Source organism: Lygodium microphyllum, chromosome 8, assembly GCF_053477565.2.
Source record: "Lygodium microphyllum isolate KBCC chromosome 8, Lygodium_microphyllum_v1.1.10, whole genome shotgun sequence".
In the NCBI taxonomy this organism is placed as follows: domain Eukaryota; kingdom Viridiplantae; phylum Streptophyta; class Polypodiopsida; order Schizaeales; family Lygodiaceae; genus Lygodium; species Lygodium microphyllum.
Genome location: NC_141142.1, coordinates 21360187 through 21432275, shown reverse-complemented (window position 1 = coordinate 21432275; position 72089 = coordinate 21360187). Strand labels below are relative to the sequence as shown.

Below are 72089 nucleotides of genomic sequence, written 5' to 3'. Positions count from 1 at the left end.
TTGGGGATAGCCATCATTGATCCCTGTATGAACTATAGGAAGTAATTTCACAAATACTTGCATTATGAAACCAATATCATGACAAACATTATTCACTTTAAACAATCTTTTCTTGTAGAGTTCAATATCTTGTAAACAATGTTTTCCTTAGCCATATCTACTATAATAATAAAACAAACAATACTTTCATATTATGTAATTACATGGCTATATCAAACTATAGAGTCCATGAGAATGATATTCTATGTTCTTTTTTTAGATTCCATGGATTGCTTGGCATTGTATCCTTTCTATTATGTAAGGGATCCAAGCGTTTCAATTTCGTAACTTCAAGGTCTTTCAAAAATAGCAATTTCATTTTTTCTGTTTGAAGGGCCTTTTTCTAAATTCAATCCATATTCTAAAAACTTCTATATACAACCATTTGGGATAACAATTTTATCTAAGGTTCAACTATTGCAATGTATCTTGAATTCCCTCTTGAGTTACTATGGAGCAAGGGATGCTAATTTCACGGTGCATATTTAAATTAATAATTGAACTATTTTAACTATTTAGAATCTCTATATTTCTTTATTCAAGATTAACGATTTATGATGGATGGAAGCTACACTATTGTTTGTATTTCTTTACCTACTACTTGCATTATCTTTAATTAAATCCTATTGCACAAAGGTACTTCTTGGTGAATTGGAAGTAGAGGTGAAAGAGAAGTTGTGCTCATTATAGCAATAGTTTGCTCTTCTCCCATTGTAAATAGGCCTTGCTTAGCTAATTTTTCTCTTCTCTTGGGTCCATAGTGATCTAAATTTCTCGAGTATGCCCGTATAAAACAATTTGCTCCGCTAGTCATAGAGGACTTGCCAATCTTGAATGCAAGTAGCCGATACTTCCACATGTTTACTACTCATATCAGAGATAATCCAAGTTACTGAGAACTTAAGATCTCTCTAATTCACACTTTCTTCACTTAAAATAGGTTGGAATAGGGAATTTGGGATATAAAGCAAGATGGACTAATTGGGTTTGGTTGAGAAAAGAGACAATTTCAATCCACAAGGCTTATTGGAAATAGAGGACCATGAAGTTGGAAGGTCTCCTCCACGAAAAGTCTAGTAAAGACCTCCTTGAATTGTACAAAGTCCTATCATGAAATCCATGTTAATGAATTCCCATTTTATTTGAGGGATGTATTAACATAAGATGCATGGATGTATTAAAAAGGTCCAATTAACATAAGGTTCATGGATGTATTAATGGTTAAGAGTCTACAAAGTGGGATGGGTACCCAAAAATGGAGGGAACACCAAACCCAAAATCCCATGTATAAAAACTAAAAAGTGAATAGAAGAGCTCACTCAATTGTGTGCAAACTTGAGTGTTTCCTTTCTTCTTCTTGCTTCCATCAATCTTCTTCTGTAAATGCGAGAGTGAGAGTGTGAGTGAGAGGCTTGGCAAGGTAAAACTCTTCTCTTCTCTTGCCTTTCTTCTCTTCTTCTTCTTGTTAGAATATCAAACTCCTGTTACTCTTTAGTTAGTCTATCTTTATGTGTGTGACCGACATTAGCTGGATACAGCTGTACATGTGTGTGACATTCAATAAGTCAGTGTAGTTAGTGACTTAACTACAGTTAGTCGGAAATAACAGATCTGAAATAATAGTGGTCTGATGTATACAGACAACCTATAGCATGTGTGCACCTCTGACATGAGCTTGGAGCTCTCAAACTTATTTAGGAGTACCATTGAAGCATAGGTATATATTGGAAAGTCATATGGACTTGATGTCATGCATTGGACCTGAGATTTTATGCTGAAAAATATTCAAATCTGGAAATTTTTAACGGCTGGAAATAGTCACTAAATGTAGGCAACAAGCATTGCCTCTTACTGAAGCATTACATGTCATTTTGGAGCTCATGTCATTTGTATGACCTGACATATGTATGTTGAATGCTTGGAAGACTAAAGAGAGCATTGGATGCAACTAAGGATTGAAATCTAGAGATGAAACAAATGCCTTAACATCTACTTGGCTAGTCATTTATAGTACTTGCAAAGTCAATGTATTGACTAAAATACCTACGAGTTATCCCGCATGCAAAGGGATGAAATACCCTATTTCTTTGGTGTAGAAAAATCACACTAGGATGCTAAAAATAAGAAAACAAAAGCTAAAAAACAATCTAACACATGGTTAGTAAGCTTCACAGACAACGAGGAGAACCAATATTACTTTAAGCTATTTGTTGGCACCTTGTAGTGACTTGGCATAGAGGTCGTAATGATAAGTTCACTTACACATAAAGATAAAATTTTGTCATTAGTAGCCAAAGCAAAATTTTGAGCATAGAAACTAAGAACAACAAGATGTATATGATAGAAATAAATGATTATGCACATGATACATTTGAGGATTGCACTTTAGCTCATTTAGTTTGTATCTACAATACGTGAAATCTGAATTGCACACTCTTATTAGGACTAGGTATTCTATATTCTAGGATTAGGGAGTGTTAAATATATTATGTATTATAAAGAGTTTGAATTGTAGAATCTTTTTAGAGTTAGGGATTTTTTAACCTTATAGGCTTAGATATTCTTAATGCATAGTTAATTTATGAGAGTTTTCCAATGATTATATGTAGATTCACACTTTTCTGCTAATGTTTTGTTGAAAAGAGCATGTTATACAATGATTTGAATTGAGGAGGTGGAGTCAATGTGTTATGGATTGCAAAGGTAGAATATGTGAGTGGAAAAATTTCCCAACTTCCTTTCAGATGTAAGCATATGAATGCCAATAACATTGATGGTTGATCCACATTTGCAAATACATGAGTGCAATATAGTGCATTTGAGATTGTAAGTTGACAATCATATAGTTGCAATGTATACATGAATATACACTTATGCATGGATATAAAGATTCTTGTTGTCTGCATGCATCTATACATGTGTATGCATAAGCATTCTTAGTTGACGCAACACATTGTTAATACATAGGATGTGTTCAAAAATAATGAATAGATATTCAGTTCGGTTGCTAGGATGGCAACTGTCAAATGTGTGATTGCTTTGGTAGTAGTAAAAGGTTGGAGCTTACGGCAAATGGATGTAAATAATTCCTTCTTGCATAGTGCTTTGCAAGAAGATGTGTATACGGAGTAGCCAGTAGGTTATGAAGATTTAGAGTGTCCCACATATATGTGTAGATTGAAGAAGGTACTCTATGGGATAAAATAAGCACGTAGAGCATGGTCCCACACAACAAATCACTCACTTTTATGTGACGAAGGGTAATGCAAATTTGGATCATCATAGCCATTTATGTGGATGACTTGATTATTACAGGTGATAGTGACATTGGTATTGCTAATGTTTGGGGCTTTTTGAACCAAAAGTTTGAGATGAAAGATCTGGGTGAGCTGAGATACTTTCTTAGTATTGAGGTGATTAGATGTGATGATGGCATATGGGTATCCCAAAGGCAATATGGCTTGGATATGTTATCTAAGTATGGTATGATAGGATGTAAGTCTCTTTTAGTACCATTGAAGCAAAATCTAAAGTTGAGTGTTGATGTTGATGGGGATGAGATAGAAGACACTACTATGTTTAAGAAGATAGTAAGGAGTTTGATCTAGATGACCATCACAAGGCTAGACTTGAGATATGATGTTGGACTTGTGAGTTAGTTTATGCAGGTACCTATAAAGGCTCATTTGGATGCAATTAGATGCATATTGAGGTATGTGAATTCCACCTTGAATTATGGAAAATTTTATGAGGAAAGTAAGGATGTATGGGTGTTTGGGTACATAGATGCAAATTAGGCTAGTAGCAAGTCTAATAGAAGATCTTCCAGTTGATTCATGTTTTTCTTTGATAGTGTAGCAATTACTTGGAGCAACAAAGAGCAACTAGTATTTTCTTGATCAAATATAGAGGCTGAGTATAGAAGTGTTTCAACCTATAACATCATCTGAAGTGGTACGGATGCAAAAGTTTTTGGGTGATTTGGATGTGAATGGAGATGGTCCAATTGTCATTCATTGTGACAACATCAGTATATAGTTGGCCAAAAACCCAGTGTTCCATGCTAGGATAAAACACATTAAGGTGCATTACCATTTTTAAGAGAGAAGGTACTTGCAGGTGAAATCAAGTTGGTATATGTTAGCACACATGATTAAGTAGCTACCATTTTCACTAAGGCATTGGATGTAGAGAAGATTTGAGGATTTCAAATCTTACTTGGAACTGTAGAGATGCAGTTGAGATTGAGGTGGAGTCTTGAGATGGTAGCTCAACACATGCGAACATTGATGATAGATTGCCTGGTAGCTCAAGACATGTGAACATTGATGATAGATTGCCTGGTTAGATGGGTTCGTACATCTACACTCAGCACACCAATGGTCATTATGATCCTCACATGACCATAACTTACTACTTATCATATTTGGTTGATTACACCTACCTATAGCGAGCATAGTTAAAGTGCCACTCGATAAGTATAGTAAGTCATGCACTACTTGTCTTAATAGGCCACTTTCCTTTATGTTGTATCTTATATACAAAATATTTTGGCATCCATCTCTCTTCTTGTGTTCTTGATTAAGCTTCCTCTTGTGTATATTTTGTGTGTACTACACAATAGTTGAAGCAAGTCTTCCCACCACATGATTCGTGACAACTCATAGAGGGTGGATCATACATAGGAAGCATCCCTTCCAATCTTTGTGTTGTGGATCCCCGTAACATGGGAAGCTGCTATCTTTCCTACACTAGAGTGATAAATATTGGGCACTACAAATTTCAACACAAGTATAGAAGTCACAAGCTCATCTAATTAAGAAGAGCCAAATAGCCATCTCAACACTCCCCCTCAAGCTCAACTCTATCTCTGCAACTCCAAGTAAGCTTCAAAACTTTTGAAGCTTCTCTGCACCCAATGCCTTTGTGAAAATGTCAACTATTTGATCTTGTGTGGTGACATATACCAAGTCAATCTCTCCTTTGCAAGTACCTTCTCTCTCAGAAAGTAGTAGTGCACCTCAATGTGTTTTGTCCTAGTATGGAGCATTGGATTCCTAGCTAGCTATATGCTGCTCATGTTGTCACAATGAATGACAATTCAACCATCTCCTTTCACATCCAAATCACCTAATAACTTTTGCAACCATACCACCTCACGTGCTGACATAGCAGCACCTCTATACTCATCCTTTGTACTCGATAAAGGAACTGTAGGTTGCTTTTTGCTACTCCATGTAACTACTGCACAACCAAGGGAAAACATGAATACACTGGTAGATCTCCTATCTCAACCCAATCTACATGTGTGTCTCCAAAAACCTGTACATCCTTACCTGCCTCATTAAAAAGTACATAATGTAAATTGGACTTCACATACCTCAATATACATCTAATTGCATCCAAACGAGGCTCTCTAGGCATCTGCATAAACTGACTGACAAGGCCAATAGTATAGCTCAAGTCTGTTGGCCTTGTAATAGTCATGTAAATCAAACTCCCTACTATTCTCTTGAACATAATAGGGTCTTCTATCTCATCCCCAATGTCAGTACTCAACTTCACATTTTTCTCCAATGGTACTGAAAGAGGCTTACATGTTTTCATACCATACTTCAATAACATATCCAAGCCATATTGCCTTTGTGATAGCCATATACCATCATCACATCTGATCATCTCAATACAAGAAAGTATCTCAGCTCACCCAAATCCTTTATCTCAAATTTCTTCTTCAAGAAGTCCTTAACTTCAGCAATCTCATTGTCACTATCATCTGTAATAATCAAGTCATCCACATAGATAACTATGATGACCAAACTTGCATCTCCCTTTCTCACATAAAGTGAGTGATCAACATCGGAAATACAAAATCCAATATTGACAAGATACTCTCCAATCTTATCATACCATGCTCTAGGTGCTTGCTTCAGCCCATAGAGTGCCTTCTTTAACCTGCACACATATGTGGAATGCTCTAAATCCTCATAACCTATTGGATGCTCCCTATACACTTCTTCTTGCAATTCACCATGCAAGAAGGCATTCTTAACATCCATTTGCTGCAAACTCCAACCTTTGGCTACTGCCAAGGCAATCACGCATCTAACAGTTGCCATCCTAGCAACTGGATTGAATGTCTCTTCATAATCTATGCCATATATTTGAGCATAGCCTTTTGCAAACTAGCCTAGCCTTATACCTGCTAATGGAACCATCTGCATTATGCTTGACTTTGTAAACCCACTTATAGCCAATAGCTTTCTTATCCCTAGGCAAGAGTACCAAATCCCATTGCTTCTAATGTAGCCATCTCCTCATCCATTGCTACATCCCAATGAGCATGACCAACAGCATCCTCAAAACAAGTGGGCTCAGCATCCTCAACTAGCTTCACCATATAAGCATAATTGTGAGTTGCATAACCTTCAAAACCAAATCTTTTAATAGGGTATCTGACCATGGTAGACCTACGTACCATTGGATCACTCAATGAAGCCTTTACATTACTATGAGCTCTTTATACACCCAGTGTCCTAACTAAAGGAATACCAAGCTCATCATCCAAACTCTCTAAACCACTAGAATCTTCATCAAATCCCAAACTACTAGTAGATCCATCATTACCATCCAACACTTTTTTCTTTCTTTTGTCTTTGCCTGCAACACTTATAGATCCACTTGAAGATGTGGGGCTACTCCTTAGTCTCCCAGACTAAGGGCTCACTGTAGGTGTAGTACCAGATAATGTTTCTGGTCCACTAAGACTCCATGATTCTTGCTTTTCTTTCTACACATGGCTATCATGATCATTATCATCATCTAATACATCGCCAATAGGTGCATACTAACTACTCACCTCATAAAAAATAGCATCCCTAATCACTCTCTAAACTCACCTGTGACAGGGTTATAACAATGATACATTTCTACTCTAAAGAGTATCCAATAAAAATACATTTTTTAGCCTTTGGATCAAGCTTCTTCCATAGCTCATCTAACACATGAACATATGCAACGCAGCCAAATACCTTTGAGTGTGATACATCGGGGGCTTCTTGCCAACAAAGCATTCTTCCAGAGTCATCCCATGAATTGCATATGTGGGGGTTCTGTTCATAATATAGACATCAGTATGAATAGCTCCATATTTTTAAAAAAATTGGCATATTCTTTTCAGCCATTAATGCTCGTGAAACTTCTACAATATGCCTATTTTTTCTTTCTGCAACCCCATTTTGATGTGGGGTATACCGGCAAGTAAAATGAGAGAGACTTAATTTTTCATTATTAGATAATTACTACAAGTCTTCTTTCTCCTTCACCTTGCTCTCCAAGCTTCCATGTCTTCTCTCTCTCTCTTCCTGTCTTTCTCTCTCCATTTCTAGTATTTCTCTCTCCTTGTACATGTCTTTCTCTCTCTTCTACTCTTCTTCTTCTCTATAGTATTCTCTCTCTTCTTTCTCTCTCCCAGTCCCTCTCCTTGACAATTGGTATCAGAGCATAAGTTATTGGTCCCAGTTAGTCCTTCATTTTATCTAGTTACAACTTTCTAGTCACATGGAATTTTGAGTCACAGGTACACATGTACAGGGAGCAGTAGGGGAGTTCCCAAAGATTTCTGGACCACAAGGACTGCAGGCATGAGCATTAATGGTGGCTTGAACCAAGTTTGGAGGAAGGAAGACCGACTTTGGCAGCTCATTGGTCATTTTTGGCCCATTTTGAAGGTAAACTCTTAGTAACCGTGGTCACAGGAGTTAGAAGAAAGTCTAGTTGGGGTTACTTTTTAGGGAGACTCTTCTCTCTCCCCCTTTCTCAAGCTTCTTGCAAGATCCCATGGAGGTAATCAGCCCCAAAACTCTGCTCTTCCTCTTCCATGGACTTTGCCTTCCTTCCTAGGGGCTCCTTAAGCCTTTCAGCTACAGGACAAGTGGTGGAAGTGTTGTGTGAGACCTCCTCTCCCCTCCAGGCAGCCCCCTGCAATTCACGGTGCAAAACGCGGGCTGATTCCAGGCCAGAATGACAGCACCACAAGCCTCCTCTCCTTCTTGGCTCTCATCCCTAGCTTATTGCAGGTCATTTGGGCAAGATTGAAGCCTCCTTTCTCATCTTCTTGGACTTCTCTTCCATCTCAGAAACCCTAATCATATGCAGTCCATGGCAACCATGAAAGCTTGGCATCAAGCTCAAGAATCTTGAAGATTTTGGTCTCTTCTTGGTCTCGAAGGTTCACTCTTCAAGCCTACCTCAAGATTTGGCCATCAAGAAGCACGAGAAGAAGATTAGAAGCAAGATTTGAAGACATGCATTTTTGGGCAGCCATGGCTATGGATGTAGAGCTTCAATTTCATCAAGAGCTCTTCATGGGAAGGTCTTGAGCCATCCTATCTCCAAGCTACAACCACATTGGAGCTCATTCTCAAGATTTGAAGGATTCTTGGAAGCAAGAAGGCATTATGGAGTGCTCATTTGGAAGGAATCCTTCTCTTAATTGGTCTATGCAAGCAATGCCCTTCCCCCATTGAAGAATCCTTCTTCCCCAAGCTTGAATTCATCTCTTCTTGACGGAGCACAACCATTTTGGAGCTATGACGCATGCGGGATCAAATTGGAGCTCTCATGAAGGACTGAAGTGGCATTAGTGGCTGCAATCTTCATCAAACAACACAAGGTAACTGATTCTTGGCTCTCATTCTCTCCCATTAAGCCTCCTGTTGAATCCTATCCACTTGTTTGAGAGGATGCATGAGTCCAAGTAGGTAATAGGAGCCCCAAACATTGTATGCATGCTGAATATTAATCTCTGTCATTCTCATTTGATCCTATGGCATTGGAATGGATTTTATTCATACTAAAGCTTCATTGAGATTATACTTTTGCTTACCCATAACCCGTTTGGCTTCTTGTGAATTGGCTAAGCCAAGAATTCATTAATAAATCCATTGTATAAGGGTGAGTTGGTAGTGAGTCACTGCCGGTAAGCTCTCTATCCCTATTTCCAATTCCAATTCCAATTCCATGCACTTCATGAAAATCCCAAAATTTCCATTCCTAAAATGCATCTCATGCTGGGTGTTTAATTAATAAATGTCTGCCATGTATATTTCGGGTGAGGAAAAGCCCGATGCCAAGCGAGGTGGCAAGACAAAAGAGGGGTGACCCCCCCCCCCCTTGCCATCAAAGACCTTGAAGGGGTGCACAACCCAGCTCGGGGGGAACTTTGCCCACCTTCCGATGATCCGGAGCCCAAAACTCGTTTACACATAGAGGTATTTCTTGGGAAATTGAGAAATTGACTTGGCATGATGGAAATTTTGATGACTATGGCATGACACACTCTTGTATGCATGGGATGTATGATTGTACTTCAACAAATGTATCTTTAGATACACATGCAGCTATGTACGCAGTGATTTATGGGAATGTATTGCTTCACTTGGATTGAAGATGGATATATGTATCAGGGGATACACCTATGCAGTCATATATGCAGTAAGGGCAGTGGTTATGCATGTATGAGAGTCTATCTTGTTGGATATTGTCATGGGAATGCTTACTCTTATGCTCAGTAATGCTGAAGTGATGCCAAACATGCTAAGGGATGCTAAAGTAATGTATGATGCCAAGAAAACAGTGAATCCCACAGTGCAATAGAAGAGGAACCCAATTTCAGCCCTCTTATGACTATTTCAGGGTGCTGTAGAGAAATTGCTTGCATTTGCAGAGGAGTTGCCACTCCCAAGAATTGAGGTGATGACCTTGGAGAGTACCCTCAAGCCTTTCCAAGAACCCTGTTCAGTTTTGCATACCCACTTGGAGCATACCAAATACCTACAGCCCAAAACACGCCTTTCCTAGGTATAGACAGGGTGCTGGACTACACAGAATAGTCCCACATTTCTGATTACATAATTTTTTGTATAAAACTTGGGAACACTTGCCTATGCTCATCTCAAAGAGGGAATCACTGCCTCCATTTTGAAAAAAAAATTAGGTCAATCGAAGTTGTCTAGCTCTAGTTATAGCCAAAACAATGACAGGTGATCTCACGGAACTACACCTAGACATGGCGGGTAACAGGGGAAAAAACAAAGCAAATGAAGATGTTCAGCAATAGATAAGGGATGTGCGCACCCCAAGGGATGACACCAACTTTGAGGTTGAAGAGGAAGACCTCTATCACTCCATGGGAATTCTTAGTGCACTCAATCATACCCTCAGTTCACACGAGACTAGACATGCGGAGAGGCATAGGGAAGTAATGGAAGGTCAAGCTCAAATGGTGACGGAGATGTACCAAATGACCTCTACCATGGAAGCACTTGCAGCCAAGTTCTCAACGTGGATGGATTCCCAAATGAAAGGCAAGGAAAAAGAGGATAGACCAAGCATGCAAGTTGAAAGAGTGACCATCCCATCTGTGAATGCAGCCTATGCAAGTACCCAAGGTATTTTGGGAAGAACGAGCATTCCCAACATCAGCTTTGAGCAAGGAGAGCCCTCACAAAGGCATGAGGAGCCCATAAATAATGGGATGAGGAGTAACTCTCAGCCACCACCTACGCCCATGCCACTTATGCATGCTCAACCGTCTTTTGGAAGGAATCACTCAAACAATGGGTCATTTCTTGGCAGCCCAATGGATCAGCCTCACTTTGGGTATATGGGACAACCCCCCCAACCATGAAAGGGAGTTGAGAGACAAAATCATTTTCTCAAAGTTCAATGGCCAGTCGTCCTCCCCAGCTAAATTAGAAGAATGGATCTCGAAGCTTGAAGACTACTTTGATATAATGCCAAGTAATGACGACCAAAAGATACACTTTGCCACGATACACTTAGAGGGGGGCAGTACATAAAGAGGGAAAAGTAGTAGCTTGTTGACACTTGGGATGCATTCAAAGCTCTTATGATTCAAGTCTTTGTATCTCCGGTTGAGAAGGAGAAGCTTGCAAGGCAATGGTATGGCATAGAGCAACGTGGGATGACGATGCATGACTACACAAACCAATTCCTCAATCTCACAATGTATGTTGAGTCCATTAGTGACGATGCAAAGCTTCACAAGTACATTTATGGTTTGGATCCCCAACTCTCGGCTGATGTTTTAGCCCAAAACCCATCAGATTTGTTCAAAGCTATTGAGTTGACTGAGAGGTACTCTTGTAAGTACCGCCGAGATGCTTCATTTCAGCATGGATAGCAAAGAGGGGCGTCTCAGCCACTATGTTTGGGCAGCAAAGAGGACCTATGCAGTCACATTTCGGGCAGCAAAGAAGTGTTGTAAGGCCCGGGCAGTTTGGGGCACACTATGGCAGTGGAAATATGCCATTTAGCACCCGAAAGATCCCCACATACCCCACCTTTAATGCCTCTAGGGAAAACAGTAATTTCAGGACTGCAAATCAAGGAAGAGCTGAAAATAGACAAGGGAACAGCAGGGGTAAAAATGCTTCAACTTTTGGTAGTCAGCGCTCTATCTCGATGGACCTCTACAAAGAGAGGAAAGAAAAAGGACTTTGCTTTAAATGCGGGGAAAAGTATACAACCAAGCATGCATCTAAATATGCTTATAGGAATGCAAAAGCAAGGGTACATAGCATGTTAGTCTTTGATGAATCTCATGAGGATCATGAGGATGCAAGTGCCTTTGCAATCACTGCCGAAAATGATGAGGTTGAAGAGGAATGTGGGCAAGAAGAATTCTTTGACCCGGCTGACACCTTTCCATTTGACCCCGGCGGTCATGTAGATGTAAATATGGGTGATAAGAATGGTTCACATGTTGCTGCCACTGTTTGTACTATCTCCCTGGATGCTTGGACAAGATCTAAGAGCCCCAACACTCTTCGTCTTTAAGGCAAGATTCACAGGAAAGATGTATTTGTCTTGGTAGATGGTGGTAGCACACACAGTTTCATAAATAGATGAAATGTTTTGCCTCTGATTTACAGCAACCAATGAGGGTGCTAGTGGCCAATGGGAGTGAGGAAATTAGTACTCACTATGCCTAGCTGTACCTATTAAGCTTCCTGAAAATTATGAGCAGAAAGTGGATTTGATTGCACTCAATATGGGGCTGATAGACATTGTGTTGGGCTGCAATTGACTGAAAACTTTGGGCACCATTTCCATGGATTTTTCATTGTTGTGCATGCAGTTTTTCAGGGCTGGACAGCTTGTTCACCTACAGGGAATTAAAAAAGCTGTGAATTTCAGCTTATTACAGCCAAACAGCTCAAGAAAGAGTTCAAGAAATGCTCCCAGATTTTTGTGCTGCAATTAAACAAGGAAAATGCAAATCAGTCCTGAAAAATACATGATATTTCAGCCCTTAGGGCTCTACTTGCGGAGTATGGTGACTTGTTTCAGTTACCTATAGCATTACCTCCCAAGAGAGCGGTTGATCATCCCATTGATTTGGAGCCCCACTCCAAGCCGGTCAATAAACCCCCTTACAGGTTGTCCAAATGTGAAAGAGAAGAAGTGGCCAAGCAGGTCAAGGATTTAGTAGATGTGGGATTCATTGAGCCTAGCTTGTCCCCTTTTGCATCACCTGTCTTGCTGGTCAAAAAGAAAGATGGCACTTTCAGGATGTGCATAGATTACAGAGATCTGAATAAGATCACTATCAAGAATAGATGCCCTATTCCTAGGGTGGACGACCTATTAGATGAGTTGAAGGGAGCTAAGTATTTCACAAAGATTGATTTGAGATCCGGCTACCATCAAATATGTATGCGTAAAGGGGATGAGATAAAGACTGCATTCAGGACTGATCGTGGGCTCTATCACTTCTTGATCATGCCCTTTGGCTTGATTAATGCACCAGCCATGTTTCAGAGCCTCATGAACAAAATACTTCAGCCTTACTTATTCAAATTTGTATTGGTATTTTTCGATGACATCCTCATTTATAGTCGCTCAAAGGAAGCTCACCTTATGCACATGAGGCAGATATTTGATATACTTAGACAGCATAGACTCTTTGCTAAGGAGACAAAGTATTCGTTCATGCAGACTGAGGTTGAGTACTTGGGACACATTGTCAGTGAGGTAGGCATTAGAACTGACCCAAAGAAAGTGCAGTGTGTCAAAGATTGGCCCACACCTACAAATACTACCTCTCTGAGAGGATTCTTGGGTCTCTCCTCATTTTACCGCAAATTCATTCGGGACTATGCCACTATTGCAGCCCCTCTCACTGATAGGCTAAAAAAAGAAGCATTTTTTTGGGATGCATTGGTAGATAGAAGCTTTAATCAACTGAAAGATTTGCTTACTTCAGCCCCTATCTTGGTATGCCCTGATTTTTCTAGGGAATTCACCATTCAGTGTGATGCCAGTGGGAGAGGAATTGGTGCAGTCTTGCTGCAAGAACATGGGGTCATAGCTTTTGAGAGCCGAAAGCTGGCTGAAAATGAGAGGGTTATGAATGTTCATGAAATGCTCGCCATCCTTCATGCCATCGAGAAATGGCATCATTATTTGTATGGCAACCGGTTTAGAGTGAAAAGCGACCATAGAGTACTCAAGTACTTCTTGTCTCAGTCAAATCTGACTCCAAAGCAAAGGAGATGGGTAGCCACCTTACAGAACTATGACTTTGACATCACCCACACTCGTGGGAAGGACAATGTAGTGGCTGATTCCCTATTTAGGATGTGGGCATATAAAGTCTCTGCTATCATGGAGTTACACAGTGATTGGATACATGAGCTTCAGGAGGCTTACCTGTTAGACACTGATTTCAGCAATATATTTCAAAAATTACAACAAGGACAATGTGTGGAAAACTCTTCGTATCAGCTGGAAAATGGGCTTTATGGTATAATGGCCGAATTGCCATCCTTCATGCTTCCCCATTCAAGCAGAAAATCATGCAGGAGATGCATTCAGCCCCTATAGCTAGTCATTTGGGAGTCTTTAAGACCTATGACAAAATTGCTAAAATCTTTTATTGAAAGGGCCTTTGGAGAGATGTGAAAGACTTTTTCTTGGGCTACATGCCTTGTCAGCAAAATAAGGACAGCACCTTAAAACCAGCTGGTTTACTTCAGCCATTGCCTATGCCTAAAGGCAAGTGGACACATCACTATGGATTGAGGTGCTAAGTTTATGAGCAACTTTTGGCGGGCAGTTTTCAACTCTATCGGCACTCAGTTAGCCCCTTCCACTGCTTACCATCCACAGATAGATGGTCAGATAGAAAGGGTTAACAAATGGCTGGAAACTTACTTGAGGCATTTTTGTCATGATGTGCAGCATGCTTGGGACTCATGGTTGCATTTGGCTGAGTTTCCCTATAATAACTCCACACATGCTAGCATTGGAGTTTCACCTTTTGAGGCCCTGTATGGCTACAAGGTGCACCTTCCTATGGTTATCTTTAATGATAAATCCACAAAGCAAGGAAGAATTGGATAGAATGCAGGCCTTACTTCAGTAGTGTAAAGCTAACTTGAAGAGAGCTCAAGATCAAATGAAGCTTTATGATGATAACAAAAGATGGGATGTGGAGTTCCAAGAAGGGGATTTGGTGCTCTTGAAAGAGCCTAAGTCTAGATATGCCTCCCTTAAAGATGAGCCCAGCAATAAGTTAGCACACAGGTTCTATGGACCATACCGGATTATCAAGAGAGTGGAAGACTTGGCATATCGATTGGCATTACCCCCACCTACGAAGATCCATAATGTCTTCCATGTGGTCAGTTGAAGCCCTTCATTGGCTCAGCAGTGGACTATGTTGAGGAACTCCCACCGATAGATAAAGAAGGCATCATTCAATACATACCCGAAAAAGTCATAGGACAAAGTGAAAAGAGGCTTCGCTCTCGCTCGATCATGGAATACTTGATTAAGTGGCAAGGTTTACCACTCGAGGAAGCTTCTTGGAGGCCAGCTTCAGTTTTGGAAGAGTTCCCATACCTTTTAGAAGCAGATTTGGCTGAAATCTAGCTAACTATGGCCCTGTTTTCTCCCAGACTGACTGTAGACAGCACTCTGTTTTAAAGCAGATTTTATTCTATACTAGGGACAGCAACGCACAATATACATGGGCTTAAAGTACTTCTTGAGAGCTCTGTTTTGATGTATAGCACACCCCGTTCGAAGCCTCCCACATAAAGTTATGACAGATTCACTACAGCAGGGTCCTGTAGTAAACAACTTGCTGTCCACTGTCTACAGCCCGCATTTGCTCTAGATATTTGGGTCAAAACTCATGTTTATAACTCCCCAATAAGGATCATGTATCGTACATACCCCATGACCCATCATACACAATAATACCTCTTCATTCGTCAGTATACCCTTGTAATAATGCAGCAGAGTAGTACTCTGATCGGCCCCTCCTAGTTACCACACGTGCCCAAATTGTTTTTGAGGGCAAAAAACCTTCGGGTGGGGATGCAATGTAAGAGAGGGGGACTTAATAACGGGGAAATACTAGCTACATTTGCTGGTATATAAGGTGAGAGAGACTTAATTTTTCATTATCAGATAATTAATACAAGTCTTCTTTCTCCTTCACCTTGCTCTCCAAGCTTCCATGTATTCTCTCTCTCCCTTCATGTCTTTCTCTCTCCATTTCTAGTCTTTCTCTCTCCTCGTACCTATCTTTCCCTCTCTTCTGCTCTTCTTCTTCTTCTTTGCAGTATTCTCTCTCTTCTTTCTCTCTCCCAGTCCCTCTCCTTGACATCTATAACTTGTGCACCCACTTTCGGTCAATATAGCCGAAATCATAGTGTACCCTGAAACTGCTATCCACAACCTTGTGGCTCTAAAATGAGGCTTGAAATGGCATTATGTGCCCAAAAAAACTGAGATACAGAGCTCTTCTCGCAAATCAAATCTCACAACAATATGAGATTTTTATTCTACCCTATTTCCGATGCCTCCACAGGCACTATCCAAGAGAAAGAGTGGAAGAATGGGAGAGCTTCTTACTCGTTGCTTGCTTGCTCAAACCTTGTTTATTTTCCTTTACTTTAGTCTTCAAAATCAGCCTCTCTCAATGGCATGACTCTGATACCATGTCAAAAATCCTGTGGTGGGGGGACTTGCTTGAGTTGCTTCACCAAACACACATTGTATACACAAGAGGAAGCTCACTCAAGAACACAAGAAGAGAGATGGAGGCCAAAATGTTTTCTTGCTAATTTCTTATTCTTCTTCCACACACTCTACAATGTACACAAAGTATAGATAAGATACAACGTAAAGGAAAGTGGCCGACTAAGTCAAACAATGCATAACAGACTACACTAATTGACTAGTGCTATATCTTTGCTAGTTGTAGGTAGGTGTAACAAACTAAATATAATAAGTGATAAGTCAGTGGCCATGCGAGTATCATAATGACCGCCAACGTGCTAAGTGTAGACATGCGGACCCATCTAGCCAGGTGGTTCATCATCAATGTCCGCATGTGTTGAGCTTGCCATCTCAACAACTACTACAACAATTTTCAACAAGAAGCAACCATAGATGTATAGCATGTTCACTCACTTTTTAACCGCACTACAATGTTATATAGGTTGGGTCCTCTTATGTGGGATATACCTAAGAAGTGACAACTTGCCCAAGTGTTAGATCCATCTCCCAATCCAACACTATATGTCATGTGCATAAGAATACTACACCCAAACTCATGGAGAATATCAAATCTTTATCCTACATTCAACATTTGGTTCACCATCCTTTTGCACCAAAAAATCCATCCTTCCAACACCCTAAATCATAATCATTATGGAGGCACTCATTAGTCAAGCACATCGTTACTAATAGCTACATACTCCTCTACAAAACCTTGTCATCTCCACTACCAATTCAAGCATCATCCAACTAAGGAGGCTAAATACATTCCATACCTTCACCATCATGAACTACCTATCCATCAATAATCATCATCACTTCTTCATCAAACTATGCCACTTAAGTTTAAGTATCTCACATCTACGACGCATGCTACAGCACATGACCTTTGATGATGATGAGTACTAGGGGACTTGCACTTGTCTAAGAGGAGAAAAATATTGACCTAGTTTAAAATTTTCTATTGTCACGACAAATAAATTCAAAAAAATTTAAGTGATAGCCAACAATTGGAATTAGCAGGAAGAGACTAAGGTGGAGCCTAGAAAAATAGTGAAGTAAGCTTAGGACTAAGGCCTTGGTATTTCTTAAAGTTATAGATTTACTCATTTTCCATGTCAATTCTTGTGCACTATATTTTGAAATAAGTTATCAAGGACCCATTCCCCATAGAGAATTGTTATTGTAAAAACAAAGTACTAGGCTCACTCCCATACAAATTATGAATCTATGGATAAAACTAGAATTTCTAGCATGCCTACATACACCACATATCTTGTAAGCTAAATGGGAAAATCTCATGCATACATTTCAACATCCTACGAGTAAGCTATGAAGGCCTTGTCACAAGACCTAGTGTTGTAAGTGGACAAGAGAGGGACCAAAAGGTTGAGGGTGCTCATCCAAAACTCTACGTATATAATGTGTAAAAATCACTAGAGAAATCATTCTTGTGCATGCAAATTTTTGAGAGCCTCTCCTTCTTTATCTCCATCTTCTTACTTTCTTCGTTATATATTGAGAATGATACAAAAACCTAGGTGCATGTAGACAAACAAGATAGGTTGTTGTTCACAACCTTCAAAAGAATGCGTTGCAAGGTTATTATTGGGATAATATCCAATTACTAGGGCAGATTTATTTATAAAGAACCAAGTGCTAAATTAAATATTGAAATAGATCACTATGTAAAGTATATAGAATTTAGTGTTAAAATACAAGGTTTGGATGTTGCACAAGATATGGTGAGAAATTGGAAGAAAACACCAAATTCCTCCAAATGGACATAGGCAAATACTAGGAGAGGGGATTCTTCTTTAGATCGTATTGAAACCCCCCCCCCCCCCCCCAAAAAACCTTGGCCTCCATTTGCATGGTAAATAGACAATTCGTTAAATTACCTTTACGAAAAAGGGATTATAAGATGAATGTTTGAAGCAAGGAGACACAAAGGTCTCTTGACCTTATGATGCTGAAGGATAGATTTGAGTTGGTAGAGAGAGGAGAGAGATGATAGAGAGTGGGGAGCCTAACATTCAACCTTTTTAGAGGATGGGCAATTGTAAGGCTTGCGATTTCTTGAATACTTGCAATTTTCTATGCCCTTCATGTGACATGTTTGGGACCTTCGAATGTCAACACCACACATAGATTTAGTGCTTATCCTTATAGAAACTACATGCATCTACCCCACTTTTCAAGTGCGACATCACTTTTCCACTTAAAAACATGCTATGAAATCATTTTTGTATACTAATACCTTTAAGCTTCAACTATTTTATGTATCTAAACCAAATAATGTGAGAACTTTTGTCAAATTGTATCCATTATATTTGATTTAATGAAACTATTTATTGCAACATAACCTTCAAAGTGGAAACATTATAAACTTAGGAGGGCTATTGCACAAGTACCTTGGTTAAAAGGAACAACGGAGCATCAATACGTGAAATAACTTCAAGGCTAGGTCACAACATCAGTAAATCAAGAGTGAGACAGAGGAAAGAACTGACTATTAAAATGGTTTAAAAATGGTCTTATAATCTGCAAGAGTTAGACAATGTGCATGCAATGTAAAGTCTGCTGACTTTGCACAAAGCACAATCTCACATAATATGGTGATACTATGGAGAGAATAGTATATGAAGCCCTACAAGATGAGGCACCCTCTTTTGGAATACATATGCCATGTTTGTATATGAGTACATTATGTGAGTAGTACAACAAGACATATATATGTCCCTTAACCTACAAATAAACTAAGGTCTCAAATATGAAAAAGCATATTCGAGATAGCTTACCTACACTTAAAACTACATAAGCATATTGAATACTTATAACTACTTGTTGCTACAATACTCAAAAAACATAGTGTTAATCATTAATTAGATTAGTTGATAATCTTGAGTATGTTAGTAGCTCTTATAAGTAATCATCAATTTAAACTACTATATTTAGTTTCTATTAGTCAATTATTGACTTTATAAAATAGCTTTAAGCACTTTCTCAAATAGAGGAATTACTTTTTAATCCCTAATGGTGCTTGACTAGCTACCTGGCATATTTCCATAGTAGCCCTAAAGAGTTCTAGGATTTGAATGCAAAGAGGCTATCCTCTATGTTCTGAAACTACTTAACTAGAAACTTTGTCAAATCATCCAATAAACCAACGTCTTAGAATATTTTCCACCCTGTAGTACATAAGTGACCCATGTGACTACCTTTCAAGTCTTCACATTAGTCATTACTAGGTGTAGAAAAGGCCTTTTTGCCTTCACAAACTAATTTTAAAGTGTCCTTTCAAATGTGATCAAACAAAAAATGATGCCATAGCCTATCAAGCACTTCCCACTACTTGAAAAAAACCTTGTGATCTATTTTCTATTACTTGCATATCATGTTCAGATTTAAGTTCATGAATAACACCTTATAATACCTTTAGCATTACTTCTTGAGGCCATTTTCCACGCAACGTACACAAATTCATTATTCTCATTTGTCCAACTATGAGATGAGAGCACCAAAGCCAATTATTTGGATCACTTGTGATTCATTAAGGAGATGTATAGAATGCTTCATGGAAAGTCCTCTATCCAACCAATTTTGACATACATCTCTTTTGTTTGGTGAAATTCATGTCTCAAAGGTTTAGAGTGCAAAAAATAGGTATTTCATATTTATTATGATGATACTACTTTGAGAGTGCTAGAATAAAGTTTCAATGGCAATGGTCCATCCTTGCTATGATTCAAATGATAGTTAGGTACTATAAAATATCTTCTATACATTCCCATGAACTTTGTTGAATGGAATCGATTAACAAGTTTGTCTATTTCATTCTAGGGAGTTTTCATTAATGTCCTGCATGTTGATTGCTTTAGCATGAGCTTTTTATTTGAATGAGGCACTTTCTCTTGATCCGTAATGTTTTGGATACCCAATATGATGACATTTTCAATATGTAAGTTTTTTCTAGATGCAAACTTTGGAAAGTAGAATGTTTGAGGAGCTTTTGAAATGTCTCCCTTTAGAACCAATATCCATTCCTCCCTGGGTTGCTTCAGACAATGGTATAGCTTAATTTTTTGCAATGATGAATAGAATTCCAAATTTGACATTTAGTGCTTACTAGTGTGCTTGTTAGGAAAGTGCTAGCAATTTGGGTTAAGGAAGTTGATGTTTTGAAGATAGATATCAAAACAATGCAATCTATCTTATAGTGAAGGTGTTTAAAGATATCATCAAACAAGAAATGACAAAGAAACACATGGATGTGGTACTCAAACAAATATATTGTAAGCATTTCTTAAACTTACTTCAAAGTCACATGACTAGGTTTATACAGCACACATTTAGTGCTTTCTACAATTCAAAGACTATATGCAAAGTTTTCCTACAAATGTGATTGTGCTTGTCATTGGCTTCGCAAAGAACTACTCTTTCAAGGAGTAAAATGAAATTGAATGCATGTATTATTATTCTTTACAAGTCACCATCCTACTATACCTAACATATATTAGGGCAAGATTAGGGGATGTGAAATTTTCATTCATGCTTATATTTCCCATGATAAAGAACATCACACTTTTTTTCTAACATCATGTCCATTTGCATAGTTTAGGGCTAAAAAATCAAGGTTTTCGCTACTTGAAGCAATATTAGGTATGGTCTAATGGATGCACCACACTCAATTCAAAGCATCAAGAGCTTTCTTCTTTGTTTCAAGGTACCACTATCTTAGTTGTATTCAATTGGTTATTGACCTTGTGAAAATCAATTAATTTGTGTCCTATCTTGTTTTTTATCATGCAATTTATGTTTTACTCACGAGTCTACCGTAAGTGCTCAACACATGCATTCATTTCTCTATGTTCATGTAGCATTTGTTGATTGCACATTGAGATGCTATGGAATTTCTTTGCACCTAGCCATGGCAAAGGCAAGCATGATGGGGTAGGTTGTAATTAAAAGAGCTTTGACACATGAGTAATTAAATCCAAATTCTTAGTTTATGAAGTGTATGATAGATATGCTCAACTTCTTAATGCATAATTTGGGGGGGGGGGGGGGGGGGGGGGGAGGGGAGGGATAATGTATTTGGTAGGTCAAAACAAATGGATTACTACAAACATGTCATAGGATCACACTTGATACATTATATCAATGGCTCCTTAAACATGGATAGCTCTGCATTGAGGTGAAAAGTTAATTTTTGTTTTTGTGCATTATGAAATATGTCATGATGTTGGAGAAGATGCCTTAATAGCTAGTATGTGAATGAATGTGATTATTGTACGTTGGATACCAATGAATGATAATAAGGTTAATCGACTAATGATGAAGGACCAGCTATATCTATGTATATTAAATAGTATGTGAATGAATCAAATTATCATACATTGGATACCAATTATTTATAATAATGTTAACCAATTGTTGACAAAGGATCAAATATGTCTATGTATATGGGATCATGAGGCACCAATGATGATGCTCATTATGTCATGGGCAATAACTTTGTCTCTAATGCTAATGAGGATGGAGCATACTTCTAAAGTATGCATATTGAAGAAAAAATAATGTTGAGGATATTATTATGAATTAGCCAATAAGAGTAAGATATCAACTATATTGCTATAAGTCAGTCATTTCTATAAAGTCCCCAATGGACCTATAAGGTGGATAGCCACATAAGCTTAGACTATCCTTTGAAGTTCACAAGAACGTCTATAATAACATGCCTTTGGACCATAAAATGTGCATACCTACAATAACTTGTCAACTCACATTGTTCTTTTCTCCATATAAAATATACATCTATGATAATCTTCAACTCATTAAAATGTACTACCAACTCACATTGTGCTTAGTGACAATAGTGATGTATCTATACAAGTCTAAATAAAAGAGCTTGAAAAAGAAATATATCATATACTAGAAGTCTTCCACACTCTTAGTAGTCTAATCGGTTTGATAGATTTTCATGCTCTACAATCCCAATGTGCCTCTTCTAGCCCCACCACTACTCCTCGCTTGATCCAACTTCCATCACTGCTCCATTGCCAAAAGGAGGACAAAGAAGAAGGAGAAGAAGAAGAAGAAGAAGAGGAAGAAGAGGATGGGAAATGGACCTTCTCCCCACCGGTCCCTCGCTCCAATCTTTGCCACTCTCCCACCACCACCAGCAAGACATTGTGCAAGTAAAGATGTTCCGAATCAATCTTTTGTATATATTTGTTTGAATGTCAAAATTTTATTATTATTTTTAAGCATCTATACTTTGTATCAAGAATCATAGGTTCGAATAATCTAGATGGTGGCCGAATCAACATGCTTGTGTTGGGTGTCACTATGGTGGTTAAATTTGATTGGAATAGAGATATAATTTGGTGAAAATTTTTATTCATGAGTTTTAGTATTTTTTACATAGAACAAATTTTCAAGTGAAGATTTTCTAAAGTAATCATTTTCATATTCGTTCAAAGATATGAAAATGCTTACAAAGTGGTTTCTGTCCTGGAGAGACTCCAATGCATCCCACTAGCTTGTTTCTTCAAAGTAACTAATTCCCATGAGATACAATTAAGAGAATACTTGTTCATCCAAGAGAACTCTTCTCAACAAACTTCCACAAATAATTACTAAAAGAAAAAGTAACTACTGCAAAAACAATACTAGGAGCGAAAATAGACTTTAGAGCCATGAATTTGCATGTAAGGCTTAAAGATGCAAAGGTGGGGTTATTCAACTTGTTAGAAATTTTATCATTTATCTGAAGAGTAGTTAAGAAAGTTTCTTCATTGAATTCCCAATCCTAACAAACAACTTCAATGCCTAACAATTTTCCCCTTGATTATGTAAGACCCATTTCACTTCATCTAATATTGCAAGCTATTCCATCTTAGAAAAACCATGTCAATCTTCCTTTGCCTAGCAAAGAACTTGAAAGCAAGGAGGTTTATTCATATATCTCAAGAAGAGCATTCAATCAACCCTACTTAGGAAAGGTTTTATGGCCACATAAAAAAGAAGTGGGGCTAAAGGACCCCCTATCTCGCTAATCTATAAAGGGGGAAAAGAGTTATATGTGTACCATTGACAAACTCATAAGCATAAACATTGGAGAAGAGACTTTATACCATCCTCATGAAGTTTGAACCAATCCCCATAGATTTCAAAGCACCCATGATGAAATTCCAATTAATTATGCCTTATTAAAATCCATTCTAATAACCACAAACTCCTTGTTATACCAAGGGTGTAGTCCATTGGAAGTACCAACATTATGAAACTTCCATAGGTATAAGAAACCAAATTTCCTTGGATAAAGAATCTTTGGGAGAAAAGGACGAAGTCGAATTCCACAACAATAATAAGATCTAGCCCTAAGTAAAAATGATGGCTCCTTACCCTAGTGTGTGTCTTCCATGGTAGAAGTTGTTTTTAACCTTTGGGACTAGGCATAGGGAAAGAAATTGATTAATGAATATAGCTCAAAATAATGAGTTGCAAAATTGATGAATTCTAAAGGTTTAAACCTTAGTGCATACATCACCATCGCAAGCTCACAATCGTTCAATGATTGTGTGTGAGTACAATCATAATCATTAGATATGGCTTTCTAAAGAGCAACCTATTGATGATGCAAAAGTTGCTTATGGCATAGCAAGCTAATGATTTTTGGGTAGCCTTGTACGCCTTTCATGTAGTGGGCCATTGATAATGCCACTAGATCAAGGATGATTTTAGTGGCTAATATTCATCAATAGACTAGAATTTTATATTCTCAAATTTTTGTTTGAAATTTGAGTATGTCAACTTATAACTTTGAGATTTTACATTCTAATATTTTAAAAGAACATCCTATCAAATGTTAATATAAAATTTAGCTCCAATGATAAAAAGGTAAGAGATAATTTAGCATTATTGTAGCGAGTACCTTTAGAGTAAAAATTGGAATTGGGGTAAAGATAGATGGTTCAAGTTTGTATAGACACAATGCAAGCCAATGTTGCACTCCAGTTGATCAATACATTATCCATAGATTTTCCCTCGCAAAAAAAAGTTGGGCTTCGACGATTTCATATTTCATGATTTACTTCAATCATAATAGTTTATTTCCATTAACATGATTGAATTCCCATTCATTATATGTTTTAGTAATTTATTGTTGAGAAACCTTCAACATTAAGTTTAAAAATATAAAATTTTAAGGTTATATATATTTATGTGTTTAATAAGAAGTATTCATCCAACTAATTATAATTTTTTTTTTTGGTTTAGAATCAATTTGCCTCACTTTTTAAAGTCTAAACTAGAACTTTTGCCACATTCTATAACATAAAATTATATATAGATTCGCACTTTTTAAAGTCTAAACTAGAATTTTTGCCACATATTCTTAACATAAGATAAATACCTAGATCCTAAAGTTTTTTCTACTTTGGATAGTCATGAGGGGACTACAATGCTTGGTGAATGATCTAGATGATAAGATCATTGTCGATATGATGCCAAAAAAGGATTATTACAAGCATAATCTAAAACACGAGGCCCTCTATAGTTGGCTTAACATTTGAAGTGTTTACAATGTCATGTCTTTTGATAGTCCAACTCCCAAGAATTTGAACTTGTGCAAGTTTTCTTTTTTGGGATTTTATGCATATGCTATTACAATGGTGCATTGACAAGTGGTGGTTCTTAAAAATTGCCCCCAATAGTTTACTTTTAGACTTGTTACGAGTTAATCTAGTTTAGCTTATGTTCACTTTTTTTTGTCTAAACTCTCTTTCTTTTTAAAATACAACTTTGAGAGAGTCTTTATTTTTGAGATTTAAGAATGTTAGAAGCTCTTCTTGGAAACCAAAGGGAAAGGCTCAAACACATGCTAGTGCACACGTGCTTATTGAACTATCCTTTAGATTTGTAAGATAAGACTTTCAGTATAAAGTCATAGGTAGGGCTAAAGGAACAAAATGATCCTACAAAACGGTGTAGCCATGTAAACCATATTAAAAGAACTATAGAACTACATCTATGTCCACAAACCAACAAAAAAGTGTCAGTACTTCATGCCTATAAACCTAAGTTAAGCAAAACTAATCACATCTATAAACGAGCTATAAACCAACAAGAAACATTGTACTCGGTGTCAACATACAATCGAAAGGGCTAGAGCATAAACTAGATGTACACCTTCAAATTCATCATTTGTTAGGCTGAGATGAACCATGAAGAATGAGAACTTCAAGTTATGTAGCTACCTTGCCATTCTCCATAAGAACCTTCATTGATGTGAGATGAGACTAGTAAAGAGACAATCTCTGATCATGATAATGTGGTTGTCTGCTAAATGACCAGCATGACGGAATACAAGAGGAACTAAAACATGATAAACACGAGTGTTCAAAAACTCAAGAACAAGCTACAAGACATAATGCTAACATTGCATGAAGTTGATTGGATAGTTCTATGGTCAATCACAAAGAAGGTTAACAATTAAGGTTGAGTTGAAATATGGTAACATATAATATAGGTTCTCAATCGTGCAACAAATCAATGTGTTTTTAAATTGAACAAAATTATGTATCTAAAATCATAAAGACAAAAGCAACTAGAATAAAAAGCAAATCAATAGGTTTTTGGTTCCATCAAGCACAATTGACATGCAAATAAGCTCTAAACATTTCCTAAGAGGGTACCTAACATTAAGGAACACCTTGTCTAACTCCAGCCAAGTCCCCAAGGTTGACTAACTATTGGGTGTTTATATATGCCTACAACACATTCCAAATCTATGTGCCTTAATAATCACTCTCTAATCTAGGGTCTTTGACAACAATCAGTTAAATATTTTCACCATAGATTATTATTAAAGCTTAGCCCTTGCTCTTAAGTGAGGTCATCAACTTACTAGCTTCTAAAAGAAAGGTTACAAAGGAAAAATACCCAATTATCATTTAAGGTCAATGTGATGACACACATTACATCATATCACTATACAATTATTTTGAGAGATGCATGAACAAGAAATCAATGCATATTACTAATTTTGATGCTTATGATCATTTCCACCCCTCATTGTTCCCCATTCGAGATACCTTTATCATCTTCAAGTGTATGATTACTGATGATCAAATAATTTGCAACCGTTGTAAGCTTGATGTGGCAACAAAGAAAAAAACCTATCCAAAATGAATAACACAAATCAAGAAAGAATAGTTTTAGCCTATCACTGAAGAAGTGTCAAGAGTTCCTATCCACCAAGTAGGTTTTAAGCAATATAAGCATTCTATCTTGACCAATTACATCAGTGTCAACTTTCATGACACATTAACAAGATGTCATTCATTATTGAGGTGCAAACCATGACATTGACAAAAAATGAGCACCCCCCTGAATTGCTATAATTCATAGTGGCAAAGCTTGAACTTCAAACCTGTCAAAAGATGACGTACCAACAAGATAGTAGGGTTTGCGAGGAGGAACACGGAGTGAACTCAGCAAACATGGAGAAGGGAAGAGAAGAGAGAAGAAATTCTGATGAATGAAATGATGAAGATTTGAATCATGGAGTGAATGTGATACAAGGAAACAAGGGTGCCGTAACACAAGGAAGATGATGAAGACAGCCACGAACCACGAACCACAATATCCTCCTGAAGGGATGTGAGGGTAGTGGAGAGGCCGAAGAGAAGAGGTGACAGACTGAATGAATCAGCCATAATGAATGAATGAGAGAGTGGCCTAAATAGGCATAGTCAGTCTAGGATAGCGCCCCTTTTTGGGACTACAAACCCTAAACACAAACCCTAAACGCAAAACACAGAAACGCAAAAAACACAAACTGCGGATGAAGGGTGAAGGGTTTCTCAACACCCCCTCTCAAGCCCAAAAAGAGGAACAAGAGAAAAATGAGATGGAGATGCAATGCGTATACAGCAAGTGCCACTTGGACAGTGTCCCTCTTGGAAAAATTGTTCACTTGCCCAAGCGCCCTAATACAAAGATGATGAAAACATGCAATGCATAGAAATATCGGACTTTGTGTGGTTCCGAGAACCATAAGGATATGCCCGTACTCGATCTCGAGAAGTGGCTCCATGCTAACCAAGTGACCAAGGCAAGAAAATGTAGAGGACCCCTAAGATCCAAGATTTCCACCGCAAAGGGAACCTGTAGTAAAGAACAATCGATAGAGTGAACTGGAGAACCCGAAACTCAACCTCGGGAGAAAAGCCACTAGCTCCGTGCATTCATGTTGGAAGGAATGCGAAGGCCTCGTCACAAGTCGTCGTTGAACCTCCGAGGTCTCGATCTAGGTGGTACCTAAAGATCCTGGGTATCAGTAGATAAGATGACTGGTCGAAGACAGCCACCCCAAGAAAGTAAAGGATGGGTGAAAAACTTCATGTGAAATAGGTTCCCTCTCTGAGGTGGGAGATGAAGGGGCCCCCGCTGAAGTCGAAGAAAAAGTAGATGCCCCCTCTGAGTGCAAATAAATAACATCCCCCTCTGAATCCCCCTCTAAAGTAGATAGAGAATCCAAAAACTCATGGATCACGGACTCTGAAATGACTGATAACGAAGGAAGTGCCGCCAGTCATGCTGAAGAAGGTATCTGGGGTGCCGAAGAGCTCCCAAAGGTAGCCTCTCGAACCTGAGTAGTCAAGGATGGGGAAGGGTGGGACTCAGAATGAGCAAGAGGTGAGCAACAGTCGTCATCTCTCAGTAGAGCAGACTGGGTAGCCGAAAAAGAGGAAGGAGTTGAGCAGCCACTGTCTCTCGAAGAAGCGGACTAGCGAGGAGACGGTATCAAACAATCACTGTCTCTCGATGGAGCGGATTGCAGATCCATAGGTCATGGAAGTCACTATACCTGAAAATAAGTAGAAGACTGCCGCTGGCATTGTGATGATCTCCAAGAGGTCGTAGCGCTAATCGATCCTCCATATGCTTGAAAGGACTTAGTGCGTATTGGATGCGTCTTATTGCCTTGAGCATAGTACTCTGATAGCCGATGTAAAACGATTTCTGTAGCCCAGAAAGGAGAGGTGGCACAAGGAGTGTCTAATGGAAGACGTGTGCTCTGAAGGAATGGAAAGCAAAGATCGAAGTCGGCAAGCATCGATGGTGTGTCCAGTGATACCACAGTAGGAGCACCCAGTAGTCTGATCATCTATTGGTAAAAAAGCCATGGATACCAGTGTGCCTTGCTGCAGAAGAGGTCAACTACCATGAACCACAAACCGCAATGTCCGCCTCAAGCGGTGTAAGCAATGTGAAGCACGAACCGCAATGTCCGCCTCAAGGGGTGGGAGGGTAGTGGAAGGACTGAAAGTGAGCTGCCAGTGGAAGGATGTAACCAACAATAAGAGACTGCAACCAGCAAAAAAACGCAGGTGATGAGAGAGAAAGACTAAAAACGCAAGACGGCTTGTAGGAGAGAGAAATACTAAAAACACAGACAGCAGGATTGTGATGACGTGGCAGACTGTACGGCAACAAGTCTGCACAAGAACAAGTCGTCTGGCTGGAATCAGCTCCAAACTGTGTGAAGAGGACTGAAAATCAAGCGCCAACTTATAGAGACAACAATGGACAACTTCGACTGAGATGTCCTCCGCGAACAAGGTGTGGGCAGCAAGTTGAAACACCTGAAATCTACAAAAACGAGATTTTGATGCAACGGAATAAGAAGAGAAGTGGATGCCAAACCCGCCATTGGTCTTTGCCTTCACTGGAGTAGAGGATCTTCGCTGCTAGGTGAACAGATCCAGCTCTGATACCATGTCAAAAGATGACATACCAACGAGACAGTAGGATTTGTGGAAAGGAACACGAAGTGACCTCGGCAAACATGGAGAAAAGAAGAGAAGAGAGAAGAAACTCTGATGAATGGAATGATGAAGATCTGAATCATGGAGTGAATGTGATACAAGGGAACAAGGGTGCCGTAGCACAAGGAAGATAATGAAGACAACCACGAGCTACGAACCACAATGTCCTCCTAAAGGGGTGTGAGGGTAGTGGAGAGGTTGGAGAGAAGAGGTGACGGACTGAATGAATCAGCCGTAAGGAATGAATGAGAGAGTGGCCTATAAATAGGCATAGTCGGTCTAGGATGACACAACTTTTTGGGGCTCCAAACCCTAAACGCAAACCTTAAATGCAAAACGCAAAAACGAAAAAAACACAAACTGCGGGTGAAGGGTGAAGGGTTTCTCAACAAGGCCTTACTGATTTGATACTTAATGCATTGAGCATCTTTATCTTGACCCAATGACCGGTGGTTCAAACCAAGCCCTGTGCATGATACATATCTAGATTCATGTCCCCATACAGTAGACACATCAAATAGAAGTGATGCTACCATAGTAATCTTCCAATGTCAGTTTTCTCATGCAAGCCTACAAGCTACAGAAGTTCACCCCAAGCACCATTTTGGATTGGCAACTGTAAAACATACATCCTTAACGTAATTCTGTCAGACATTCTCACTCACAATGCAAATCATACTTCTGCAGCCTTGTCATTGCTAAGAGAGGAAAAACAACAGGCATCCAACAGGATAGCTAAAAAGAAATGTTCATGCTATAGTCTTGTTAATCATGAAAGAGGACTTTGAGAGCTGCTTGCTTTCTTTTACAAGTACAGGTGTCAACTTGTGCTGTATAAGTGGCTTGAAAATGTTCACATCAAATTTCTCTCCAGAGGCAAGACGTTTCCTGGCAGGAACAACGCTTCCAAACCAGAAGTCATTGAGTACTTCAAACATGAGATCCCAATATTCAGTACTACGTTCAACCCTAAATATAGCACTTCCATTTACAGTCCATACAAACAAATCTAGCCAATCTTTGTCCAAAATCTCCATTAAACCTTGGACTTGAGGCATGTAGTAATAAGGAACTTTAGTCCAAGGAATAGAGCGGCCTGGCTTTCCTCTGTTGTGAGGACACTTCACCTCAAGTACACCACTACCAGAATCTACCTCATCCACCAGACCATCAGGTGATGCTCCAAGCCAGTCCAGTTTTTCATCCCCCTCTTTATAGATTCCAAATGCCAGATATCTTACAGTGTTCCCAGTTATGTCACGGTACTCCTGTATAGCAGCTGGCTCTCTTTGAATCCCCCACTCTGTGGCTGAGTTATCAACAAAGGGCTTCCTCAGTCCTAGCTTCTCTGCCCACACTTGCACACGGCTACAATTTCCCCAAAAACCTGAGGCTGCTGAAAATGCACTTGAAGTCAGCCGTTCCTGTCTTAGACGCTGCCACTCTTTTGTCCGTTGCCTCAATAACAAAGTACTGGTATCTTTTTCAGCAGGTACACTGACTTCGGCCTCTGCAGACAGAATACATTTTTGAATGTCATAACTCATGAAATTTATAAAATAAATGCTTTTACTAAGCTAAATATGTACAGGTGTAGCAAGCAAATTGGAAGACTCGGTATGAATACAAACTTCATATCATAACTTTTCACGTGAAAAAAGAGTCAAGGAGATCATAAGTTGAGTCCAGAGAACTAAAGCTTTCAAGCCAACTCTAATTCACCTTCTGATACTTATTATTGACCTTTCATGAATTCACAGTCTGTGGGCTATCTTGGATCACCCAAAAACTGCCTGATTGGAAAGAAACTGTATCCCCCTACCATGTCTGAGGAAATAAATCTCATATAGTTGCTGCATTTACTGGATAATTGGATCCTCTCACATTGTTCACATGTGGGATTGACACCAGTATCTAGCCTTATGGGAGCTGATGATATAGCAGGGTGCTGTAACTGCTTTGTTTGCTGAATGTCACTTGCCCACCATTGCCTTGGTTCTCTCTGTGCTGCTAGTTACCTGTTCAAGTGATGGCATGAAAGAGCGTCCTCATGGCAGATGGAGTGGTGTGGGTGGAAGTGGCAATGTAAGCTAACTAGAATACAAAGTGACCTTCAGGGATAACATGGTTTGGCCCAGAACTCAGCCACCCAAACAGTCCGGCCGCCAAACTCCATGGACAAACAGCCACAATTCTTGAAGACTGAACCTTACCTGTTAATATGATTGAACAGCAGGTAGATTCTTTCAAAAGTGGTGTACAGAAGCACTCTGGTCACTTCTTAAAGCCCTCTATCAAGTCTGTATGCACTTCCAACTCTCAAGATCTTGTTATTCTCGAGGTGCTCACTCTTAAGACACAATCTCCAGTTCCATTTTGGTGCTACACACTTGTCCAAGGTGCCCTATTGTTGCTACTTAGATGCAACTAAAATTATGTCTCATCAGTCATCACTGTAGTTATAAAATGGTGTTTCATCAGCCATCACTATAAATCTCATTATTATCTCAGGCTTCAGCATTATTGAGTATCAAATTCTCTTGCTAGGCGTTGAAAGTTTTGCCAGACTTTTCCTCAGAGTATTATCACATATGGCTGCCACATGGCATGATATGCTTTTCTTCAATGGTTCTCACAACATGGGCTAGGTACAAATATCACCACCCTTAGGATATAAAAAGTTCCTGGATCCATTCTGATGCTTTTGGCCAGGTTGTTCAGATCAGGGCATTTATGGCTATTCATAGCCTTGTCTCCTATTGCACCACTCATCACAAGCCATTCCCTCCTCCCCCTTTTGCTGATCATCATCCTTTTACTGCTGCCACAGTATTCTTCTCTCTAGCCATTGTTCTCTCTCCCCTCAGTCAGATCTATCTATCTCCTTTGTCCAAATACCCTCACTCATCCTGCCCTCAAATTGACAATGGTGCACAAGCCTGGTAAAACTGGCCTTCAGAAACAATCTAAAGGGTAGTGAATATAAACAATCTTGTATACATGAAGTAAATCAGCAAAAAACAAAAGACTCACTAAACAAGAGAGTTAAGATGCTCTTGCATGGTAGACTGCACACGATAGACTCCAAATGATTGGCACCCCATACGGTATTTCTTTATCGTTAATGAAAGCTTACACAAATCACAAACGGCCAAGTGACTTGTTGTCACAAACCAGCACTCTCTCAATGCTAGGGATTCCCATGTGCCTTGCTCTTAAATCAGCTCGAACCTTTCTCCGAACCTTTCTCCAATGTGAAGTCTTCAATAGCTCTCACCAGCCTTGAATCATGTTGAATACATTTTATCCTCAATCCAATTAACCTATAAAAGTGACATCGAATGTTCATACCTTATCTCATAATGCTATGCACTACAGACAATGTTTAATATATGCAAATGTCAATTTCAAATAGATTTAATCTGCTTTATGAAGCCTCAACCATGTTCATGCATCAATCCCAATGCTTCGCCCAGACTTTGCATGCCTAAATCATTGTCAAACTAAGAACTTCAGACCTACACTACTACCACAACAAACTAGCATTCAATTCAAAGGGCCATTGCTTTGATCCCTAATATATGCATTTCATTTTCGAATTTTCCTAATTTTCCCATGTATTTCTCAGGACTGAAGAGCTGGAATCTCACTTCTATATACTCCAAATTAGTACAAATGGATGTATCTTCAACAATTTTACACAATACAACTAATCCACAAGTGCTCAATGACCTTGTCACCTTCGACGTTGGTCTCACCAACTTTCAAGTGTTCAAAAATGCACATGAACACTTCAATATGCCAAAACCTAAAATTGATAGCTAGTATTTGAGCCCAATTTCATGAATCATTTGCTTTGACAACTATCTTGCATAATCCCAATGCAAACCTACACTATTCCTCTCACGAACAAAAGGATTTCTTACAATGAAAATGTAAGAAAATCACTTTCTTTGCTAGAAAGTTATCTAAGAAGTGTATAAGGCTCGAGATCTCAAAGAATAAGAGAGGATCTCTTGCAACAATGAATAGACTCATAGAGCTCCCCAATGGATTTCCCATGCAGAGAGAAGAAGACTGGATGTTGTAATAACTCTATACACGCTGTTAGCTCATGCTTCATAGCTGAGACTTGCGATTTCTACATCAAACAAGAGAAGATTGGATGTCTACAAACTCAAGCTACTCCATGAGAAAATCACTTTCTTCACAAGAATGTTATCTCAGAAGCGTATAAGGTTGAGATCTCGGAAAATAAGGTTGAGATCTCGGAGAATAAGAGAGGATCTCCTATGATGAATAGAGTTACAGAGCTCCCCAATGGGTTCCCCATGCAAAGAGGAGAAGATTGGATGTTGTCCTAACTCCATATGCGTTGTTATCTCATGATTCATGCCCGAGACTTGCAATTTCTACATCAAACAAGAAAAGACTAGGTGTCTGCAAAATCAAGTTACTCAAATTAGAGAGAAAGAGACTTCAAAAAGCCAGGTTCCACTTTCTAAATGAGTAACTGATTACTCATCAAAATTTAAATTCGATTAGGGTCTAATTAATGCTTAAGTGAATAATTCTATGTGAGCTATTCATCGGACTAAACTTAAGCACTAGGTGTTAGCATTTGAGTCATCCCCTGGACAGGCTGGGTTAGAATTTCTGCACAGTTAGGGTTTGGTACAGCAAAGAGATTACAAAGGACACGTCAACAGTCGGACAGCAGACAGAGTACAGTGCCACATCAACAGACTACGCAGGTGCCACATGGCAGACTGCAATGCAGTCGGACAGTTTTTTAGGCATTATTTTTATTGCAGCCGGTTGCATTTAATGCAGCTGCAACCGACCTGTTTATTTTATGCCTTTTATTTCTGCTTTATATAGCAGTCCTCCAGCACATTGTTGGCACATTAGTCAGTGATTTCAGATTCTGATCTTAAGATCTATTGGCTGAGACAGACTGTGAACAGGCTGACAGAGATCGAGGTCATCAAGTCGGAGACATACGCAGATATTTCCTCTACCCCCTTGTGTATTTCTGCACTCTTATACAGCATACTACACCGCAGATTTTCTGCGTTTACACTGTCTCCTTTTCTCTCTCTCTCTCCTCTCTGTGTTCACTCTCTCTCAGTCTTTGTCCTACGCTTCCGCATCGCTGCACTCTGACATGGTATCAGAGCGGTGAAGATGGACTGACTGAGGGCTGAACCTATTTGAAGAGGAGATTTCAGCGGGACACAAGGCTGTGTTTCCAAGATTCGAGGGCGAGCGGGAGGGCTGCAGATTGGATCAAGGCTGAAGTGAGCGTGGGTGTGCGGGAAAGGAGTTTAATCGGTGAATTTGCTGCAGGTTATTGTTGTTCGAAGGGGAGGAAGGCTGCGTTTAAGGCCTTCCATTGCAGATTTTACCTTTTCATCGCATCCGGCAAGTGAAGAAGGTTTGGACAGCAGAGAAACCAGCCCTAGAAGGCTGTGTTTTCATAGTTAGAGGGGGCTGATTTTACATTTGTGTAGGTATTGCAGGTTAACATGTCTACAAAGACTAATTTGGAGTTCCATGCGATCATGGACAGGAAGGTGCCTGTCCTACCGACTCTTCCAACGGATCAAAAGCTTGATGGTGACAATTACTGCATCTGGCGGATGATAATGTTGGCCATTTTAGAGTCTTATGATTTGGCGGAATTGGTGATGGAGAAGATTAACAGGTCCTCGGTGAGGGATGAGTCCAAACTCTCTTCCAATGCTCGTGCGGAGTTGACCAAGGTCCAGTCTCATTGGGACAAACTAAATGCCAAGATTCGATCTTTTCTGTTTCTGTCTTGCACCACAGTCGTGATAGCTCACATCAAGCACTTGACGGTGGCTCGTGAGATATGGCTAGAGCTCAACCAGATGTACAACCGGATGACCCTGATGAAGAGGGTTTTTTTGGAGGTACAGATGCGGACTTTGTCCATGAATAAGTCTTCTTCACTTCGGGGACACATCAACAAGCTTCGGCAGCTTCAGATGCAGGCTCAAAATGTAGGGAAGCCTATTTCCTCCGAAGACATGGCGATCACTTTACTATCCCAGTTGCCGCTACGATTCGGTACTTTTATTCCGCTCTTATTGCTTCAAGGCGAGAGTCGACTCTTCGGTGGGAAGAGTTGGTTCCTATGGTCTTGAACCAGGAGGAACAATTGAAGGGACAGAATACTTTCAAATGAGAGACATTGGTTGGTCAAGCCTCTCAGAAGAAGGGGAAGGACCAAAAAAAGGAGGAGGACAACAAATCCAAGGACAAGAAGGAATCGACTTGCCATATTTGTGGAAAGACCAGTCACTGGAAGAAGGATTACCCCGACAAAGACAAGAAGGATACCAAGAAGAAGGACACGAAGGACTGTAGAGCGGTGCCTGCACCCTCATCAGCTACTTTTCTACACTTAGCAGTCATTGAGGACTCTACATCAACAACTTCTGATGCTGCGATGACAGCTCCCCACGCTCGAGAGTGGATTGTGGACAGTGGTGCCTCACGGCACATGACTCCTCCTTCCGTTGGTGTTGCCCATTTGCGACCTTCACGTGGGCAGATTCTCATTGGAGATAGCTCTTCTGTGTCTATTGTTGCGCAGGGTGAGATGCAACTTATTCCACATAGACGTGGTAGTACCCACACCTCTAAGGTGTTGCATGTGCCAGGATTGGGATATCATTTACTTTCGGTTCATAAGATTTGTGCTCTTGGTCTCTTGGTGGAGTTTGATAATGATACTATTCGAGTCCTTGATCATGGATCGAGGAAGGTTCTCTCTGCAGGGTATAAGGAGAATGGAGCCTACAAAATTGAAGTCTTCTTCAGCTCTTACTTTTCTTCTTCTTACTTCTCAGACACAATCCGAGCTATGGCATGCTCGGTTTGGCCACCTGAACTATGAGTACCTTCAAAAGGTGTCCCGAGGGTCGTTTGTCCGAGGCTAGCCGGACATAGTGGTGAGCCATCAGCCATGTGTCTCCTGCATTCGTGGGAAACTGCATCGGGATGCAATTCCCAACAAAGCTTCTAGGAGGTCTACTTCACCCATGGAGCTTGTATCTACGGATCTTTGTGGCCAATGAGGACCGAGTCCCTAAAGGGGAGCTTGTACTTCATGTTGATCGTAGATGACTACAGCAAGATGACTTGGGCCTATTTCTTGACTTTGAAGTCGGAGGCTTTCTCTCATTTCAAGGATTGGCTTCTCTTTGAGGAGAACTGTTTTGGCCGGCGATTGAAGACCTTGCGTTCAGACAAAGGAGGTGAATTTATGTCTAATGAGTTTGCTCATTTTTGTGCAGATAAGGGCATTCACCAGAAGTTTGCTAACACCAAGACTCCCCAAGAGAATGGCATTTTGGAGCGGAAGAACCGAAGTGTAATCGAGATGACATGCACCATGATGGAGCACCAACAGACACCTCAGTTTTTGTGGGCCGAGGCTGTGGCTACCGCAATTCACATCCTCAATCGATCTCCCACTTCGGCCATTGACAGGATGACACCTTTTGAGGCTTACTTCGGGACTAAGCCTGATGTCTCTTATTTTAGGATCTTTGGGTGTGACGCTTATGTGCACATTCCGAAGACGCAGTGTGATAAGTTCGAGGCGGCTTCCCGACGACAGGTTTTTGTTGGCTATAGCTCCCAATCCCAAGGTTATCGTTTGTTTGATCCCGTTAAGCAGGATGTCTACACGAGCCGAGATGTGCGGTTCGTGGAAGTACCGGCCACAGAGGGGGGTGAGGAGCACCCCATCCTTGGAGATCCAGGGGAGAATTGGGCTCCCGAGACAGTTTCTTTGGAGCAAGAACCTCTTAATGGAGATTCTTCTTCGGATTCAGAGTCTTCTTTTCCACCGGCCACCCCCGAGGAGCTTCCGCCGATGGATGTTCTTGAGTCTTCAGCAGATGGAGAGCGACAGGAAGAGGTTCCGTCCTCCTTGTTGGGCCCGTAACACACTCCGAGATTCAAGAATCGAGGGGGTCCTTGAGAAGTGGAAACCGCAGGATGGACCGCAGAGGTCGCAAAGGAATCAGGCACATTCTTCGGAGCTTGTCTGCTCCAACTATTGTTTACTGACCAGTGTTATGCAGGATCGAAAGCCCACTTCAGTGAAGGAGGCTTTGCAGTCTGATCATTGGCAGAAGGCCATGGAAGCTGAGTTGGAGGCTATTGAGAGGAATGGCACTTAGTCTCTTGTGCCTCATCCCTCTCATAAAAAGGTGATTGGTGTCAAGTGGGTCTTCAAGACCAAGTACCTTAGCGATGGTTCTTTGGACAAGCACAAGGGTCGCCTTGTTGCTAAAGGTTTTGCTCAGCGCCCAGGCATTGATTTCCATAATACTTTGCCCCCACTGCTTGTATGGCGACTATTCGAGTTGTTTTTGCCTTGGCTGGCCATAGGAGATGGCATGTTTATCAATTGGATGTGAAGTCGGTCTTTCTGAATGGTGACTTGCAGAAGGAGATCTATGTTGAGCAGCCTCCTGGCTTTGGATCCTTGGATGGGAAAGTTTACAGGGTTGAAGAAGGCCTTGTATAGCCTCAAGCAGGCTTCGCGTGCATGAAACAAGAAGATTGACTCGTTTCTTTAGTCGAAGTTGGGATATTGACACTCCAAGGCTGATCCGCAGCTTTATGTGCACACTTCCGAGGTCGGTCGTGTGTTGTTCGTGTTATATGTTGATGATTTGATTTTGACAGGGCATCATACACAGAAGGTCTAAGAAACCAAGACAGCTTTACATCAAGCATTCGAGATGACAGATTTGGGGCTTCTTCATTTCTTCTTGGGTCACGAGATTTATCAATCTCAGAGGGGGATTTTCATCTCTCAGCGGAGAGACATTCAAGAACTCTTGGTGACTTTTGCGATGGAGACTTATCGGCCCATTACTACTCCTATGGATCCGAATTGGAAGACCACTTCACACTCAAATTATCCCGTGATGAACGCTACCGTCAGTTGATTGGATCCTTGATTTGGCTTCTCAACACTCGTATTGATCTTTGTTTTGTTGCGGGTCTTTTGGCAGGGTTCATGACGGAACCCAAACACATGCATTGGTAGGCTGCTCTAAGGATTCTTCGGTATTTGAGGGGAACCTCTGACGTAGGGATTTCTTATCCCGCAAGTACAGATGTTTCAGATCTGGTTCTTGTAGATTGGAGTGACTCGGATTGGGCTTGCAATGTGGACCACTAACGGTCTACTACAGGCTACTGTTTTCTCTTGGGTACAGGTGTTATCTCTTGGAGTAGCAAGAAGCAGCCCACGGTAGCCCTTTCTTCTACTGAGGCGAAGTATCGGGCTGCGTCTTCCACCATATGTGAGGTTGTGTGGCTTCGGAGATTGTTGGAGGAGCTTGGCTGCCCCCAGACTCATCCTACTCTTCTGCGATGCAACAATGAGAGTTGCATTGCCTTAGTATGGAATCCAGTATTCCATGCCCGGACGAAGCACATTGAGATCCAATATCACTTCATTCGGGAGAAGCTTTTGGATGGGACCATTGATATGGAGTATTGCAAGACAGAGGATAATCTTGCAGATTTGTTTACGAAGGCACTTCCCCAAGCTCTTCTTCGGCAGTATTCCAGATCCCTCAGTCTAATGCCTTGTCCAAGATGTGAGAGGGGATGTTAGCATTTGAGTCATCCCTTGGACAGGCAGGCTGTGTTAGAGTTTCTGCACAGTTAGGGTTTGCTACAACAGACAAATTACAGAGGACACGTCAGCAGTCCGACAGCAGACAGAGTACAGTGCCACGTCAGCAGCCAGCCACATCAGCAAACTACGCAGGTGCCATGTGGCAGCTTGTAGTGCAGTCGGACAATTTTTTAGGCATTATTTAATTGCAATCGACTACATTTAATGCAGCCGCAGCCAACCTGTTTATTTTATGCCTTTTATTTTTGCTTTATATAGCAGTTCTCCAGCACATTGTTGGCACATTAGTCAATGATTTCAGATTTTGATCTTAAGATCTGTTGGCTGAGACAGACTGTGCTCGGACTGACGAAGATCGAGGTCATCAAGTTGGAGACATATGCAGATATTTCCTCTGCCCCCTTATATATTTCTGCACTCTTATACAATATACTACACCGCAGATTTTCTGCATTTACACTGTCTCCTTCTCTCTCTCTCTCTCTCTCTCTCTCTCTCTTCTCTCTATGTTCACACTCTCTCATTCTTTGTCCTACGCTTCCGCATCGCTGCACTCTGACAGCTTACTTTAAACTTAAGTTGCTCATTGGATGAAACTTTCAAATGATCATTAACTCTTAGAAAACTTTACATTTTCTAGGTCCCTTTGAAAGTCACAAATTTTCCAAATTCCTTTCCCTTGTCCTTGTACCATATAGCCTATACACTCGTCCACTGCATGCCTCATGTTAAATCCTTCACTATCGATCCAATAGCCACCATGCCAATCTCATTCTGGTGACATACTCTCTCTTGAAAGTTGAAGCATCACAAATGACCCCAATTGCACACAATTAAGATCCAACGAAATGACCGATATATGTTTCCAAGTAACCAATCGTATTGCCATTATTGCATGTATTGTCAATGTACATTTGTTCATACATGTTTCCAAGTAACCAATCATATTGTCATTATTGCATGTATTGTCAATGTATAGTTGTTCATACATGTTTCCAAGTAATGAAGCACACTATTGCTACTCTATATACTAAAAACATACAATTATCCATATATGATTCCAAGTAACCAAGCAAAATGTTGTTACTTCATGTACTGCTAATGTACAACTATCCAAGATGGCAATCACTACACTAGTAAACAACCAATCACACCCATATGACTCCATGGCTATCAAAGTGGTACGCATTGAACAACTAAATAACCAACCATAACTGTAGAAATACAAGTGTCTACAACACTAATTATAGAAGTCTCAAAGCTCATTGTCAACAACCAATACATATTTCCCGCTAACCAAGCATATTGCTATTATTGCATGTTTTGCCAATGTGCAGTTATTCATACATATTTCCAAGCAATCAAGCACACTATTGTTACTTCATGTACTGGCAATGTATAGTTGACCATACATGTCCAAGTAACCAAGCACACTATTGTTACTTCATGTACTAGCAATGTATAATTGACCATACATGTCCAAGTAACCAAGCACAATATTGTTACTCCACGTACCAACAATACACCATTATGCAAGATGGTTATAATGACAAGCCTAGGAGCCCAAGATGTTAATGGATGTCAAAGGCAAAAGTCGTCATAAGTTATATTGATTAAGTACTAGGTCGTGCTTGGTATCAGTTTGTACCTAGGGTATTTTATTAGCCATTAAATGTCAGTAGTGATATTAGAAACTAAAAATTAAAAGTTGAAATAATTTATGTCTAACAAGTACTAGATGATATTCGCTGTCAGATTTAGACCTAGATTAATTTATTGGCCACTAATATCAATGGTGTAGTGACATTAGAAACTAGGCATTAATTAATTAAATTAATGCTAGGGTCTAAGGACCAACAACTCCTTAGGGATATATGGAAGACAATTTGGCCTGGCCAATTTAAGTATTGGCTGGTGAAATCATTTTTTTGGGCACTAAAATAATTATTAAATTAATTTTCAGAATTGATATTCTAAAAATTAATTTAATAAACTGAATGATGCTGGAAATACCAGAGTGCAACAAATGCGAGAGCGTATGGACAAGACTAAAACACAATGCACACAAGGAAAAGAAAGAGAAAAGAGACAAAAGAATGCGGAAAACTATAGTCAATAAAAAGAAAATGAAGAAGGCAGATATACAAATGGGCTGTCTCCTCAAGTCGATCTCTCTCTCCACTACTTGAATGACAAGTGAAGTGGGCAAACAGGCTGCCAGCTATATATACCATGAAATCTGGCAATAAAATAATCACAGCAGCCAGCCAAAACTGGTCAACCAGCGGCCAGATCTGGCCAACTGGCTGTCATACTGCCACATGGCACTGCTGCCTACCCCGAAACTGTCCCACCTGCTCGGTAAAAGGTGCCTGCACTTGGTGACTGCTGAAAATGCCCAAAACTGACAAGAAATACGTTATTGTGCCTAAGAGAACTAACTATACCAATTGTAGCCTGACAATGCCAATCTAGGGGATGTCTAAGCTCTTCTCCTCAAAGATCAACCATCCTTATAAGTGTGAGAATGCAACTGACTTCAGCTCCAAGAAGTATACCCACATTATCCTGCTAAAATCATCGACAATAAGCATAAAATACAAACTCCCCTTCATGGACTCTGTCCTCATTGGTCCACATCAGTCCATTGAAACAAGCTCCAAGGGCTCCTTAGCCCTTTGTGAAGCCTTGCTTGAAATAGCATCTCTATGCTGCTTGCCACGAATACAAGATACACACGGTGGGTGGCTCAACCCAATCTCTAGCAATCCACGCACAACCTGACCATGAGCTGCCTTTCAAAGGTATACTCATAGCAATCCACGGACAACCTAACCACGAGCTGCCTTTCAAAGGTGCTCGTAGTTGAGGTGGCCAAACCAAGCATGCCATAGCTTAGTCTGAGTTTGAGAAGAAAGAAGAAGAGAAGAAAAGGCACATGAAGACAGCATCTTATAGACTCTATTCTCCTCATGGCTTGCACAAAGAACCTATCAAGATACCCCATCAAGAACTCAGAAGGAGTCCTTATCAAACTCGACTATCAAACGAAGAGCATAAATCTTGATCATTAAGAGAAGATGATATCCTAGACCTGGCACATAGAGCACCTCTGATGTGTGAGCAATGCCTTGTCCATCCATAATCAAATTGCATATCACCTTTGCCTTTGATCGGGACTGAAGAGCTGCCACCTACGAGAATTTGCCCATGCATCGGACGCATACAAGCAATACCATTTGAAGGAGTCGTGTGGAGAAAAGCGCCACCATCCACAATCCACACATGAGACTGTGGGGCCATCAATGGTTGTTAAAGGAACATCGAACACATACTGGTAGCACCATCTACGAGCACATACATATGCAGAACACATGTTGGACAGCTCCCATTGCGTTGATGTATGGCTGATTATTCATGTTGCAGCAGTCTTAGTGATCATTTGCAGATCTAGGATTGTTGCAGATGTATTTTTGGTGATATTGCTGAAGTAGGAGTTACCTGGTAGTGATGTATGCATTTAATGCATGCTGAAACTGCAGTCATACTGCTGAAAGTCATTTGTTCTATTGTTGTACACATACCTAGACTGATTCCTGCTATTATTTGCTGAAAATTTGGGCTGAAATCAGCTGAATATTCAGCTCATTTTTGCTGTCATAAATTGCAGCATTGAATTTCTGGTGTATTGCTGAAAAATGGCTGCAAATGCTTCCAACAGCAGTGACACTAAATCCCTCTTTGAAATCAAGAGATTTGATGGCATTGGCTTTGACTTGTGGAAGGATAGGATGCAAGGCATTTTGTTTCTCAAGGACTCTAAAGATGCTCTCTTGGAGACTAAGCCTGCAACTATGACAGATGTGGATTGGGCTAGACTTAATAAGAAGGCCATTGCATACATTAAGATGGCAGTGTCTAATGATGTACTTACAAACATCAAGCGTCTTGATACAGGTTATACTATATGGAAAAAGCTTAAGGATACTTATGAAAATACAACTCCTGTGAATCAAGTGCATCTTATGAGTAAACTTGTGAACATGGAGTTGGATGAGTCTAAGCCAGCATCTGAGCATCTGAGTGCTTTCACAGGGGTTTTGAGTCAGTTGGTAGGACTCTGGTTTGACGGCTTTCGATGATAAATTGAAAGCTATTTTCTTATTGATGACTTTGCCTGACAGCTGGGAATCTTTGGTTGTGTCACTTAGCAGCAACCCCGCTTTGACTTTTGATGGTGTTAGAGGTTCAATCCTTAATGAAGAAATCAAAAGAAAGTCTAGTGGTGAAAGCAGTGGCTCAGCTTACCATGTAAGAGGCAGATCTAAAAAGAGGGGTAATGCAACCAATAAAGAGAAAAGTAGAAGCAAAAGCAAGGGCAAATAGCAGGATGTCACATGCTATCAGTGTGGGCGTAAAGGGCATAAAAATCCCAATTGCCGGTACTTCAAGAAAGAGCAAGAAAGAAAGAAACAGCATGGTAAGAAAAAAAAGGATGATAAAAAAGACGATGACAACTCTTTCTCAAAAGAAGTTGCAAAGACAAATGTTGCATCTAGTGTGGTAATTGAAGAGCTTCCTAACAATGAAGAGATACTTGTTGTAGCCTCATGTAATGATGTAGATATTATGGTAGCAACACGTGATATGCACATCACCAAAAAGGAGGTAATTGATGCCTTACTTTCAGCTCATGATGGGCTGTCACAATCATGGATAGTGGACAGCGGTACCTCTTTTCATGTTACCCCCTCTTTGGAGTCATTTTCTAAATACACTACAGGTTGCCTAGGCAAGGTTTACTTGGGTAATAACTATGCATGTGAGATAGAGGGTGTTGGCATCATTCACTTGGCCCTTAAAAATAGCCAAGAGCTGATTTTGCAGGATGTCAGCATTGTATCTAGCATAAAGAAAAGTCTTCTATCAATTAGGCAACTTGATGCTAGAGGGTATTTTACTACCTTTGATGGTGGATCTTGGAAGGTCCATAAGGGCTCTATGCTGATTATTAAAGGCAGCAAAAGGGGGACTTTATATTACTTGCATTGTAAAGCATTACTTGGCAAGTTCTTGGTTGTGGCTGAAGTCCATTCACAGATGCAGCTACGAGCACAAAAGACTTGGTCATATCAACCAGAAAGGCCTTCAAGTTCTCTCCTCTTTAGGGAGATTTGATGTAAAAGACTCTAGTCTCGAATTTTGTAATGATTGCTTATATGGAAAACAAGTGAGGTCTCCTTATTACTCTGGTGTCATTAAGTAGTCTAATGCTCTTGACTTAGTACACTCTAATGTGTGCACTATGCCTCTTAATTCGTATGGGAGTGCACGCCACTTTGTTACTTTCATTGATGATTTCAATTGAAAGTCATGGGTGTATGTACTTAAAAGCAAAAAGGAAGTGTTGGATGCTTTTAAAAAGTTTCATGCTTTTATTACCACACAGAAAGGACTTAAGTTGAAAGCCATAAGAACAGATAATGGGGGTGAGTATGTCTCAAATGAATTTAACAAGTTTTGTGAGATGCATGGCATTAAGAGGGAGTTGGCAACCCCTTATAATCCCGCATCAAATGGCATGGCTGAAGATTTAATCGCACACTTTGTGAGAGGGTCAGATGCATACTATCCACAGCTAATCTCCCATAGTTTTGGGGAGAGGCTCTTAAAACTGCAGTTCATGCATGCAATCGCTCTCCCAATCGTGCATTGGAAAATGGCATTCCTGAAGAGGTTTGATCTGCCAAACCTGCTTCATATGACCATTTGCATGTCTTTAGTTGCGATGCCTTTGTGCATATACCTGTAGAACAAATGACTAAACTAGACATGAAAGCCATGAAGGACATCTTCATGGGATATGGAGATGAGGAAGAGATGGGTTATAGAGTTTGGCTTCCTCACGGCAACAAGATAGTACGCAGCCGAGACGTAGTATTTAATGAGGCAAAGTTGCTGAAAAATGCTACACATGGTGATCTTAACAAAAAGAAGGTCAAATTTCAGCATGAACAGCCAGCCATTAGCTGAAAGTTTTGTTCCTTTTGATGCTGAAAATGAGCAGCAACCTATTGTGCTACAGCTAGAAGATCATGCACAGCAAATAGATGCACAAGATGAAATAGGACAGCAAGAAAAACATGCTTCTTTGACCATCAGATTGGCGTTAGGTACCATTAAACGCCACTTCCCTAGTGTCACCAAAACTGACACTTATAGCCAAATGAATGACCTAGACCAACAACTTTTGCCTTTGACATCCCATGATTTCCTTGGGTCCCGGGCTCATAAATTTACTCTAACCCCAGATACATCTCACATGTGCAACATTTACTTAACCATGTGATTAAAAATTAATCCACATGTTAAGTGAGTTTTCAAAAATACATATCCTCATGACATTATCCTCCATCTTGCAATACACCACATCAATAGTCTCATCCAAGAGCTTTTGCCGAATGAAATGGTATTATATCTCTATGTGCTTCAACCTAGTATAAAATAGGGATTCCATGCCAAAGCAATGCAACTCCCATTGTCGCAATGAAGCAAAGTAGGACCTGGCTGAGAACAACCATGTTGTGACTGCAAAGTCTCCTTCATGGAGATAGGCTCCCTATCTTGTGTGGCACAAGATGTCAACAATAGTTAGTACAAACAAGCTCAATGAAATGTGCCTAGTTCCTTTGAGATCACCGCAAGCCATCCTACATTTGTCACTCCTCAGAAACTTCCTCAATCCCTGCATCACGAAGTGTATCACGTGCCCAACAAGGAGAAGAACAATACTCCCCTCATCACTTTGCATCTGATGAAGACTCTAGAACATCCACCAGTACCGACTCAACAAGTGAATCCAATGGTGAAGCAATCTCCTCCTCCATTGATGATGGAGCTTCAAGAGGCATAGGCTCCAAAGACACTAGCTCAAGTGCCCATCTGTCACCCCGATCTGAAAGTACAGGATGGTCAACGTCCCCCTTTGCAACTAGAAACTCCATGAACCGAACATCTTGACTCATGTATACCTCTCATGAAACATCATAAAGCATGTATCCTTGGGACTGCGAGCTATAACCTACAAACACCTGTCTTTTGGAAACTGACTCAAGCTTGTCCCTCTATTTCTCCTGGATGTGAACATAGGTATCGCACTTGAATACCTTGAAATACAACACATCTGGCTTTTGATCAAACTAAGCCTCAAAAAGTGTCATATCAACCATGGCTGATATAGGTGATTGATTAAGGATATGGACAATGGTGGGCACTACTTGAGCCCATAGACACTAGGGTGTCTGTCGATGCTCCATCATAGTCCACGCCATCTTAATTACACAACGATTATTCTACTCTGATATGCTATTCTCCTGAGGTGTTCGTGTTGGCAAATTCTTGGTGAATGCCACGATTTGCACAAAACCTAGCTCCTTGGAGACAAATTCCCCTCCTTTATGGAACACAAGGTCTTGAGTTTCCTACCAGACCTATTCTCCTCAAAGATCAACCAATCCTTTAAGTGTGAGAATGCTTCAGACTTCAACTCTGAGAAATATGCCCATGTCATCCTACTAAAATCGTCAACAATTAGTGTAAACTCCCCATAAGGAGCTGTGTCTATGAGAGTGCGCAACGGAAGAGGAAATACGAACACGGAGGGAGAGAGAGAGAGAAAGCAGAAAATAAGGAAGAGAAATCTGCACTGCCTGAAATGAATGCTGAATACACTGAAATGGACTGATCAGTCCCTGCACGCAGCCCACAGCGTCAGTGAGGGCACCAGATCAGGCTGATGATGATGGCAGCACCACCACGGGGGAGGAGTGTCGAAATCTGCAAGAAGACAACTGACCAAGTGGGGAGGGGGGCTGCCAATAAATAGGCAACGGACAAACCCTAACCCTAACCCTAAAATGGGCGCAAACCCTAAAATGGGCACAAACCCTAAAAGTGCCCTAAAATGGGCGCCCCACAACAGTGACCAAATAAGTGGCCGGGCAGCCAGTGGCTGCCCACTAAAAGCGGCCAAAAAGAAATACACAACCTAAGACAGCCAATCAAGAGTGACTAGCCTCCCCCATCATAACACATGACAGACATGTCAGAGCTCCTAATGTCCTCGTCTGACTCAGACTGAGACTCACAGGCAGGAGATGACAAGGCATGACAAACATGACTGCTAACACCCCCTCTCAAATCCTGGATGTGGCTGAAGGCCGAAGAGGAAATAGATCCTGGGGTGGCAAGAGGAATGCCAATGTCGATGAAGTCCGTCGAAGTAGACTGCCGCTGAAGGAGCTCCTCACGATCCTGGAAAGCCCCCTCTAAAACACTAGGGGCCAGGGAATCCACAGCCGCATCACCGAGATCGTCCCCCTCTGAAAGGGATGGGGGGTACGAGGGAACCACCGGAGGAGAAGGTGGGGGATGGGAAGGAACCTGTGGAATAGAAAGTGCACAAGCGGGAACGGGTGTAGCAATAGACTGCCTCGGAGGACCCTACATCAAAGAAGGGGAATGGAGCCTGTAAAGCCCGCTCTCCTGCCAACCTGTAGATAAGACAGCTCCTGTAGAAGAATCCTCAATAACAACGGCATGCTCGATGAAGATCACTCGTGTGCCAAGCCTCGTAAGACCATAAACTGAGAGGAGGGAAAGGCCCAAATTCGGAACATGTAGGGCCTGTGAAAGGAAGCTCGTAGGTCGGTCTGTAAACAAAGGCAATGTGCCAACACCACTAATAGGCACCGATAAAAGGTCACCAACAGTGACTGAACCCTCTGATGGACAGAGATCCTGTAACAAATCACCTCGGGGAGTCATATGACTCGAAGCACCACTGTCCACTAACCAAGGCTGCGCAGAAGACACTGCAGCCACGGAAGAAGGATCCTCCTCCAAAGCATGGATATGAAGGAACACTGACTCATGGGTAACAGCTGGTGTAGAGGTAGAAGAAGGCTCCGATGTAGATCCACCCTTCGCTCCCGGACGAAGGTGAGGGTACTTCTTCCAGCATTTCTCCTCTGGATGTGTCCCTTTCCCACAGTGTGGGCACTTCGGGCTCTCTGAATCTGAGTCAAAGCCTGAAGAACTATCCTTCTGCGTAGCCTTTGACTTCGTCTTCTTATTCTTCTGTCCTCCCGAACCTGCAACAAAGGCTCTAGTGGAGTCGGATCCACTAGCACTGACCTCTCTGAGTCGCTCGTCATGCTCCAAGACAAGCGGGGATAGCTCCTCCCATAGAAGCTTCTCACGGGTCCTCGATGTAAGTAGGCTGGTGTAGAAGACATCAAACCGAGGCGATGGCAACTGAGTCAAGAGAATCATGGCCATATCTTCAAAAGATATCGTCCGACCAAGGGATACAAGCTCATCCCTCATATCCTGTAATCTGTTGGTGTGGTCCTTCATGGAAGGACTATCATCAATAGCGAGCATCCGCAACTTCTTTTCGAGAGATATCCGGTGGGCAAACGTCTTCTGTTGATAGAGAAACGCGAGCTTTCTCCACACATCTGCTGCAGTCTTCAACCTGTGAACATGAACAAGGACAGAATCCTGCAAACTCAGAAGGAGGAAAGATTTGGCTCTAGAATTAAGCCGATCCCATAAGGCTGCACGATCCATAGATGTCCCATCTGCGGGATCCACCTTAGGCCGGGGAATAGGAATAGAAACAAGCTCCCAAAGATCGAAGGAGTCCAAGATACACTCCACCTTGCAGGACCATAGCGAAAAGTTAGAGCCATCTAACCGGTTCTCTTTGGGCAGCTGAGGAAGTACGGGTACCTGTATAGGGGGTACCAAAGGCTGCATCTTCGGCCCACTAGAAGGGGCTCGCCGAGATACATGAATAGAAGGGGGACGGGAACAAGGAATAGACTCCGTATGACGATCCTCGCGATAGAAATCACGCCTCCGTTCAGATGAATGTCGAGACAAAAGCTCATCATCTGAGTCATCAAAGCCTGTAAACTGATGAGAAGACATCTTCCAATCTGCAAAATACCAAACACCAAAGAAAACTGTGCCGATGCCGAAGAATGACCACCAGAAGGGTCACCAACCACCAGAAGAACCACCAAACTCCAAGAAATCAGGTCGCCTATCACCAGGAGGTGAAAACGCAGCTGTGTAGGGCATAAAATCCGGAGGGAAAGTTGCCAGGCACCAAAACGCAGCCCAGAAAAGAAGCACCAGCTGGAGATGAACCGCCAGGAGGGAAAACAACCACCTTGGATGCAAAACGCAGCCTGTAGTGGAGTCGCCCAGCTGAAAAGAAGGCCGCCCAGCTGAAAACACAAGGAGACAGGGCTGTTGATGATGTGGCAGCCTCTGGAAGGGGCTGATGCAGCAAACGCAAATATTCAGACCACCTATGCAGCAAACGCAAATATTCAGACCACCTGGAGGGGCCGCCTAGCTGTTGGAGAGAAGGGGGGCAGCAACAGATGAGAGGTGTGGTCTCTCTCCAGTCGATGAAGACCTCCGTGCTCTCAGTTTGGCGATGATACCATGTGAGAGTGCGCAACGGAAGAGGAAATACGAACACGGAGGGAGAGAGAGAGAGAGCAGAAAATAAGGAAGAGAAATCTGCACTGACTGAAATGAATGCTGAATACACTGAAATGGACTGATCAGTCCCTGCACGCAGCCCACAGCGTCAGTGAGGGCACCAGATCAGGCTGATGATGATGGCAGCACCACCACGGGGGAGAAGGAGTGTCGGAATCTGCAAGAAGACAACTGACCAAGTGGGGAGGGGGGCTGCCAATAAATAGGCAACGGACAAACCCTAACCCTAACCCTAAAATGGGCGCAAACCCTAAAATGGGCACAAACCCTAAAAGTGCCCTAAAATGGGCGCCCCACAACAATGACCAAATAAGTGGCCGAGCAGCCAGTGGCTGCCCACTAAAAGCAGCCAAAAAGAAATACACAACCTAAGACACCCAATCAAGAGTGACTAGCCTCCCCCATCATAACACATGACAGACATGTCAGAGCTCCTAATGTCCTCGTCTGACTCAGACTGAGGCTCACAGGCAGGAGATGACAAGGCATGACAAACATGACTGCTAACAGTGTCCTCATTAGTCCGCATAAGCCTATCGAAACGAGCTCCAAGGGCTCCTTATCCCTATGCATATGAAGCCTTGCTAGGAATCACATCTCTATGCTACTTCCCATGAATCCAAGAGACACGACCAGTGGCTCACCCAATCTCCTGGCAATCCACACACAAGTTGACAATGAGTGACCTTTCTAAGGTACTTATAGTTGAAGTGGCCAAACCAACCATGCCATAGCTTGGTCTGAATTTGTGAGAAAGAAGTAGAGAAGTAAAGGCTGATAAAGTCTCCATCTTGTAGACTCCATTCTCCTCGTGTCTTACACAAAGAACTTGTCAAGAATCTCCATCAAGAACTCGAAGGGAATCCTTATCAAACTCGACCATAAGGCCAAGAGCACAAATCTTCCTCACTGAAAGAAGATGATACCCCAACCCCAGCACATAGAGAACCTCTAATGTGTGAGCACTACCTTGCCCATTTGGAATCAATTGCATATCACCTTTGCCTTTGATAGGGACTAAAGAACTATCACCAATTAGAATTTTCCCACGTATCACACACATACAAGCAATACCATCTATAGAAGAAGTCATATGGTGGAAAGTGCTACTATCCACAATCCACTCACTAGGCTATGGGGCCATCATTGCTGCATCACTAGCCATCAATGTCAAATCCTCAATCACCTCCAAAGGCAACTAATGAAGAAGTAGCCACATCTCTTGAGCCCTTCGTAGATTTCTTCTTCTTGGTGCTCTCCTTGTCCTTGTCAAGGCTATCATTCTTCCGATGACTTGTCTTGCTACAAATGTGGCAAGTAGACTCCTTGGCTTTATCTTGCTTGGTCTTCTCGTCCTTCTTCTTCTTCTTCTTGTTTTTCTTCTTCTGTTGAGAAGACTAACATGTCAACACCTCCATCTTGGGAGTGTTCTATCCTTTGAGTTATTCCTCCTAATCCAAGACCATCAGAATCAACTCCTCCCACTTAAGGATATTTGACCACCCTGAGGTAATCAAGGTGGAGTAGAATACACTAAATCAATGCAATAACTGTGAAAGAAGAGTTATCACCATGTCCTCTTAGATAATTGCCTTCCCTGCATTCTAGACATGCATCTGCAATTGCTAGCAGATTGGACGCATTCTGTAAAAATAACAAGTATGCTCTGATATAATGTCAAAATAACAAGTATACTCTAATACCATATCAAAATATGACTACTATGAAAGTAAACCAAAAGGACAGTAAGGTCTGCAAGAGGAAAAACACAATGTATAGGGCAAACACTGAGAGAGAAGAGAAACTCAAAAAACATTGAAGAAGAAAGAAGATGGTGAATGATGAATCACTCAATCGTGCTAAGTGAATTAAGCTGATATAGCAGAGCTAAAGCTCTGAAGATAGCTACACTATCATGTCTAATCAAGCAGCAATATCTGTAAGAACCTTGCATTATAGAAAGAGTGAAATGCAGTTCTCTGAGCAGTAGGGTATAAAAGGTAATGCTGAAGATGAAGTATAGTTGTCGAGGGAGCGGAATGCAATCCTAAAATGCCATCTAAGAGGAGGAAGATGATCACCAGCTATAAACACGTACTCTTAAAGATGAGGATCAACAAGACGGTCTACTAGATGAGGAAATGCAACCCTTGATGGAGTAGAAACTGCAAAACACAGCCTAGATAGAATAGCATGTGCCTGTCGGAGGTGTAGCTGATGCCGTGAAGTGCCTAGATAGCAAAACACTGCTTGGGAGGATGGCACCTAATGATGAGGAAGGTCACCAAGTGATGGAGCAGTCAAATGCAGCAGTGGAACGCCGCAATAAAACGCCACAATAGAACACCGCAACAAAATGCCAAGTAATATATGATGGAGTAACACCACTTATTAGTTGAACCTCTACATCAAAATACTTAAATTCCTCAACAACATAACATTAGAACTTACAAGAGAATCAAGATTTGAAAAGTTTAATGTATACATGAATCATGATTCAACTTAAGACAATAAACTATAAGTTGTCATAGACAATAAACTCAAGATTGAAGGCTCAACAATGAACGGTATTCATATTATGTCATATAGACTCAAAAAAGGGAGTACTCATAATTCATAACTCGGTAAACAATACGTTAAAAAGAAATACAACTATGATGTATCAATATCCAAATGCCATTGAACCATAAGCATGAATCTACATAATCAACTAATAGCAAGTCTCCAAATTACAAGTCTATGAATCATCATATCATGATCTGCCATCTAATAACTCATGAGAGTCACTCAACATCATCCAAAGCCATCTCTCTCTTGGCCTTCTCAGGGCTACTAGCAAGAGCACTACTACTGCTACTAGAGGAAGAGACATCATTATCATCATCTACCACGGGAGCTATAGAGGTAGAAGCAGCTCCACGTCGAAGATGAGATTCTCTCGCTCTAGCTAATGTATGCTTGAACCCAATGCGGAGGAGTAGACATCTCATATAGCATATTGTAGATGTCTATCTCCTTCTCTAGAATGGTAGGAATGTCCCTCACCTTCTCTATGTCAATATTATCTACATTTACTTGCTTTGGCTCAAGTGTGTAACTTGAATTCTTAATCAAGCACAAGTTACAATGGTAAAAAACCAATCTCTCAAGTTAAGCAATCTTCAACTTATTTCTATTTTTGGTGTGAAACAGTGCCCATGGGCTCCAATTTCTCTAAAAAAGACCACCACCACAATCTTGTGAGAGAACACGAATAACCATCCTTTTCTACCAAATTCCAATAAAAGAATAAGAAGAAATTCAGCACACTTATTTAAGTTACAACTTACATGTACCATTGTATGATGTATCATGTAACATGTTTATTGTTTAAACTTTACTCACCAATGTCGGAGCACAATTTCCATACTCTCCCACGAAGACACTAGGTGGAGCTATGTCTCACGTAACTCTATTGTGGGGTATGTAAATGAGAGTGTGATTACGAAAAACTTAAGGAGATCATCCTCAAGTCGTATAATGATGGAAACATCTCCATCATCCACTTACTAAAATAATCTTATAGACCCTCTTCAAGCTCCTCACTTGCATATTGATCCTCGCTACGCCAAAGGAGATGCAAGCAATGTAAAATAGCATGGATTGGTTTGTGAAACCAATCCCATCTCTTGTTCCACACTACACGAATGTCTTGCACTCTATAACATATATAAATGTTAACCTGCTAACCTACATAATAATATAAATTATAAATCATGATAGATTATAGATTAGAAAGGTGAAATTAGAATGAATGGCCATTGATTCACTTATCTCGAGACAAGATGTTTCTACAAAGTGTCTCTCCAATTTGATTCATGTACACATATAAAAGGCCTAGAGTTCTACCCTCCATATCAATGATCCTCAAAACTGTGTAAATGGGAATCAAAGATTTCGCCAATGCAACTGCATCCTCCCAATAGGCTGAATAAATGGCGAAGCCTTAGGCTACTCTCACTCATCCCATACAGCCCACTCTCTAGAGACAACCATCCTCAAGAGGCCTTGGCGGACTCTAACAAGTCTTTCTACAACAATAAATATGTAAGCAAAGTGAGTGGTTGATGGCTTCAAAAGATCCAAATCATTGTTTTCCTATGGCATGCACTCTAGGCCTCTTTGTCACAAACTTTACCATGCTTCTACCTCTCTTGAAGAGGTCATCTATCCATCCAACCTTTTCCAAATCCACTATGAGTAGATCCAAACAATATGATGCACATGGAATCCACATGATCTTAGAGAACTCACTCTCTAACAAAGCACCCATAGCCACATAGTTACTGCCATTATCAATGATGACTTGCATTGTATTCTCTATACCAATCTCCAAGATGGAAGCCCTAATGTGCCTATAGATGCACTCACCTATAATCATTATCCTTGCTACCGATGCATCTATGGCATGCAAAAACATGGTCCCTTTGTAAGAGGACACCAAGATGTTATACACATTCCTCCTCCTCACATCTATCCATCCATCACATAAAATAGTGTAACTATACTTCTACCAAGTAGTCTTCAAATGTTGCATCTCTAGCTCTACAGCTCATTTCTCTCAAGCTCACGTGTGCAAAGTCTCATAGGAGGGGACCTCCTACTCACATCCAATCCAACTAATGGCCCTAATGGCCCTTTTCCACCTATTTGTACATGCAACATGGTAAGGAATGGCACACTATATAAACAATGTTGTGATCTCACTAGTAGCCTCCACCTTTGCTTGCTTTTGAAGGGCTATAGAAATACTTGTCATTTCGGCTGGGGCACAGTAAAATGACAAGAAGGCCCACTAAGTAATGCCACGGAGGCAAACTGTGGTACCAACTAATCCACACTCAATAATGCCTAGGTGGCATTCCCAGGCCGTAAAAATTCCCAAAGTGTGTGTACAAGAGGATGAACCTCCATCATGGAGACACCACTTGGCTATGGAAAAGATGAGGGCCTAAAGGCTATGCCCAAGGATGAAGGACCCTCTGATGTGATGTGTGAAGATATGAATGGTGTTGAAAGGTGTGCAAATGAAGATGAGGGAGGGATGGGTGAGAGATTAAATGGATTTGTGATTGGTGTTATAGTAGGGAATGAGTTAGATTCCTTTTGTCCATTAAATGCAAAGAATGATTCACCAAAATCAAATTGACCATGAGATGTAAAAGTTGAAGGAACAGATAAAGCAGGAGCACTCACCAATAAATCTTGCAACTTTTGCCTACCTTTTCTTCAGTTCAAATGGAAAAATCTATATGCTTCAAGGCTTATGAACCAATACTTGGTATGAAGAGTTCCTTCATTCTAAGCATCACTTTCAAATCAAGACCAAGGTTTCTTTGAGAGTACTCGGCTCTGATACCATGTAAAGAAATACCGTAACGCAAAAGCATAAATGAAAGTGTACGACAAAGCATAAACTCAACAAAACGCTGTTAGGGTTAGGGTAACTCAAAGACAATGAACGCAATTAAAATCTAAACGAATGAATAAATATAATACGATGCTCATGCAGCAAACAAACCGTGCATGGAATGAAACTGTACCCCGAACTCTCATGTCTCGAGGACCACAGCAAAGGTAATGAGCTTGAGAGTGTGCCATACTCCTGACGAAATCCAAAATGTAGCAAGGCAGCCCCTAGATATTGGACAGCAACAAAGGCAACAAACAATGATGCTAGATCAGAGTCAGAGGAAAAAGAGAGAGAAAACTACCAAATGTAGTGTCTAGAGGTAGGCGACAGCCTGGGCAGCAGCAACAGTTGGGGCTAACTGCAACAGGGAGGATGACATGGAGTGCAAGGCAACAGCAAACTAACCCAAACGCAGCCATGCAAAAGATGCTCGATGCCCGCAGAGCCACCAATCAGCAAAATGCAACTAGAGGCTGGCCACCAAGTACAAACGCCATAGGATGGAGGGCTAGATTAGTTGGCAAAGGCCCAAAAGGGGTGCAAACAATGAGATGGCACCTAGAAACAAGCATCGAAGTGTGGTAGATAGTAATGGGCAGCTTTGGCTGAGATGTCCTCTACAAATGGGGTGTGGGAAGCAAAGCTAGAGGGCCTAAAACTTGCAAAAACGAGATTGGGCTGAATGAGGGCAACTTGCATATTTATAGAAAGTTTCGAGACCTCGAACCTCTTCCCATTTTAACTATCTCGAACCACTCCCCATTTTAGGGTTTTTCAATAATCAAGCATTTTTGGGGCTATTCAAGAGGCTAATTCAGAATGTAATGCATATTTTAGCTCAACAGGCCCTGCCTTGGTACGACAATCCTTGTCCTCATGGTCGATCTCTAGCAATATGTGCAAAACCTATTATTTTTTGAGTGACTATCGGATTGGTTTGTCTTTGGTTCCGTCTGAGGAAGGGGTGTCACACTCTTATTTTGAGTTGCCTTCACATCTTGAGAGTTCTTGCCACCTCCAATTTTCCCTTGCAAAGAAGAGGCAACCAGACCCCTCTTTGAATAAAAATGTGGGGAGGACTTCTTGCGGACTTGATCATGTAGCCTTGCATAACGCAAGAACTGACATTTGAACTCATAGAAGGTTGGAAATCGAGGCAACAAGATGATGTGTTGGATGAAGTGGAAGTACTTTTCAAGAAGCTTGTTCAAAGATGTAACTTCATCGTCATTTGACTTTGGTGAGCCAATAGTGACAAACTCAACAAGTAACCGTCAATATTTGGCTAACTTAACTTCTAAATCATCCCCTTTCTTAATAGAAAACTCTTGAAATCTCAAAGTCAAGATTGATATGTCAAATGTGATCTCAAACCGCATAGCGGTCAATGAGATGACTCCAATGCTCAAATGCAAGGGGAAAATATTGTAACTGAGAATGGAACTCACGAAGCAACCTTGCATTAGCTCAACATTGGTTGTGGCATTGTGGACTCACCATTGACGGATGTGATCAAGGTGAGCTAATCATGCATAGGCTCTAAACCAATGACTAGGTCCCAAAGACCGTGAGATTCAAGCATGTGTTGCACGATATTTGACCAAGTGGTAAAACTTGACTCATTAAAATGAGTCTTATCCATGAAGACATTCTTGGTCGTAGCAACAAGAGTGATAGAGTTGTAGGATGGGGAAGGTGGCTAGGGTGGCTAGGGTTAGGGAGTGGAGTACACTTGGAAAGTAATCCTAGAGTACCCACCATGCATGCGTAAAGTCTACACACTCGATACAAAAGTGAGAATGGACTAACTAGGCATGGGCATAGTGACCATATGAGTAGCCCATGAAGGAGGTATAGCCACATGTAGGGGCAAAGGATGGAAATTCCTTGCATGGGAGTGACCCATGAAGTGTGTGATGGTGCACCACAAGTAGAGAATGAAAATCCCTACATTTGAGAGGCCAGTAGATGAGAAGGTGAGTGTCCGAGATAAGTGAGGGAAATACCCATCACTGCCATGCCAAGGTTAACAGATGTGCTCACTTATGCATGTGGGCAAGGCACAATGTTAAAGGGTGGCTTTCCCCCTGACAATGTACCAGGGTGCAAAGTAGCATTCACCTAAGGATAGGTAACATGGGGTGTATAGAGAGAGAAGGAACTAGGAGCAAAGATGGAAGACCCAACTCCCAATGTGTTGGATCTAGAAGTGGAGTGCAATCCTAGATTATTAAATGCAAAAGAAAGAGATTCGGAGATGTGGGTGGGATGGGAGGTGAGTGAGATAGAGAATTGTCAACTCCATGCTCAAAAGAGAGAAGATATAATCCTAGGTATACTTGTAGATGTATAATTGCATCTAGAGCCTCCTCAATTAAAATTGACATACTGAAAATTATCCAAATCCTGCACACTAAAAGGAGAAACATGGGAGGGTTTTTATTCATATGACTCAAAAGGATTATACGACCCTGACATGAGACCTGGCTGAGATGAAAAAGATGGTTCACCACTCACCCCAAATGCTATATGTCCTTGATCAGAGAGGTGGCCAGCCTCACCAACCGATCCGAATATTGTAGGAAAGCTAGTAGGACAAAGGTAAGTACCATACTTGTTGCTCATGAATTCTTCAGAAATCCTCATCTGTCATGAAGTTAGGAAAAGGAGAAGGAAGAAAAGGTGATGGTGAAGTGTCATCATCAAGTCCATAATGCTTTCTTAGGGACTCCAATGATGGAGAAGCTTGATAAGACATAGTAGGATCCCAAGGAGGAGGACTCTAAGACATTGAGAAATGGTTACGTGTTATTCGTGTGTCTCGCACAAAACTAAGCCTCCACAATACCATTGGATACTCTTTAAAAGAGCACCCGCTCTAATACCATGTGAAGATATGCTAGGGTTTGCATTGAGAAAACATTGAATGTATGAACACAACTAAAAAACAATCACACAATAAATGCAAATCCTAAACACGAAACGCAAAATAGAAGCTTAAAACTCAAAACGCTAAAAAACGAAGACAAACAAAGAGGGAAGATAACTTTGAAGTGCCTAACTCAATGCAGTAAATGAATGTAAGAGTGTACAAAATGCTTGAGGGCAAAGTTCTCCAACGATCAGTGGCTCTCATGGGAGCAAATTGAGAGAGGTGTCGATGTGTGTCATCCACCGAAGATGGCTCCTGAGTGCATTAACCACCAGTCGGAGTAGATGTTGATGAAGAAAAGTGTTGAAAACACAAAAATGACTTGTTGAAGATGATGGCAACTAATTACCGGGTAAAACAATAGGAGGATGGGCGACAACATAGACTATGTAGCAGCAATCATTGAAGACTGGCTAGCTAGTGGAAGAGGGCTGATGGTGGCAGAAACCTACAAGACAAGGATGGGGCTAAATGGTGGGCAGCCTCTCTATTTACAGATGTGAAAGGATCCTCCCAAATTAGGGTTTTGCATGTGGGACACAAAAACTCTCCAAGAACACTCCCTATTTAATGAAACTTTTGGTAATTCACTACTTTGGGACTGTTTTAAAGAGCTAATCATAGGGTAATGAAATTTTTAGCTCAACATCTAGCACCCCATACATCGAGTACTCCACTAAGATCCTACCATGCACTTGCTCTTCCAACACGTTCAAACATTCTACCAATTTAAAACTATTGTTGGTCTCTTCCAAGCTCATGGACTGAAGCTTAGTGGAGTTTGAAGCTCTCTCTGACGCCAAAATTTTTGTGTTATACCATGCTTGTCTGCTATTGGTCACTTTTTGTCAATTCTGATTTCATAGCCCAGTTTACACTTCTCCTTTTATTTTAATCAGAGTGTCTACAGAATGTTGCACACAAGAAACTCAACAAGCAAATTTTCCTTGCTTGGAAGATGAAGCTTAAAGATATTGTTGCAGCAACTGGATGTTGGCCACAATTTCTACCACTGACTGCAGAGATGAAGTAACAAAGGAGCAGCAAAATGAATGGGACATCAAGAAAGCCCGTTCTTATCAATTCAATCCAAAGTAAAACTGTGATCAGTTCCCAGCATACAAGTCCTCTTTGGGTTTGTGAAATGCTATAAGAGCTACATACACTCAAAGCCAAGTGCTCGAGCTTCAATTCAACAACATAAAGATTCAAGGAGGATATAACACAGCTGACGAAGTGGCAGCAGTAATTTACAGGAAGTCCAAGTTCTTCTAGCCGAGTGCTCCTGTCTAACATCTGTATATGCTTCTATAAATTTTCTTGAACATTGCAACTTTCGGTGCACCTGACATGTATGCATTCATAATATCTGGATGGCATCCAAACTATCCCAATTCCATCAACCAATGCCATTGGATTAAGAGGCTGGTTAAGTATCGTGAAGCTGAGCAATATCCCATCACTTAAAATGGTCCATGTTGCAAGAGACCACCTAGCCCCGGTAACCTAAAAAGCCTCTTAGGAGTTTACCCTGCACACTTCTCATCTACTGATTTGGAAATTCTCAACAATAAGGTCAGCAAAAATCTTCTTGAAAGGCAACAACAATTCACAAGTTCCAAAAGGAGGTTGGACGTCTCTTAGTATACTTGAACATAATTCGGACTCTTGTTTCAATGGAGCAAGCAGCGCCATAAAAATCAATCCTTCCTAAAATTGCTAACTTCATTCCAGCTTCTTAGTGAATTCAAGTAAAATCATATTCAAGGGTTCAAAACACAGAACTGTAACTGCAATATATGTGAGAAGCAGAAAAAGGTCGGCACCTGTTGGAAGGGGACTAGATCTTGATGAGCGTGCTCGGAGTGTGGCTACGCGAGCCCTCTGCAAGACAGACCATGGAGACGAACGCTTACGTCTCGTGCGTTGGACGGTAAGCATAATGGCATGCGCGCGCAAAGAACTCACTCTCCTCCTCTTCCTCCCGTATTGTCCTCCTCTACCCCAAATTAAAGTTTGAAACTACTCAAATTACTCGCACAAGTGAACATGGCATGTGCTTATTTGCACGCCCATGGATGTTAGTTCACAAGACCATAACTTATTGCACAATTAATGTGACCTCGGAAGATGTAAACTCGAAGGAGTCCTCAAATGACTCATTCCACATGGCTTCGAAGCTGTCTATGGCCTACTAAATGCTCTCTCTCTCCTCCTCTCCTCTCCTCTCCTCATTGGACGTTCACTTGAATCAACCAAGAGCTTCAACTTGCATGTGTTCATGAATGTACATGTCCATGCTTTGTCTCCAATAAGTTGATGAACCTATGTGTGGTGAGTGTCTAAGCTAACACTTTGTGCTAGAATTATGCAAGTGGGTGGTCTCCCTCCCCAGACCACCATAATAGATCAAGTCCCATATATGATGGATAAAGGTCAATGGAGAGGCCATTAGTGTCCATGATTTTAAGGATGATCAAATGTAAGGCTTTGGTCTTTCATGAGATTGTTAGAGCTAAGTTGAGGGACTCCTAATATTGTGGTGGAGGCTCTTACTAGATGAATGCCATTCATACATAGCTTATGGGGCTCCCTAGACACAAATTTGCATGGCTACCCCTTGAATCTTTCCGATAACTTGCTATAGAAGGTGATATTTCATGTTGGTATGTCTGAAAGATATCATGGTTTGAGTTACATGGTTTTAGTATGGACATGCTACTACCCTTTTGGTACTCTCCTTATGCACCATCTCCTAGACACTATTGGATACATAGGTAATCATCTTGGAGACTGCTCAACATTGATATATGACATTGGCCACTAATTTAAAGCTCATACACCTCTAGTCTTTACTAAATACAATAGCTATTTGCTATACACACGTCTGTGCAATGACTTTATTCATTGCTTGGAGGTCATACATGCTTCTTTTGATGTATGGCATTGACCACTAATTTAAAGCTCATACACCTCTAGTCTTTGCTAAATACAATAGCTATTTGCTATACACACGTCTGTGCAATGACTTTATTCATTGCTTGGAGGTCATACATGCTTCTTTTGATGTAGGATCATTGGTAGATGCTTGGGAAATATCTTGAGATATTTTGTGGCTTGTACTAAGCTCATTTAGCTCAGATTTTTAAGGCTATTTCACTATTGTAATAAATAGGGTAGCAAGCCATTTATCAAGGAACCAGGGAAACTCTATGCTTATTGCTACTTGATGATATTCATGTACTTATCAAGATGTATTGATACTTAACATTGAGCTACATGCTTGGATATGCTCTTGAGAGCTTTTAACCTTTAATTTTGAGCTTGGTGGCATTTATCTTGGCTTTGATTGCATGCTTTGGTTGGTACAGTGATTATTACATATGGGCTTGAAGATTTTATTGGATTTTATACTCTCAACTTATGCTTCATGTATCTCGAATGCTCGGATGTCATATGTACATGATGTATTAAACTTATCTTGCTCAATTGATTACATGCTTTGGTTGGTATAGTGAAGATTTTATTGGATTTTATACTCTCAACTTATGCTTCATGTATCTTGAATGCTTAGATGTCATACGTACATGATGTATTAAGCTTATCTTGCTCAGTTGGCATCGATTTTGTTCAAATGGGAGTCATATGATACTTGGATATTTACATTGAGCTTTGGATTCATGCAATTGAACTTGAGCTTCTTTCATTGAGACAGTGGGACTCATTGAGTTATGCATATGCTCTCTTGATGCTTCTGGATGTAGTTACTCTCCAATGGGTTGATTTGATTCATGCAATTGAGCTTGAGCTTCTTTCATTGAGACAGTGGGACTCATTGAGTTATGTATATGCTCTCTTGATGCTTCTAGATGTAGTTACTCTCCAATGGGTTGATTTGATTCGTGCTTTGGACCCGATATCTATTTCTGTCAAAGTGATATTAATGATGTATACACCCAACCTAGCTATGATGTATACCCTTGCTCAGTTCCCTTTTATTACTCCTAAGACCTACTACATGCATGATGTTTATGCCGATTGGATGTATCTCCCCCTAACACATTGAGGTTGTGACAGATCTTGGCATCTATTGTATGCATCTTCACCACTAGTTGCTCTTACATATCTCATTTGTTGTACATGGTATACCTAGTAGGGTGAGGTAGGATTTTCCTAATCAATTGCCATAGTTGATATTGGATTCACTATTGCATTTATTACAATAGTGTTGTAATTGCAAGTTTATGCATTCATTATGAGAGCATATGCTTTGATTCGATAGTTTATTATTGGTAGTTAGTGTGGACAACCCTACACTTTGGCTGGTTGTGATTTAGGGCTGATTTGCAATCATTTACAACAGTCTATTTTCTTATACTATGCTTTCATTTGTTGATATGATGGCTGATGGGTCAAATGAGATTGCTATCTTTAACATTGACAAATTGGATGGCACTAATTACAACTGCCGGAAGGCACAGATATGGCAAGTTTTAGTGTAGAAATTACATATTAAGCCATTGAGACATGAGAGTGTAAAGCCCAAAAGTTTTGATGAGGAGAATTAGGCTGAATTGGATGACTTACATAAATCAACAATCATTTTGTCACTCTCTAAATAGGCATATGACAATGTTGTCTTTGAAGGGCAGAATGCATGGCAGTTATGGGAAAAGATTCGTAAACCTATGATAAGCAAAGCCTTGCCTCTCAAATGTATTGGCTAAGGCAGCTCATGGACCTTTATATGAAGGAGGGAACTTCCATGTCCACCCAGTTAAATGAGCTTCATTCTATTTTCAACCACTTGACTTCGTAGAGGATTGAACTCAAGGAGAATCTTCCATCATTATTCTTGCTGGTTACATTGCCTAAATCATAGAACACATTCCATATTGCTTTGTGTACAAATATGCCTATTGATGGGCTAAAATTGCAAGATGTAGAGGGTGCATTATTGAATGAAGAAATTAATAGAAAGAATCTTGATGCTTCCCTCGACTCTCATGCTTTAACAATCAGAGGTAGTGAGGATGCTATGAGTGATAATGACCAACATGGGAGAGACTCTCAGAAGTCTCGTTCTCAGTCATGTGGACAATCTCACAACAAGTCCCGTGACTATAAGTACGCATTGACTTGTCATTATTATGGGAAGCTAGGTCATATTCAGCCACAATGCCATAAAGTGCGTGATGATAACAAGTGCAAGGAAAAGGGAAAGAGCAAAGTGTAGGAAAAGAATGGTGATTGCAACATTGGCCGAGTAATTCTAGTGTCAAGATTGAAGAGTTTGATGTAGTGCAACCTGATTCGGATAATGATAACATACTTGCAGCTTCCTCTCTTGATGTTTCACAGATGATTAATGCCTCGTTTGGCTATGCTAAGTGCTATAGTTGACTGATTCAAGGGCTTCATTTCATATTTCCCCTCATAGAGTGGTTTTCCTTCTATCATAGCATGATAGGATCTGTCAAATTTGAGTAATGACTTGGCATTAGATATTGTTGTTATTAGAGATATACGATTATAGTTTGTTTCATGCTTCATCTTTATTTTATATTATGTATGTCATGTTTTGGCTTTAACCAAAAGTCTTGTTTCTACTAGTCATTTTGGACGATGCAAGTTACTTGGTATCTTTTGGTTATTCCTCATGGAAGATTACCCATAGGAATCTTGTCCTTATGTATTGTTATGTATTGTTATGTATTGCCTTGGGCACATGTCATTAAAGTAAATGAAAATGCTTACTCGTTTGTAGTATTTTCTATCCCTTGACTATAAATGTTTTGATTCTTGTGATCATTGTCTTTATGTGACAGGTAGACATTTAGTTTGCATAAGAAGTTTGGCATTATACACATGGGTGAGCATCTTGGCTCTTGTTCATTTTGATGTTTATGGACCCATGCCTTGATAGTCGTTAGGTGGTGCGAAGTATTTTGTTACTTTCATTGATGATTACTCACATAAGGTCTAGGCATACCCCATACATTATAAATCAAATATATTGGCTACATTTTAGTGTTGGCTTGCTCTTATTGAGTATTAGCTTGGGTATAGGCTAAAATACCTACTATTTGACAATTGGAAGTGAGTATGTATCTAAAGCCTTTGAGTAGTTTTGTGATGAGAAGGGCATTAAGCATTAGTTAATTTCCCTTACACCCAACCCAAAATGGCATGGTTGAGCACATGGGTGAGCATCTTGGCTCTTGTTCTATCTGATATTTATGGACCCATGCCCTGATGGTCGTTAGGTGGTGTGAAGTATTTTGTTACTTTCATTGATGATTACTCACATAAGGTCTAGGCATACCCCATATAGTAGAAATCAAATATATTGGCTAAGTTTTAGTGTTGGCTTGCTCTTATTGAGAATCAACTTGGATATAGGCTAAAATACCTACTATTTAGCAATTGGAAGTGATTATGTATCTAAAGCCTTTGAGTGGTTTTGTGATGAGAAGGGCATTAAGCATTAGTTGATTGGCTATACACCCCACCCAAAATGGTATGATTGAGCACATGAATAGGATGATTTAGAAGAGAGTCTATAGTATGCCTAGCCAGGTAGGCTTACTACAATATTTTTGGGCTGAGATAGTTACTTCTACTATTACATTGATCAATCGATCCCTATGCACTGCTATTGGCTATCAGGTTGCAAATGAGGTATGGTCTGGAAAATCTCTATCATATACTCATTTACATATCTTTGGTTGTAAGGCTTTTACCATGTTTCTAAGGACAAGCATAATAAGCTGGACCTTAAGTTAGTGAGATGAATCTTTATTGGTTATGGGGATGCATGTGAGATGGGATACACCTATGGGATCTGTAGGCTTAGAAGATCATTCGTAGCCATGATGTTGTTTTCCATGAAGAGAAAATGCATAAGCAGTATGAGCAGGTGGTTGAGGTATGCATGGTGATATTTTAAGAAGAGCCTCCTTCTCTCGTACAACTAGCTAGACAACTTGTCACACTAATGCTCCAGTGGCCCATAACCATGATGTCGGATAGAGTATAAAGGCCCCACAATTTTCTTTGAGACACTTTACTAGAGATAGATGTCCTCCTGAGCGGTTTGAACCCTCCCTAGACTATGTTATGGTGATAGATGCTGGTGAGTCTCCTACTTAAGTGAGGCCATACGTAGAGGCGATAGTCACTCTTGGGAGAAGGCCATGCAATTAGAGTATGACTCATTGTAGAAAAATCATATGTGGGATTTGGTTTCTTTGCCTAATGGAAAGCATGCTTTGTTATGTAAGTGGATATACAAGTTGAAAAGTATCCTTGGACATACCAAGGCGACATATAAGATCAGATTGGTTACTAAGGGTTTTAAGCAAGATCATGGTACTGATTTTGATGAGGTCTTTTCTCTTATAGTCAAGATGACTACCCTACACTTGATACTAGTTTTGGTTACTTAGTTAGAGTTGGATTTTTTATCAGATGGATGTGAAAAAAATGTTCTTACATGGGGACTCGCATGATGAGATTTATATGGAGCAACCTAAGGGCTTTGAGAAAAAAGGCAGGGAGGAACACCTAGTGTGTAAGTTGAGAAAGAGCCTTTATGGCCTTAAGCATGCACCTAGGGAATGGTATCACAAGTTTAATACTTTCATGCATTCACAAGGATACACGCACAATGATATGGATTTGTGTTTATACATGAAGAAGGCTTGTGATGGTATCCTTATGATTTTTGTACTCTATGTGAATGATACGTTGATTGTTGGGAGAGCTTGTGATACATTGATTGCTGGGAGAGCTTGTGATGAGCTGTTTACCTTGAAAAGTCAACTCAAGAAGAGCTTTGAAAGGACATGGGATAGACCTCACATATTCTTGGGATGTGTATCATGCACGATCGCTCTAAGGGGCTCCTTTACTTGTCACAAAAGAAGTACATCCAAAAGGCCCTTGTGTGATATATACAAGATGTTAAGCCTATTGGCTTTCCATTACTTTCTCATGTGAAGGTTAGTTAGGTCAATTGTCTGTAGTCTGATGAGCAAATTGGCCAATGTCCCTTATGCATCTACAATGGACTATTTTATGTATGCCATAATAGCCACTCGTCCTAACATAACATTTGCAGTGGAAGTTGTGGCACACTATATGGCTTCTCTTGGCAAGTGGCATTGGGATGCTGTAAAGGGTATCATGAGGTACCTTAAGGGAATTGTAGATATGTGCATATGTTATGATGTCTAGGATATAGGACTCATGGGGTACATTGACTCTAATCATACACGGCATGTAAACAGTAGGAAGTCCACCTCTAGCTATGTCTTTACCTTTGTTGGAGGTGCTATTCTTGGATGTCTAGGGTGTGAAAATGCATGGGCCTATCTACTACAAAGATAGAGTATGTTGCAACCATTAAGGCTTGTAAGGAGGTTCTTTGGTTAGAGGCCATTTGGTGGCAAACCTTGGTATTTCCAATGTGGTCTCTACACTACATTTGGATTCTATGAGTTCTATTCAATTGGCCAAGAATGCAAACTTCCATGTGTGAAGACCAAACACATTGACATGTGCTACCACTTTATCAGAGAGTTCATGTGAGGACAAGTCCATTGGTCACACTTTGTGATTGTCAGAGTTTGCACATCTTGTGTCTCTTACTCCATCCTCCATAGTTTACACCTCTCTTGCTTCCACTTGCTCATTCTTCCATTGGGACTTCTCTTTGCTGTCTCATGGACTACACAGATTAGAGATGCTCTTTTCCTACTAGAGATATGAGGATAGAGAGCAACCATCTTTAGGGGTAGAGCAGTAGTTTTTCACTGGCCCATCTAGAGATAGCTCATTGACTTCTTCAAGGGGAGCATTGAGAAGCCCCATGCACAACCTTAGCTCACATCTACCCAAGGGACATTGATCAATTGAGTGGTTCAATTTGGTCAATCTAGGTGTCCTAAATCCCGATAAATACATCGATAAATACACAGAAGATATAGCAAGTCATTACTTAAGCCCCTAATGTGCTTCTCTACATGGGATGAGATCGAGGCTATGCATTAGCAAACAATGAGGGATTTCCTAACATGATATGTACCCTTGTGGCCCTCTTGGGTCAACTTCATCTCTTATGATACTACTAACTAGGTTTTTAATCATCAACATTTAGATTTAGATTTTTAAAACTATTTCTTTTTCAAATAGCTATATCTTTTTAGATACAATTGTAACTTATGGTCTTATAGGTCATTTTGACCCTTTACTAACATTAATAAATCATTTCATTTCATTTCATCTCTCTCTCTCTCTCTCTCTCTCTCTCTCTCTCTCTCTCTCTCTCTCTCTCTCTCTCTCTCTCTCTCTCTCTCTCCCCACACACACACACACCACATGTTTCTCTCAAGTGCCCTCGTTCTTTCATCATCACAATTAGAAATGATGCAATAATAAAGAAGTTACATTACAAATTTTGGTTGAAGATTCATAAAAAGGAATCTAGTTCAATAAACATATATCTTATTATGTATTAAGCAAAAAGAACCAAACCTCCCAGTTGCTCTCAAGCCTACAAGACATACAAATATAATTCGTTGAAATAAAAATGATTTCTAAAATGCATTGCTCTATCCCCATTCCCTCTCTTTACCCCCATAAGACCCCACATAATACATGTGACTCCATAAAGGCATGTGGACCAATAACTTCCTTTTGTTTTCACCTCCTTCCACCAATTCCCTTTGTAGTGGGAGCTCACGCTCAACCGCCAAGACCCACGGACCACTTATTGTTTCAAGCGTTTCAAATGAGCTCTCATGGCCATCTCTCACCTAGCCGACGCGCCGTCGGATCCTCTCGCGGTGTAGTGAGCTTACCTTAATGCCGAAATGAGTTGCCTCCTCTCTCGCACACGTCGGTGGCTCCACAATCCTAGATGCTAGCTCAAGCATCCTCAAGCCTCCTCCATCTCCAAGCTCCATCCACCATAGCCACACGCGTAAGAAAAGAGAAGAGAAGAGAATAGAGAAGAAGAGAGAAGAGGAGATGGTGAAGAGCTTCACCCTCTTGATCCCTCGCTCCCACACACTCTCTCACTCCCTCACACTTTCACACTCCCTCTCTCAAGAGCGCACACACAAGCAAGGTGAAGAGAAGAAGAGAAGAAGAGAGGACTCTTATTAGCCACACACCAAAGAATGAGCTTCCATTTACTTTTTGAACTTTATATACAAGCCCTAAAATCCCATGCGCACCCATCCCTTTTTACATGACCGGTCACTATGGCAAGGTCCCTTTTTCTAATTCCCTGTTATTGCTTCATGCCCTAAGCCTATACATGTCTATTCTTTTGTAAATGGCACAGGAGGGAGCCTGGCGCTCTTTTACAAGAGTTTTTAGAGTTTTTTGAGGCACCTTTCATTTAAAATTGCGCTTTTTGCCTCAGCTTAGCTTTAGGGACAGTCTCTACGCCTTTGCTCTTTTTCCATCATTTTTTCACTTTTTCCTTCATTTTTTTGCCATCTCGAATTGAGGTTAACATTACCCCCCTCCGAGACGGGTGCCAGTCCCATGGCACTTCTAGTTGTTTGTTGGGAAAGGGTAGGCGGTTGGCAAGTTGTTGGTCAGGTGATGGTAGGGCCACATGTGGACTTAGATGCTTTGGAAGCTTTGGCAATGATGGTTGACAGAGAAGCCAATCAGATATCAAGTGGATGATGGGGCCTCCGAAGTTGGTGGTTTGCTGCATTTTGTAATACCTGAAAGGAGAAGGTGCGGTGCTCTACCTAAGGGGAGTGTCTACCTTACTGTGTGGTGCATTGTGCTCCTGCTGGTGGAACGGGGAGCTAGGTCTAACCACAGGTAGGCCTAGGTGATGTCCCACACTTGAGGACCTTGTTCGTGCGGTAGGGAGGTGCGGTGTGTGTAGCGTAGGGTGATAGGTCTAACCATAGGCGAGTGTTACCTCCCTAGGTATGTTCTGCCCTTAATGTGCCCTAAGCGTGAAGTGGGGGGTCAAAAAAGGGCTAGGGGGTTAGGAGTGGAGCCAGCCGACTAAAGCCACCGGACACGCCTAACTTGAGGATCCCTAGATGCAGTGATCGTGTCCTGTGTGATCCTGGTTGTGTCTTCATGTGAGTCTTTCTTTCCATGTCTTTTTCTTTTTGTGATGTGTTTCCTTGCCTTCCTTTCTTTCTTTTATTTTTATTTTATTTTATTGTCTTTTTTAAAAATTGTTATTAAGCCAAGATGACAAGCAGTTTCTAACTTTCACCGTTAGAGTGAGGTGGAGAAGGGTGCCGGATAGATTTGCTCAAAAACTGTCAGCTCTGCATGTATCCCTTGAGATTCATGCGAACATGGAGTGAAGTGGTAGAGAGGAAGGGGTGGTTAAATCGGGTAAACTGGCTATCATTCATATCTTCAAGAAGAGCTAGGCAAAAAGAAGGTAGAAGGCTAGCTCTCATCATCAAGCACATCATGGCACAGCTATCGATGGCATTAGGATCAAAAAAGAGGGGTGGGAGGCCACGTTCTTGTGGGGTAGGGTCATGCTTAAGTAAGAGTTTAAGAAGCCTAAGGTAGTTACAGGTGGTTATGAAGGTTGGATCAGGGCAAGAGGAAAAGTCGGCGAGGAAGCGGGTCATGGAAACGTCTAGGCTTTCAAAGGTGAAGGTGAGAGCTTGTTTAAAAGAGACACAGTTAGGATTATAGATAATGGGGAAGTCATAGCATCCACAGAGGGTAGCGTCAAAATCCACTCCTACCCTAGGAGAGTATGCCATAAATATAGGGTTGTTCCTCTCGTAGGGTAAGGTGTTGCAAAAGGCCATCCAGGCGAGCATGCTAATGTCGCACACATGTCTCCTCCACATGGGCTGGCAGTTATAGCCTTGTATAGAATGTGGCACTTCAAAGACCTTATTCTACCAAAAGTTTGCCTCTTCAGTTCCCTAGAGAGTGGGATTCTTTTCTCTTTCTTCTAGCCATTGTTGGCCTAGTCGTCTTCCAATCGCAATCACTTCCTCCACTACTTTAAGTGGCATGACTCTCTTCAGGCTGTTGGGCAAAAGGAAGCTAAAGGAGAAGGGTTTTTTGTCCCTTTCCTGTCGCTCCCAAACTATTAATTCATCGTGGAAACCTGTTGGGAGGTCATCTGGGCATGGTGGTAGGGGTGCGGATGGTTGCACGACCGGCTTGGCTCTCATTTGTTTCCTCATTTCTTCCACCAATTTCTTTCTCCTTTCCCTAAGGGCGACTTGTCTTTCTGTAGATGTGTCAATTGATGGCTGCTCTTGGGAATGTGGCGAGGGGGGTTGTGGGATCACCTCTTCTTTAAATTTGCCCATATCAAATTGGAGTTCAGCTTCATCCCTTTGTCGGTGTGCTTGCTGTGTTTCCTCTTCAAAGCCTAGTGCATCGACCTCCTGGGGGTTAGGCTGGCCATCAATAAGTACTTCCGTTGATCATCAAGGTTCAACCCCACAACATCGGGTTGGGGTGGCATGTGCAATCCTACTTGTAGGGCCCTGCGGGCTATACTTAGTTTCTTCTCTGCCACCTCGAGGGACTCCCCTTCCTCTGAGTGGGTGGTATCCATTAGTGTATTCAAGAAGGCTTTCTGTTGAGTGTTGAAGGCTACTTGGGTGGCCTCAGCTCTGCTCTCTACAAGGATTTTCTCTTTTTCCACAAGAGCTAGGCGACGCGCCAAGGTCTTCATCCTCCGTTCATTCTGTCCTGCCCATTCTTTGGCTCTCTTCTTCATTTCCTCCATGCCTTTCCTTTGCCTTTGCACCAGAGCTATGAGTCTTTGCTCCTGGTCTTTCAATTCTTTGCTCATTCTCTCCTGCTCTTTTCTTTCTAAGTTTAGCTTCTCAGTCATGGTCTCCATCTCCTTGTGATGTTCTTCTTCCTCTTGCTTCCTTTCCTCTTCTTTGGTGGCAAACTCCTCCATGCCTTGTTTGATCTGATCAGTCTTTGTGGTTAGCTCTTCATGTTGCATGATCAAGAGTTTATACTCCCTCTGCATTTTTACCAACTCCTAATTCTCATCTTCCAACTGCCTCCAGCTTTCCTCCCTGTCGTCCTTAGCCTTCAGCTCCTGTTTGAGATCAAAGATCTCCTTTTATTGCATGGCTATCTATCGAGTCTTTTCAAGCTGAAAAGCAGCTACCAACTCTTTTTTCATAGCTAACTCGACCACAACTATTTTCCTCTCCTCTTTAGCTTTCTCTAGTTGAGAGAGCAATTCAGCAACGTATTCATCATAGTTAGCTGGTGGCGTCATCGTCGTGTGGATTGAAGTGGTTGAGGCCTCCACCTTCTGGCGTTTTGGATCTTGTCTAGATTCATCATCTATGGCTGGCCTCTTCTGCCTCGTGGCCATGGTTTCCATGCTCTTCCCTTGGGCTAATTCTTTATTAATGACATATTGCATCCAGGCCACAAAGTTTGAGACGTCGGCACTAGCGGGGATGCTTGGGGTGAGGGTGGCTGCTTCGGTGGTAGGCACCAGGAGGGTCGGGATAGGATGGATGGGGGCTTTATCCTTGCCTTCAGTGATGGCTGGCGGTATGATCTCTGGCACCTGAGTCCTCCATGGGCGGGCTCAGAGCTCCTAGGTCATCTGCCCTGCTTTGTTGCTCTATAGACCGACGTGTGGCTTTGACCATGTCTTCCTTCTCTTTCCTTCTCAGCTCCTCCTCTTCCTCAGTAGCCCTTCTCTCCCTCTCTTTTTTTGCTTTCCTAGATTCTTCCTCTAATTTATTTGCTTCTTCTTTTTCTTTCTTCTTGCTCTCTTCGGCCTACTGTTTTGACACCTTCTTGGCTTTCTTGGCTTCTTCCTTCGACTTTTCTGCTTCTTGTTTCTTCTTCTTCTCCCTCTCTTCTGCCTCTTTGAGGGATTCCCTTTTCTCTCTCTCTAAGTCCTCCTTCTTCTTTTTGCATCCTTCGTCCTACTTCTTCTTTTGTGTCATCCTCTTCTTAGGTTTCTTTGCTTGCTTTTTGCTTGATTGTTCCTTCTATTCTCCCCCTTCTTCGTCACTTTTGGTCCTGTCGCTAGACAACTCTTGGTCCTGGTGAGGGGGTGATCTGTTGGGTGTTTCTCCTTCTCCTTCCTCTACATCCTGTGCCTCTTTTACTGTCTCCTGGATGAGAGCAGTCAAAACACTTCCATAGCCGATGAAAGAGGCTTTGGATGAGGCTTTCTTTCTCTCACTACTTTTGGAGGCTGGGGACTCCCCACCTACTGGCTTGCTCCCCAAGGCTAGTGCTTTTACTGCCTGGTCTATGGTTTTGTGCACATAGCCATTCTAGTCAACCTCATCCAGGGTGTGAGCTGCCACATTCTCCAGCACAGGCACGTTGATCCGGTGCATGAGGGAATTGTAGCGCTAGCTGGAGAACAGTGAGTGCACTAGTTTTTCCTGCATGCAGGCTTCAGCATTAGGGATATCTTAGATGTTG

The 72089-nt window shown here is 41.0% G+C and overlaps 1 protein-coding gene across 1 annotated transcript; it reads right to left on the bottom strand.

The window, feature by feature from the left end:
- Window positions 1–29643: 29643 nt before the first annotated feature.
- Window positions 29644–59668, bottom strand: LOC148032045 (uncharacterized). Its single transcript, XM_087684028.1, has 2 exons — window positions 59465–59668; window positions 29644–30486 (listed from the first exon to the last, which is right to left on the bottom strand). The coding sequence occupies exons 1-2, from the start codon at window positions 59577–59579 to the stop codon at window positions 29726–29728; spliced, it is 876 nt and encodes a 291-aa protein (XP_087540154.1). The 5' UTR covers window positions 59580–59668; the 3' UTR covers window positions 29644–29725.
- Window positions 59669–72089: the final 12421 nt, after the last annotated feature.

Bases quoted from the DNA above. Each gene is read 5' to 3' on its own strand.
- LOC148032045 (XM_087684028.1), bottom strand. From the start codon at position 59,579: ATGCTTACCGTCCAACGCACGAGACGTAAGCGTTCGTCTCCATGGTCT. The intron at 30,487-59,464 runs GTGCCGACCTTT...TTCTGTCTGCAG, and splicing joins ATCTAGTCCCCTTCCAACAG to AGGCCGAAGTCAGTGTACCT.